The sequence below is a fragment of the Choloepus didactylus genome, chromosome 11, assembly GCF_015220235.1.
Source record: "Choloepus didactylus isolate mChoDid1 chromosome 11, mChoDid1.pri, whole genome shotgun sequence".
Lineage (NCBI taxonomy): Eukaryota > Metazoa > Chordata > Mammalia > Pilosa > Megalonychidae > Choloepus > Choloepus didactylus.
This window is the reverse complement of record NC_051317.1, coordinates 82,591,964-82,664,052: the sequence shown is the minus strand read 5'-3', so window position 1 is coordinate 82,664,052 and position 72,089 is coordinate 82,591,964. Positions and strand designations below refer to the sequence as shown.

At 38.9% G+C, this 72,089-nt stretch overlaps 1 protein-coding gene and 1 pseudogene across 3 annotated transcripts; both read left to right on the top strand.

Annotated features, from left to right (window-relative positions):
• Positions 1–18,481: 18,481 nt before the first annotated feature.
• On the top strand, positions 18,482–19,503 carry LOC119506072 (annotated as a pseudogene).
• A 15,444-nt stretch (positions 19,504–34,947) lies between these two features.
• ACTBL2 (actin beta like 2) lies at positions 34,948–42,943 on the top strand. 3 transcript variants are annotated; one of them, XM_037799288.1, is made up of 2 exons: positions 34,948–34,965; positions 41,828–42,943. In XM_037799288.1, the coding sequence occupies exons 1-2, from the start codon at positions 34,948–34,950 to the stop codon at positions 42,941–42,943; spliced, it is 1,134 nt and encodes a 377-aa protein (XP_037655216.1). The 3 variants fall into 3 exon arrangements, with proteins under 3 accessions (XP_037655216.1, XP_037655218.1, XP_037655217.1); XM_037799290.1 differs by lacking the exon at positions 34,948–34,965 and having other exon boundaries at positions 41,813–41,941; positions 42,068–42,943; XM_037799289.1 differs by lacking the exon at positions 34,948–34,965 and having other exon boundaries at positions 41,813–42,943.
• Positions 42,944–72,089: the final 29,146 nt, after the last annotated feature.

The following is a 72,089-nucleotide window of genomic DNA, read 5'->3' as shown; positions in this document are numbered from 1 at the left end:
TTCTCTTCCAGGTTCTGTTGCTTTCCAGCTTCTGGCTGTGGCCCATGGCTTCTCTTTCTATGACCTTCTCTACAAGGCCTCCATCAATAAGATTAAGACCCATCCTGATTCAGCTGGATGAAATCTTAACTAAAGTAAACTCATCAAAAGTTCCTATTACAATGGGTCCACACCCTTAGCAATGGATTAAGATAAAGAATATATTTTTCTGGAGTACAAAACTCCAAGCCACCACAATATTAAATCACTTAAAAATATTAAATTATTTAAAAAAGTAAAAATTACTCCACAAGGGGAAAAAATTTTCTAGGGCCAAGAGACAAACAAGAAACTGAGGGGGAAATGCTTCTCATGTGACAGACTAGGGCTAATCTTATAATATAAAAAGAAATCCTGAAACTCAATTAGAATGGAGATCAGCAATGCAATTGAAAAATAGGCAAAAGATGACAGTTAACAGAAAAGGAAACAATGACTTTTAAAAATGTAATAAGTTGGGAGGAGCAAAGATGGTGGCATAGAGAGGAGTGGAAGACTGTTAGTCCCCCCCGGAACAATTCATAAATGACAAAAAACTAGTAAATAACCTGGAATAACTGTGAGGAGACAAATGTGACTGTCCACTCATCATCCACCAACCTGAATTGGGAGGAATGCCCAAGATCACAGCATAAAATGTGTAAGTAAAACTGTGGATCCACGCTGAGAGCTGAGAGCCCCTCCCTCACCGAAGCCACGTGGTGCTAGAGAGCAGCACTCTCTCAGCCCAGCTCCAATTGGGGTTTTAATGTTAACTGCTCAATACAGACAGCGAATCCTCAGCAAGCAGACAGAGGCTTTTGGTGACAACTGACCTTGGGAGTGTCGGGGGACATATCTGTCTCAGGACAGGGAGCCCAGAGGATTGGGTGCTATTTCTGGCTGCCAGGTGAACCTGGGAGCTTTTCTGTCCCTTTCTCTCTCTGTGGAGAAAACCTCAGCCATTTTCAGCCCGCAGCGCTTTCCAATAAAGACAACCTCAGCCATTTTAAAATCAAAACACTTTGATCAGCAGACTCAGAGAAACAAAGAACTTATTGATACTCAGATGACCTCTTTGGAGAGGGCATAGCTTCTCAAGAGGAGAGGAAGGGGCCCAACTCTACTGCCCGCCTTTCTGGAACCAGACCCCAAAGCCTGGGGGAGGAGAGCCACAGGCCACACCCTCTCACACAGGCGGTGACAGGCTGACAAGTGCACCTGCCAGACAGAAAAGCACAGGTGTATCAATCCTCTAAGAAAAACCATCAGGGAAACCAGATACTGAATATTTCCTCCTTCTGTGACCTGAGCCTGTTCTCATCTGGGAAAACCTGATTGGGGTGGCCTAGGAGGTCAGATGCCTAGACAACAGAAAACTACAACCTACACTAAGAAAAATGAACCTATGGTCCATTCAAAGGAACAAATGTACACTTCAGCTGAGATACAGGAATTTAAACAACTAATGCTAAATCAATTCAAAAAGTTTAGAGAATATTTTGCAAAAGAGATAGAGGCTGTAAAGAAAATACTGGACATACATAAGGCAGAAATCAAAAGTTCAAAAAAACAACTAGTAGAATCTATGGAAATGAAAGGCACAACACAAAAGACGAAAGACACAATGGAAATATACAACAGCAGATCTCAAGAGGCAGAAGAAAACACTCAAGAACTGGAGAACAAAACACCTGAAAGCCTACACGCAAAGGAGCAGATGGAGAAAAGAATGAAAAAATATGAGCAACGTCTCCAGGAACTTAAAGGTGAACCAAAGTACAAGAATGTACATATCATTGGTGTCCCAGAAGGAGAAGAGAAGGGAAAAGGGGCAGAAGCAATAATAGAGGAAATAATCAATGAAATTTTCCCATCTCTTATGAAAGACATAAAATTACAGATCCAAGAAGCTCAGCGTACTCCAAACAGAAGAGATATGAATAGGCCTATGCCAAGACACTTAATAATCAGCTTATCAAATGTCAAAGACAAAGAGAGAATCCTGAAAGCAGCAAGAGAAAAGCGATCCATTACATACAAAGGAAGCTTAATAAGACTATGTGCGGATCTCTCAGCAGAAACCATGGAGGCAAGAAGGAAGTGGTGTGACATATTTAAGATACTGAAAGAGAAAAACCACCAACCAAGAATCCTGTATCCAGCAAAGCTGTCCTTCAAATATGAGGGAGAGCTCAAAATATTTTCTGACAAACAGACAATGAGAGACTTTGTGAACAAGACACCTGTCCTACAGGAAATACTAAAGGGAGCACTACACGGTGATAGAAGACAGGAGTGTGTGGTTTGGAAGACAATTTGGGGAGATGGTAGCACAACAATGTAAGTACACTGAACAAAGGTAACTATGAATACGGTTGAGAGAGGAAGGTGGGGAGCATGTGAGACACCACAAGAAAGGAGGAAAGATAAAGAACAGGACTGTGTAACTCGGTGAAATCTAGAGTGTTCAACAATTGTGATAAAATGTACAAATATGTTCTTTTATGAGGGAGAACAAACAAATGTCAACCTTGCAAGGTGTTAAAAATGGGGAGGCATTGGGGGAGGGATGCAATCAATGTAAACTAGAGACTGTAACTAATAGAATCATTGTATTATGCTTCCTTTAATATAACGAAGGCGATATACCAAGGTGAATGCAGATAAGAGGGGGGGATAGGGAGGCATGTTAGACACTTGACATTGGTGGTGGTGTCTGACTCTTTACTCTACTTTGATTTAAGGTTACTTTTCCTTTTGCTACTTCCTAGCTGTCATGTTTTTCCTCTTTCTTTTGCCTCTCTACCTTCTTTGAATCTCCCTCCTGCTTTGTGGAAGAAATGTAGATGCCCTTATATAGAGAGTGGTGAAGGTGGTGAACACATAAATATGTGACCACACAGAGAACCATCGATTGTTTACTTAGGATGGAATGTATGGTGTGTGAATAAAATCATCTTAAAAAAAAAAAATGGGTTAATGACAAAACCTCAAGGGCAATATACTGAGTGAAATAAGCCAGACACATAAGGACAAATACTGCAGGGTCTCACTGATAAGAACTAATTATAATATGTAAACTCATAGACATGAAATATAAGGTACCAAGATATAGAACGAGGCTTAAGAATGTGGAGTGGTTGCTTAGTATGGGCAGAATGTTCAACTAGGATGAACTTAAATGTTTGTAAATGAACAGAGGTGTCAGTAGCAAGATGTGAGAATAACTTACAGTGCCGAATGGCATGTGAATCAGGTGGAAAGGGGAAGCTCAGAGTCATATATGTCACCAGAAGGGAAGTTGGAGGTCAAAAGATGGGAACGTATAAAACTGAATCCAATGGTCGGCAATGTCTATGATTAACTGTACAAATATTAGAAAACTCTTCCATGAACCAGAACAAATGTATGACAATACAACTAGACATTAATAATAGAGGGGCATATAGGGAAGAAATATATACCTATTGCAAACTATATACTACAGTTAGTAGTATTTCAACATTCTTTCATAAACAGTAACAAATGTACTATACCAACACTACGAGTCAACAATTGAGGGGGGTTGGTTAGGGATATGGGAGGATTCGAGTTTCCTTTTTTTTTTTCTTTTTACATCTTTCACTTTATTTCTTGTCTGGAGTAATGAAAAGGTTCTAAACATTGAACAAAAATTAAGTGCTGTGATGGATGCACAGCTGTATGAGGGTACCAGGTGCAACTGATTGTACACTTTGGATCTTTGGATAATTGTATGGTATCTGAACAATCCCAATAAAAATTTTAAAAATGGGGACAACCACAGTGCCTGTCTTAGAAGGTTGTGGAAATTCAGTTAAATGAGAAAATGCATCAAACACCTAGCCCAGGGCAAGGCACACCTGTCAACACTCAACAAATGGTGGGTTCTATTATGATCCATTGATTCATTTGGCAAACACTTATCAAATCCTTGCTATGTATCAAGGGCTGTCCCAGGCATCCTAACATGCTATCTCAATTTTTTTAGTGTAACCCCATAAAAAAAAATGTAATAAGCTGATCAATCTCACCCATGATATGAGAAATGCAAATTGAAACTACAGTGAAATATCAATTTTCTTCCATCTGATTGGCAAAGATAAAAAAGCTTCCAGATGATTTGTGTTGTTGAAGGTGGGGGGAATATAACCTAGAAAAACATCTAATAAGGGCAATTTGGCAATAATTACTGAACCATGCTAAATATATACTCACAGAGGTTCACAAAACAATATGAATACAATTATTTATTGAACCATAATTGTTACAGCAAAACTTATATATCCTTCGTGGTAGACTGACTAAATTATGGTATATTCATAGAATGCAATATTAAGTCATTAAAAAGAATAAGACAATTCTATAGAATTATCATCCAATATATTTTGTTAAATGAAAAAAATTTCAAGTGAAGAGCACTCGTTTGTTTTTTTTAAAGGAACCAATAAAATAAGAATAAAAAACAATTGACCTACATATTCTTATTTATACTCAGAATAACTTGAGAAGATGGAAAAAGAGCAGGGTAATGGTGATCATGTGTGGGGAAGCAAACTAGGGAACTGAGCAATGGGGCAGTGGAATACATACTTTTTCACATATGACTTTTTGTAGCCTTTGAGTTATTTTTTATGAGCTCAGCATGCATCAAACCAACAATGGTTCATTTGCTAGGCAGGAACTAAAAAGACTCCATAAGATATCTCACTTGTGGTTACAGCCAGAAAAACACAGCAAGGAAGAAATTATTTCTTAATTGGTCCTGGAACAGTTTGTGATGAATGGACACTGCAGAAACAAGTCCACTTTGATAGAGAAATAGAATTCAAGTGGAACAAACCTGGAGAAACTCATGGAAGATCTCATCGATGATTGCATGAAGTTACCTGGCCTTGTCTATGTCCACACGTGGGGACAGCAAGCCCTCTTCTTGGAGAATATGTCCTTAAGAGAATTTGTTTTTCATCTCATAGAATAAATACCAGCAGGAACCCCAGGAGAAGAGAACATGAGGACACTCTTCCAGGATCCCCAAGATATTTCCCTTCAAACAGGACAAGGAGATGAATACAAAGAATATGGTAGCAACATTTCTGTGAAAACCTATCAAGTAAATGACAGTATTACAAGTCGAGGCAATCAAGTACCTTCTCTAGTTATTATTCAGGACAGCCATAAGCCTGAAGAAGGGAGTGTTTCTTGAATGTGCAGAACTCCTGGAGAGCTGGTCTCGGCTCCTCCAAATCCCGGAAAAAAGCCCTAGGAGGATCCTCTTATCAAGATGTCCCTATGGAGGTGGGACCACAGTTTATCCCCAGGCCAGACCAAGCCACCCCTGAGGCTGTCCCTCCCCAAGCCACCCCTAAGCCTGTCCCTACCAACCAAAGCAATGATGGAACATCCAGGTGTAAGGTAAACGAAGAAAGTGTCCACAGTCCCCCAAAATCATACAGATGTGAGGACTGTCCCAGGATCTTTAGATATCTCTCTCAGCTAGATGCCCACCAGAGAAAACACAGGAATGAGAGACCGTTTGCACTGTCACAAAGATTTCTTACAGACATCAGACCTACATATGCACCCGAAGATTTGCACAGCAGAGAAGCCCTTCAAGTGCAGCACATATGAAAAGTCCTTCAGGCATACAACCAACCTGTGGGCTCATGAGAAAATCCACACCAGAGAGAAGTCCTGTGTGTGTTCTCTTTGCCAGAGAAGTACTGCCAGTCATCCACATACCACTGCCATGTTCGGACCCTTAGAAAATTAATCTCAAAAGTGATTCTGCCTCACTAGAAGCTTCCCCAGCTACTGCCCCACATAAAATATATTTTATAATTACCCAGTATGCCTAATATTTCCTGAAAAATGGTAATTATTTTAAGGGGGAGATCAGATACAGGTTGGTTGCTTGGGTAGAATTATTCTGTCCTCCATCTTCTTTTATTATGTGATACCCTTATTCAAAGATTAAATTTTCCTGAGGAAGACTTCAGATACAAAAAGAAACAAAATGAAGCAAACCAAACTTGTGTTTTCTCCTTTTATTTTTCTCTTTTCAATGTGTTGACTTAATGTTTTATCTTTAGCCAAATGTAAGAGCATTTTATTTTAGTGGTATTAGGATTTTTTACTCTTACAAAAAAAATAGAGAAAATTGACAAAAACCAAAGTTGGTTCTCTGAAAAGATCAATAAAATTGAAAAACCTTTAGCTACACTGACAAAGAAAAAAAGAAAAAGGACACAAATAGCTAAAATCAGAAATGAAAGGGGGGGTGCATTACTTCTGACTCAACAGAAATAAAAAGGATTACAACAGGATACTATGAACAACTGTACACCAACAAATTAGATAACCTAGATGAAATGGACACATTCCTAGAAAAACACTAACTACCTTCACTGATGTAACAAGAAATAGAAGATCTCAAAAGACAAATAGCAAGACATTGAATCAGTAATCAAAATCCTCCCAATGAATGAAACCCAAAATTCATGCCTTCACTGGTGAATTTTACCAAACATTCCAAGAAGAATTAACAATAACTTTGCTCAAACTCTTCCAAAAAATTGAAGAAGAGAGAACACTTCCTAATTCATTCCAAGGCCAACATCACTCCACTACCAATACCAGATTAAGGTTCCACCAGAAAAGAAAATTACCAACAAATATCCCTTCTGAATTTAGATGCAAAAATCCTCAACAAAATACTAGCAAACCAAATCCAATAGTATATAAAAGAATTATACACCATGATAAAATAGGATTCATGCCAGGCATGCAAGGGGGATACAACATAAGAAAATGAATTACTGTAATGTTCCACATTAGTAGAACAAGAGGGAAAAAACACATGACCATCTCAATTGGCATAGAAAGGCATTTAATAAAATCCAGCATCTCTTCTTGATTAAAAGAAAAAAAAACAACCTATAAAACTAAAAATAGAAGGAAACATCCTCAACATGGTAAAGGGCAGATGAAACACCCACAGCTACGATCATACTCAAAGATGAAAAACTGGAAGTTTTCCCTCTAAGACCAGGAACAACCAAGAATGCCACCATCTCCATTGTTATCCAACATTGTACAGGAGTTATAAACAGAGCACATAGGCAAGAAAAAGAAATAAGAGCTATCCAATTTGGGAAGGAAGAAGTAAAACTTTCCTTGTTAGCAGATAATATGATCCTATATATAGAAAATCCTGAAAAAAATCTACAACAAAGCTAGTAAAGCTAATAAACAAATTCAACAAAGTTGCAGGGTACAAGATCAACTTGAAAAAAATCAGTAGTGTTTTGATATGCTAATAATGAACAATTTGAAGAAGAAATCAAGAAAAAAATCCATTTACGATACCAAGAATCAAGTATCTAGGTATAAATCTAACCAAGGACATAAAGGCTTTATACATGGAAAACTACATAATCTTGCCAAAAAAAATCAAAGAAGACCTAAATAAGTGGAAGGCCATGACATGTTCATGGATTGGAAAACTAAAGATTGTTAAGACATCAATTCTACCTAAAGTGATTTACAGATTCAACACAATCCCAGTCAAAATTCCAACATCCTTCTTTGCAGAAATGAGAAAGCCATTCATCAAATTTATATGGAAGGGTAAGGGGTCCCAAATAGCAAAAACTATCTTGAAAAAGAAGAACAAAGTTGGAAGACTCTAATTTCCTGATTTTAAAACTTATTACAAAGCTACAGTAAACAAAACAGCATGGTACTGGTCCAACCACAAAGATATAGATCAACAGAATTGAATGGGGAGTTTAGAAATAAACCACCATATCTATGGCCAATTGATTTTTGGCAAGGGTGCCTAGTCCACTTAATGTGGAAAGATTAGTCTCTTCAACAAATGATGCTGGATAAACTGGATAGCCATATGCAAAAGAATGAAAGTGGACCCCTATTCATACCACATACAAGAATCAACTCAAAATGAATCCAAGAATTAAATATAAGAACAAAGACTATAAAGCTCCTAGAAGAAAATAGATGGAAGCATCTTGAGGGCCTTGTGTTAGGCAATAGTTTCTTAGAGTTTACACCAAAAGCATGAACAACAAAAGAAAAAAAGGTAAATGGGACTTCATCAAATTTTAGAACTTTTGTGTATCAAAGAACATCATGATGAAAGTGAAAAAGGCAACCTAAAGAATGGGAGACAACGTTTGGAAACCACCTATACTATAAGGGTTTAATATTCAAAGTATATAAAGAAATCCTACAACTCAACAACTAAAAGGCAAACAACTTGTGCAGGTTTGGATATATTATGTCCCCCAGAAAAGCCATATTCTTTAATGCAATCTTGTGGGGGCAGACTGATTAGTCTGTTGATTAGGGTGGAAATGTTTGATTAAATTATTTCCATGGACATATGGACACTGCTCACTCATGTGGGTCTTAATTAAATCACTGAGTCCTATAAGAGAGCTCACAGACAGAAGTAGCTCAGAGCAGCTGAGAGAGACTTTTGGAGAGACACTTGCTGACACTTTGAGATGCTTAGAGACATTTGGAGATGCTAACCCAGAGTTTGCTGCAAAGAAGCTAAGAGAGAACCCTGACACTTAGATGCACAGGAGCTGAAGAAGCTAAGAGAGACAAGCCCAGAGACATTTTGAAGAAAGCCATTTTGAAATGCAAGCCAGGAGCAAAGGACCAGCAGATGCCAGCCACGTGCCTTCCCAGCTGACAGAGGTGTTCCAGACACCATCAGCCATTCTTCAGTGAAGGTATCCTCATGTTGATACCTTAGTTTGGACACTTCCATGGCCTTAGAACTATACATTTGTACCCAAATAAATCCCCTTTATAAAAGTCGGTCCATTTCTGGTATTTTGCATAACAGCAGCATTAGCAAATCAGAACACAACTCTATGTAAAAACAGGCAAAAACTGAATAGTCATTTCTCAAAAAAAAGAAAAAAAAAAGACATGCAAATGGTGAATAGACACATAAAAAAATGTTCAACATTGTTAACCAGTAGGGAAATGCAAATCAAAACCACAGTGAGATGCCATTTCACACCCACTAGAATGGCTAATTTTAAAAAAAAAAAAAAAAAAAAAAAAAAAAACAGAAAAAGAAAGATTGAAGAGGACATGGAAAAATAGGAACACTTGTTCATTGTTGGTAGGAATGTAAAATGATGCAGCCTCATCATTTTACTGTTTGGCAGTTCCTTACAAAGTTAATTATAGAGTAACCATATGACCAGGCAATCCCACTTCTAGATATATACCCAAAAGAATTGAAAGCAGGGACTCAAACAGATATTTGCACATTGATTTTGTTCAAAGAAGCATTATTCACAATTGGTAAAAGAAGAAAGTAAACCAAGTGTCTATCAACAGATGAATGGATAAACCTGTAGTGTATACATGCAATGGAAAATTATACAGCCATTAAAAGGAAGGAAGTTCTGATACATGTGACAGCATGGATGAACCTTGAAGACATCATGTTGTGTGAATAAGCCAGACACAAAAGGACAAATACTGTATGATCTCACCGATATGAAATAATGAGAATAAGCACATTCATAGTGTCAGAAAGTAAAACACTGGTTACCATGGGCCAGAGTAGGGGTAAAGGGAATGGGGAGTTAATGCTTAATTGGTATAGAATTTCTGTTTGGGGTGATGGAAAACTTTTGCAAATGGATGTAGTGATGGTAGCACAACATTGTAAATGTAATTAACAACACTGACTTGTATATTTGAATGTGGTTGAAGGGGGAAATTTTATGTTGTATATATGGTACTAGGATAATAAAAAAAAACTTAACGGTAGAAATTTTCAGCTTGTGAGCTAACAAGGAGTAGCTGGCCATAGTTTTGTGGAATGAGGTGATGTTTTGGGGCCTTGTCAATGGGCCTAATGCTTGCCCCCATGTCTGCATGGACGTCAGCAACCAGTGCCCCTGAGGGCTGAAGGAAGAGCACCATCCTCAACCGCCTTTCCAGAACCACCCTCTACCTGGGCTGACCCCTCCTCTTCTCTGCAGGAGGCAGATGGCTGGGCAGCAACCCAGGACAGCAGTACCATGAGGCGTTTCACCTTCTCTCCTTGGGCACACATGACACGATCCACAGCCACTCCACACACACAGACACGAGGACACTTATCTGCCACTGTGAGCAGCAGAGATTCAAAAAGTGTAACCACAGGGTGGACTTCAGGAATAAATGCTTGTAAGAAAGGAATAAGTTTCGTTTTCACACAGAGACAGCATGGAATAAGGGAAATGGAGGCAAAACCAGTTTAAACAAGCCCCAGACAAAGAGAAGAGAGAATCTGCCTGCTCCTTATATGGAAAAGTAACCACAGTTACTGGAATGTAAAGAGATATGAGGTAATATCAGAGGCGGGAACTCACAGCAAAAAAAATAAAAATTTGGGGGGGATAGGCTGATCAGTTCAAAATCTCAATAATGAGCTAGTTGGCTCTCTGGAATTGGCTAATCAGTTCAAAATCTCAATAATGAGCTAGTTGGCTCTCTGGGATTGGCTGTACAAATTAAAATCTCAAAAGATGAATTAGTTAGTGTTCTCGGATAGGCTGTAACCTCTGTAGTACCCAGTCAATGGGGAAACAGGGGAGGGACTTACGAATTAGGAGTAGAAGATTTAAAGATTGCCATTCTCTTCCTCTGGCGCTCCAGCCTACCATGTGTTTGGCTGGACGCCCTATCTTGCAAGATCGTAAATTCTTTTCTCCTCCAGAACCGAGAGAGCGTTTATTCCCTTACAGGTACTGCTTTATTTCCGACAATGCTGAACCCAGTTCCTCTACTATTTCCAGAGAAAAATGCCATTTTTCTCGGCAAGAAGGGGCAAAGAATTATTTTTAATATTTCATTCCAGAGGCATAATTTAAGAGTCACTCACTGGCTATTTGCCATAAAACAAAATACCTGGGAAGCACCCAGTATGCTGCCAGTAACACTGTCTTGGTCAGTGAGTTTAATTCCCACCCCCCTTAGGAGAAGCACAGATTCTTTGAATGGCATTCTGCAAACAGAAAATAAATGACAATTTCTCAATTAATTAGTAGCCTTACAAACTTGTCATGTTGTCTCCATATTTTAATGAAAAGTGCTCATTGTCCTTTCTTTCTAAAGCATGTCAGATCCGCAACTGCCAGCTTCCAGAAACCGTTGCAGCAAATGAGAGCCTCAATAATAATAGCCAATGCCCAGGTAAGAGCCAACTCCTTCACGTTTTAACCCTTTTAAATCTCTCAACAATATTAAGGTAGGTACTATTATTTTCCCCATTTAGCTGATGGAGAAGTTGAAGCAAGAGAAGTTAATTTACCCCAGATCAAGGAGCTCATAGAGTGAACCCAGGATTAACAAAATCCTAGTGCTTAACCACTCTATTAACTTCCCTCCAGAGACCTGAGGCACTGACAGAGGGCAAACGAAGTGGAAGGAGGCCAGTGATTCCCTCAGGAGGGAAACACCTTCCTTCATCCTCTTCCCCACACTGCCTTTAAAGTAAGGCTATCTTTTAGCTCTACCTCTGCCCAAATCTCTCATCTTTTTGTCCTACTCTCCCTGAACCCTTTATCCCTTGACAGTTAATTAAGATTAGGTCTAGATGTTTGACCTGAGTCTCCTTTTACCAGCTTTTCTCTCCATTTCTGCTTCTCCCGACTCACTGTTCACCACTCACCTTCCAAGTTCCTCTCTCTAATTCTGCTCTAGATTAATGACTCTATCAACTCTCCCCCAGTGGCTCTGGATTTCTCACCTGCATAATTTTGTCCCTGTGGTCCCTTTGCCTAGAATTGCCCTTCTCCCCCTCTCCACTCCTCAAAACCTCAGACTCCCTGCATGAAGCCTTCCTCTGCTGAGGACAGACGTCACCTGTCTGGATTTCTATTGTCAACATCCCTGGTGACATACCTTCTGCAAATACTCATGAAGAGTCTTCTATATTTTGAAATTCCCCCATCTCACCTAATCCAAGGCCTTTATATAATAGAAGCCCCATAAGCTGTGATTAATATTGATGTTGTAATCAAGTATGCCAGCTATATCCACTCTGTCTCCTTAGGGTCAATTAAAGGCCTCCTATAAAATTCATATTCATAAAACCCATATCTGTACATATTTGTTCTTGTTGCCAGTGAAAAGATGTTACAACTAGAGTTTGCATGTAATTGGAGGGGAAATCTTTTTCTCACACAGAGAGAGGAAATATCCAATTTAAAAAAAGCAATAGTGATGCTGCAATAGCAAGAGGAAGAGCTAAAGGGCTGAATCTGAGTCACTCATAAAACAGACAACCCCTACCCCAAAGCCTGTTTAAAAGAGAACTTAAAAACAAGTTCTGAGGATACAATGAAACAGTATTTCAAGAAATCTGTTATTATTTAAATTCCTGCTGCATATTGTGCGAGAGTTATAGAATCACACTCATTTTTATTTGCTTTTATTTACTTTCTGGTTCACAAATTTATATTAGTGCCATTCTGAAGAAAAGAGAGTTGGGGGTTTTGTTTGTTTTGTTTTGTTTGCTTTTGTTAATGATATTTAACCAAGAGGCATTTCAGTTTTTTATTTAAACTGTCTAGATTGCTGAATGGGAAGTCAACTGCTACTTTCCACATTCACAGACCGCTGCTAACTGTGTTCCTAGCACAGTCTGCTCTCTTTTCCTGGGACCCACAAATACATCCTGTGCTCAGGTCCAGGTAGGCTTGTCAGCCTGGCGGGATAAAACACATTCCCCTAGTAGATAAGGGGATTCCAGTACATTCCTTCCCCTATTGTCCCGAGCATACGTAAACATTCACTGGAGACAGTCTGACTGGTGGGCATGTTTTACAGCACCCAGCTCACACCCCTGGGGTTTATCTGTCTCTGGCAGGGAGGGAGTGGGTTCCCCCACTGCAGCAGCACATAGACACAAGAGAGGGGTGCTGTGCATAGAACACCTCCCTGCATCCAGGGATTGAGACCCACTGGCTATGGGGATTCGGAGCCCACTAGTGAAGCTGATCCTCCCCTGTCTCTTCTCCAGGCAAGTAAAACATCTTTCCATCAGAGCATGTTTGTAAGTCATGCTTGTGTTGACAACCCTGACACCTGTGTTAGAGTGGGTTGACATCTCTCTAGATGTCTTTCCTTCTGACGGACCCTAACTCACCAAAGTCAGCAAACAATAATAATCCTTCTCATTACAGAACACCTTTTCTCCCCACCGTAAACTTCAAAGCTCTCTGCTGACACTCTGGCTGTGCAGCTGCCAGGAGAGAAACATGGCCCTACTCTCCTCCATGGGAGTGTCAAAAGCATAAGGGGACAGGCCAGACCCACAGCAGGCAGGCCGCCTCCACCCTACTGCTGCCTCCACGCTGTCAGAAATCTCACCCTGTGCTCTGGTTTAGGGTTAGGAGAAGGGAAGAGGCAGCAGAAGTTTCAAACTACACACATCCCCCACCCCCTGAGACAAACTTCCTAAAGACAGATGACCAGATGCAGTGCTGTGACTAAATAAACCATGTCAGTTGTCAGTATGGACAGTATGAATGCAATCATGCTCCTCTTCACAGATGCAAAATTTGGCTTGGGTTAATCCTATCAAAAATGCTACAAGAACACAGTTCTTATATACACAGACCAAAAAAAAAAAAAAAAAAAAAAAAAAAAAAACTGAATGCTGGTACTTCATGACATGCATAATTCCCCATGCTCAGCCCTGTACCCTTAGAAAAAAGACAGTAACTGCTATTTATTGAATAGCTAATATGTGTGAAGCATTTCAGTTTTATTGTTTGACTCCTTACAGCCATTCTGAAATAAAATTGTCCAAATTTTTAAAACGATAACACTAAAGTTCAAAAAGATTTAGTTTAAAAAACAATCAAGGCTAGATGTCTAAGGAGGGAATGTTTCTAATAGCTTTACAATTGTCAGTTTGCTCCTGGAGGAATAACATTACAGCTGCAGACCATGGTGATGCCACGGAGTGGGTCCACTGCACCTAAGTCAGTTTGACTTCAACTAAAATCTGGGCAGTGCACCTTAGTCCAGCTTCATGGGTTCTATGAGCATCCAGTTTGGATGGTACAAATGAGGCAGAGTATCATACAGAATATATTTCCACATTTCTGCTTTTGTCCTCTGCTAAAATTTGAATAGAAATAAAGAGCAAGTTTGAAAATATAAAACAGCCCTCAGCAGTCTGGGCAGCTGAATGCAGCAGCAAAATCAAGCAGAGGCTGGAATTGTCTCCATTTAAGAGATGAGGACACTGCAACTCAGAGAGATGGACTCTGTTAGCCAAGAGCACATAAATACTGGCTGAGCTAAGAGTCAGGATTTGAACTTTAATCGTCCTGCCCCTACAGAACAGGTTCTTTGCACAGCAACCCATATGTCAGCACTCACCATGGCTCTTCTAGGCTTAACAACTAGGTGGGCACAGGCACTGAGCAAGACTCCACACTCTCCAATGTGGTCTCATAATTAAACATAAGTGTTAGCACTGGCCTCTAGACTTGCAGAGTATCAGATTCATTGATTAACAGAAGTTGTTCTGGGGTAACACAGAACTTTCAGTGGGATGAGGATAAAACCTTTTGTCTGGGGACACCCTAGGCCTTGCAGATTCCTCACTTCAGTGGGCTGGGAACCATCACCACCACCCTGGGGCCAAAGGAATTCTTTGTCTCTGCTGTTCTATCCCTTATGATGCTGGATGTATTTCGTGAATAGAGCCAAGCCCGTGAGTTCCATTTCTGCCATTATTGGGCCTACAATCACCCATGAAGATGCCTGTCATCAGTATAAATTTTAAAAGAATAGTCAGCCACAGAGAAATTGTGGGCAGTGGTGGTCTTTGTGTCAAATGTTGCCTTGTTTTATTCTGTAGATTGAATAGTTATGCATTGTTCTGAGGAAGGATAGCCCTCTTCTGTGTTGGGCTTTCCAAAAAAAGTATTGAAACTCAGCTAGCTTCTGAGGATATATTACATAAGTCTCAAAGGGAGTTCAAGATTATTTCTAGGGGATGGAGAAAGGAGCAGGGAAGAAATGGTATTAATACATGCAAGAATAGAAATGAGAATGCATAAAGTACATGACAAAAAATATGTATAAGTTTTTGCTTTGGCTGGAAGACAGGGAAATGATGACAGACAACATGACCTTGATTAGTTCTTCTATTCTTTGGAGAAATATCCTTTTTCTTTTGTGAATAAATGCCAATAGCTGATCAAGGCCCCTCAGTGCTTTGGAGAACAGTCTTTTTGGAACAGAGTGAATGTTACATACTGAAACTCACTGAAATCTCTCTAAACATAAGAACACTGATGCCCATATTTTATGAGAACACCTTAAAGGATAGAAGAGCCTCTTTATGATTGTTTTTAGGTTATCCCAATATTACAAACAACTCCCAAGTGAGGGTCCCAAAAGACAATGAGTTCAGAGCTAAAATATGACAAAAAATGCTTATCTTCCTTCCCCTTCACACATGACCATTCTGGCTCACTGGAGAAAGTAATATTTTTTAATACACAAACAAAACTGATAATTATCAGAAAGGGGGAAAGTTTGGAAATCAAGTCAGGAGACCTGGATTCTCGTCCTGGCTCTACTATTCTAACTTTGTAACTTCTGGCAAGCTAAAGGAGTACAATCAACACCATGTGAATTCCTACTCCATGTCAGGCACGTACTATGTTCTCTACACACATTTTCTTATTTAATCCTCTCCATAATCATATAAGTACTATGTGTACCCATATTATGAACTGAGGCTCCATGCACTTGCAGTAGATCAAATAGCAAATTGTGGAATTAACATTCACACCCAAGTTTTCTAACTTCAAAGTCAATCCTATTTTTATTACACTATATTGCTTTTCTGCTTCAGATATTAATTAATAACTCCCTATGTCTTTCACCCCTGTTAACTCTAAAACTCTGTGGTTATTCTGATACTGGATAGAGTCATGATAGTTGGATTCAGAGAGAGAAAAAACTATTATCCACATGCCCTGAAAATTCTTATCAAAGGAGATAAAAATAAATGAAAGCATATTCAACTTGCCAGGCACTGCAATAAAATTCTAATAAAAATTTGTATTCTACCCCTAATGCCTTTGATATTTTAAGAAATATGAACTACAAGGTGTCCTATGAATATATGAATATCTGAATCATTCTGGAACAACTAATATATCGTCCACCCACAAGTCAACAAGTTAAAAAAAAAGTCTGTTAAAAAATTTGTTTACAAAAGCTTTAAAATCAGGTACTCTGAAAACATTTTTCAATTGAGATAGAGAAAGAGAGAGAGAGAGAGAATCCCTCCATCTGTCCAAATCCAGTGGTCATCCTCTACCACCATCTTGCTTTTCCTCTCAGTGGCATTTGACCCTGTTGCAACTCCCTCCTTCTTAAAGCACTTTCTCTACCTGTGAGCTAAGACTCCACATCTCGAATCCTGGAGACTGTTAGTCTCCTTTGCTGGCTCCTTCTGCTTCCCGACTTCAAATGTTGGAGTGCTCTGGGCCCTGGTCCTCTCTCTGTATAATCCCCCAATTTTATCTCATCCAAACTCATGGCTTTAAATGCCATTTATGCACTTATGGCTCCAGAATATCCCCCTCCAATTCAAGTTCTCTTCTAAGTTCCTGTTTTATAGATCCACTTGCCTTCTTGTCATCACTTCTTGGCATCTAGCAAGCCTTTCAAACCTAACACATCTAAACATCACTCCCAGTAACCTTAAGCCCCTTTCACACGTTGTTCAATTCAGAATTTGTGAGTCATTCTGAGTCCTCTTTTTCCTCTAACATATCATCCAATCCATCAGCAAATACTGTTAACTCAATCTTTAAAATATGCCTAGAGTCCAAAACCTTCATCAGTATCACTGTGGTCTGATCCTCTATCATCTCTCATATGCAGGGCTGCTTCAGCCTCTTAATGAGTCTCCAGACATTGGCCGCTTTGCCCCTTCAGTGCAGTATCCACATAGTAGCCAGCCTGAACTTTAAAAAATGAAACAGATCCAACTTAAAAAATGGGCAAAAGAATTGAATAGACATTTCCCCAAAGAAGATATACAAATAGCCAAAAAACACATGAAAAGATGCTCAAAACCACAAAGTGATGGTTTTGAGCATCTTTTCACAGCCACTGGAATGGATACTAGTAAAAAAAATAGAAAATTACAAGTGTTGGAAAGGATGTGGAGAAACAGGAACACTCATTCATTGCTAGTGAGAATGTAAAATGGCACAGCCACTGTGGAAGACAGTTTGGCAGTTCCTCAGAAAGTTAAGTATAGAATTACCATATGACCCAGCAATTCCACTTCCAGGTATATACCAAAAAGAATTGAAATCAGGGACTCAAAGAGATATTTTCCCACCAATGTTCAGAGCAGTATTATTCACAATTAGCAAAATATGAAAGGAAACAAAGTGTTCATCAACCAATAAATGGATAAACAAAATGTGGTATATACATACAATGGAATATTATTTAGCAGTGAAAACGAATGAAGTTCTGATACATAAGACAACATGGATGAACCTTGAAGACATCATGTTGAGTGATATAAGCCAGACACTAAAGGAATAATGTATGATCTCACTGATATGAAATAATTAGAATAAGCAAATTCTTAAGAGTCAGAATCTAGAATACAGGTTACCAGGGGACAGGGTGGGAGTAAAGAATAGGGAGGTAAGGCTTAAAACGTACAGTGTTTCTATTTGGAACTATTGGAAAGTTCTGTAATGGATGGTGGTGATACTAGCACAATATTGTGATTGTAATCAATAGCACTGAATTATATATTTGAATGTGGTTAAAAGGGAAAATGTTAGGTTGTCTATATGGTAACAGAATAAACTAAAAAAAAAATTATGGAACCACACTACACAAAAAGTAAATCCTAAGTTAAACAATGGACTATAGTTAATAGTACAATTATAAAAATGTTCTTTCATCACTTATTACAAATGTTTCACACCAATGCAAGGTGTTAATAATAGGATGGTATATGGGGATCCTGTATTTTATTCATGATTGTTCTGTAAACCCACAACTTCTCTAATAAAGGAAAAAAAAAAAATGCTCTTTGGATTAAAAAAAATTGAATCAGACCATGCCACCCACCCCTGCTCAAATTCTTCATTGTATATCTGCCCTACTTGTAATAAAAGCCAATGGCTAAGAAATTTGCACAAGAGCAGGTCTAAAGGCTTCACTGTAGTCAACTGTCCCTCAATCTAAATAAAACCCAGGCCAGTCCCAACACATCTGAAGGATGTTCTGGAACCTTGTTTGGATTTAGATCCCACTTGCCTCAAGGCTTCCAACCAGTAGGTTTCTTCTGGAACTCCCTGGAGAGTCACCTCTAGAATTCTTTAACAGCTGGGAAGTTATCAAACCAGAGGAAAGACCCAGACTCAGCCACTGTATTGCAGAACCATGGATGAACTTCAGCATATTTTTTCAAGAGATGTCTCTTTTTAAACAGCAGAGCCCTGGCAAGTTTTGTCTCCTAGTCTCCAATGTGTGCACATTTTTCACAATCTTGGGAAGGTACATAACTAGGGTTATATTCCACTATCTCCTGTTACTGTGTGCATGTTTGTGTCCACTGTTGAATTGTAATGACATTGGACAAAAAACATACAGCAAAGTCAAGTCAGTTCTACTGAAACTAGACTTTGGAATTGGACAATATATTAATTAATCAGAAGAAATATATGAGATCTGAAGCAGATAAAGAAAACAAGATGACAGTGAATTAGACTTTTCAGCTCTTTGTCCTAAGATTAGCCTCAAAGTTGCTGCCAAAGAGCTATCTGTGTCTAGCATGGATATGGATGTATCAGAAGTCTACGGGATCAATAGTGGGACCTTCCACCTTTTAGAAGGGTACACTCCACAGACAGACACTTCTGATGATCTTAACCGACCTAGTGAACATGAAATTTTCTCTCGAGAACTTTCAGATTTTCCATTTGCAGGAAATAGTATGGGAACAAATGACGAAAATGAAGTAAGCCTTCGGTTGCCCATTGAGTTCAAGAGAAAAAAAGGCACAGCTGTCCCAGACCAAGCAGAGAGAGGCAGTCAGCAGCTGGCCCCACCCTTCCTCTGAACAGTGACCAAGTCTATTACTTGCTGAGCAATCTGTCTGGGGACATCATCACAGCTGTGGTAATTGCTGCTGTCAAAGACCAGATAGAGGGTGTGCAGTGAGCACTTTCTCCAGCAGCGCCCAGCCTAGGAGAGGACACAGACGCTGAAGAAGGCGATGACTTTGAACTACTTGACCAGTCAGAGCTTGATCAAATTGAGAGTGAATTGGGACTTACACAAGACCAGGGAGCAGCAGCACAGCAAAATAAGTCATCAGGCTTCCTTCCAAATCTAATGGGAGGTATTTAACCTGGGAGACAGCTAAACCACCAAAAAATGTCAAACAAGCAAAAGAAGAAAAGGAAAAGAATAAAAGAATAAATTTTGAACTGTGAGCTTTACTGATTAAGATTTATTATCTTATATTCCCTTCTGAAGTGAATTAATTGGATATATATCAGCTGACTGATAGACTGATATTTCTGATAGTTATTTTTATGTATAAGCATGGAAATGAAATATATATATTTATACACACACACACACACACACACACACACACACACACACACACACTGGGGTCAGAGATAAATATTAGAGGTTGTTTTTAAAGCAAAAAGTAAAAAAAAAATACCAAATTGCTGAGATCCTTCTATAAGTATTCTTCATTTTTCTTTATAATTAATTTTTCAAGCATGCAAAACAGTTTATTGTTACTCACTGACAAACACTAACAATTAATTGTGAATACAATGTTACATGCACTCCCTTGCTCCTAATAGTTGGAAACAGTTAAAAAAAAAACACTTTTGGTAGACTTTGATACCAAAAACAAAAATTATCAAAGTTTCTTTAGTTGAGGAACTTTGGAAATATTATCAAAATTAATTTCCTAGGAAATTTTTTAAAAGTATATTTAACTACTTTGGATATGCTGATGTATTTCCATGTTATTTCTGAAGTTATAGACTTAAGCTTACTGTAACGTAGCTTGCTCCATTGACTGCCCTTTCTAGTCTTGCAATGGGTGGCATTAATCACATAAATGCTGGTTATGATGTATACAGAGTTTCTGCTGTTTTGTTGTTCATCTGTCATATGCTGTAATAGGAATGCTGTGAGTACAGATGTATTCTGCCTGCTCAGACCTAGGTTACATCTTCATCTTTTACATTATGTCATGGAAAAAGTTTCTTAAAATTGTAAAACTAGTTCTGGATATGATAAGTGATGTTGTCATCAACAGCAGAGAAATAGTTAATAACTTTATTTTCCTGGTCTGTATAGATAAAATCAAGGACTTACTTGGCTTTTACATCAAAATTTGTAATTTGTTTCTTATCGGGAAACTAGACGTTTTGGTTTGCTAAAGCTGCCAGAATACAATACCAGGAATGGGTTGGCTTGTTCAATGGGGATTTATTCGGCTACAAATTTATTAGCAGCCCATAAAAATGTCCAAATTAAGGAATCTAAAGGAAGATACCTTCTGTGAGAAAAGGCTGCTGGCATCCAGGGTTCCTCTGTCACATGGGAAGGCACATGGTGACGTCTGCTGGCCCTTCTCTCCTGGGTCCTGGTTTCAAAATGACTGTCTCCAAGTGTTCTGGGGATTTCTTTTTCAGCTGCTCTGAGCTCTCTGAGTCTCATCTGTCTTTTTTCTTCTCATAAAGCACTCCAGAAAGGGGATGAAGACCCATCCTGACTGGGCTGGGTCACATCTCCATGGAAACAACCTAATCAAAAGGTGCCACCCGACAATAGGTCTGCCCCCAAAAGAATGGATTAAAAGAAAATAGGCTTTTAACAGCTCCAAACAAGCACTCTAGAATATAGTTTTTGCTTTATTTTACACTTGTTAGATCACCTTTAAATAACCAAATTTGGCTTACAGTTTTTAACAAAGGACTAAAAAGAGAAATCAATCTAGTTTTGTTACTGTGATACAAACTTTTAGTAGTGTTAAGGGACCAGGTCAGCAAATACCAAATATCTCTTAAATTATCAGGTTCAGCTGGCATTTCTGCTGATGCATACAGCATCTGAGACTTTCAGAAAAGAAGGATAATCCAAGAATCTAGGAAATCTGTATTTCCCTTCTTTTCATTTTATCCCTTCTCCTTATATGTCTAAAGACTAATTATAGGTAATGTGATGTTTAAATGTAGCATCTCTTATTTGTTTTTTCTTTCTGAGTTATTAAAGTATCTAGACTGAATTTTGCCAAACATTACAGGGAGAAAAGTTACTGAAGACTTTGAGCACTTGCTTTTTGTGATCGCCTATGCTTACATGTCATTAGTGCCTCATGACTGTTTGATGTTCTTTAATGACACAAAATGAGCCTGTGCCTTCATTATCTTGCCTATTTTGATATAAATGAAAACTTGATGTTAGATATGAACTTTGTGGGTTTTGGAGGAATGTACCTAAATTCCATTCGATCAGAGTTTCTGGACATGAAGAAAAATACAGTCACATATTTATAAATTTAAAATATCCAATGGCCAGCAATGCCCCATATGAGCCAAACATGCCTGCCAGTTGGGCCTCATCAACTGCCCTCTCCCCTCACTTACTCTTTGCACAAGTCTTGCTCTCCCAGTTATACTTCCTGCTTTTCTCTCTCCCTGGAACACTCTTCTCCCAGATGTTCACATGGCCTTCTCCTCATAAACCAGGTCTCTGTTCAGATGCAAACTCCTCAGAGAGGACTTCCCTGACCATCCCAACTAAAATCATGCTGTCAACCACCATCAGTCCCTGGCTCTCTAGTCCTGTATCTTCCTTCACATTATCTGAAATTATATTATTTTAATTATTATGATAATAATTATGTTATTATTTATCCACATAACACTATCTACAAATTGATTGATGCTTGACATTTATTTTGAGACATACATTATGTCTCCCTGTTGGAATGTAATCTCCAAGGGACTTTATGTGTCTTATTCACCCCTGTATTCAACTGCTTACAGTAGTGCCTGGTACACAGCAGACACTCAATAAATAAGTGTTAAATGAACAAATGAATCTTCTTCTGGGTGCCCTATGCCTTCTGCCTATAAATTTGCTCAAAGTTCATTTTATTTCCAGTCCTTACTGATTAAATTTTTATCCCCTCAATATCAGCTATCCACCTCACTAATCATGGTTCAAATAACTTCTCTATTTTTAGATGCTGCATCTCTCTTATCTAAACACTGTTCTCTGAACCACCATACAGTCTATGTACCCCACCTCAGCCCAGACACACATAAATACTAGACTGCCTGGTAGGTATGACATCTCTTGCTATTTCGTGCTATAACTATTGTGCCAGTTTGAATGTATTATGTACCCACAAACGCCATTACCTTTGATGCAATCTTGTGTGGGCAGATGTTATCAGTGTTGATTAGATTGTAATTCTTTGAGTGTTTCTTTGGAGATGTGCCCCACCCAGCAGTGGGTGATAACTCTGATGAGATATTTCCATGGAGGCATGGCCCCACCCATTCGGGGTGGGCCTTGATCAGTGGAGCCATATAAATGAGCTGACAAACAGAAGGAACTCAGTGCAGCTGTGAGTGATGTTTTGAAGAGGTGCTACAGCTAAGAAGGACACTTTGAAGAAAGCACAGGAGCTACAGATGAGAGACAGTTTGAAGACGGCCTTTGAAAGCAGACTCTTGCACCAGAGAAGCTAGGAGAGGACAAATATCCCAACTGCAACTAAGAGTGACATTTTTGAGGAACTGCAGTCTAAAGAGGAACATCCTGGGAGAAAGCCATTTTGAAACCAGAACTTCGGAGCAGACGCCAGCCACGTGCCTTCCCAGCTAACAGAGGTTTTCCGGACACCACTGGCCATCTCCAGTGAAGGTACCTGAATTGCTGATGTGTTACCTTGGACACTTTATGGCCTTGAGACTGTAACTGTGTAACCAAATAAACCCCCTTATAAAAGCCAATCCATCTCTGGTGTTTTGCATTCCGGCAGCATTAGCAAACTAGAACAACTATCCACCTGTTCAGAACTTAAGGATTATTTAATCAGTCCATGTCAATTTTCACGTAAGTTATATAATCATAGAAGAAAGGTGGTGAGAAAGCGCTGTGTGATTCCTCCCCTTGACCGGGCTGGAGCAGAAGGCCCAGACTCACCAGGTTATCATGATATGAATAAAAGCATGTTACTGTGTTTTGCTGGGACTCTTATGCAAAAATAGAACCACAGTCAGATTGGCCCCCATCTGGAAATAGCCAATTAGCAATGCTCAGAGACTGAAGAATGTTAAAGACCATTCCAAACCATCTTAAAAACAAACCTTTCAAAGGGATGTGTTAGAAATCATTTTTAAAAGGTGCCTAGAATCTTTTCCTCCTAAAATACATTAAGCAATTGAAAGAACAATACATGTTTACTATTCTAGAGTGAGATTATCACTGGAAGGCTTTCAAAAATGATTGACAGAACCATTACTTTCCTGTACTTTACAAGATCACATTTGCATAATTGCATAAAGCAATTCAAAATTGACCTCACACATGAAAACAGGCAACAGATGGCATTAAGATGTGATAGTGAAGGAAAATGCATTATGGAAATCACTTGTAAAAGCTAAGTGATCAGCCTATTTTTCAAAGTCCATGGAATTTGTAATCATTTATTTCCTGCTACATTAATTCCTTTTGAAGGATGTGACCCAGACTATTTTGAAGGCTCCTATATATGGTCTTCAGTTTTTCATTTTACTTACTTCTGTTTGGTTAAGAAGGAAAGAAAGAACTTCTATACTCTTGGCAGTCCAAGCAATCAAATCTACTTCATTTGATATATCCTGCTTCCATTCTTATCTGTTCTAAATGCAAATCTGCATTGTTCTTGACAGCCGAAAACTGTAGGACCGCGGAGATTTTCCCTCATTGACCTGGAATAATTTGGTGCAGCACAAATCACAGGATACTTTATCACATAACTGTTGGATACAAACAGAATTTTAATTTATGTAGAATCGAGATAGGAACTTGGGATTATTGGAGAAAGAATAAGCCTCAATGAAAATGGTATTTTCTTATGTAAGATATAAAATTAACATTGAAATAAAGAGAAAAGTTGTTTTCTGAACATACAGTCTTTTCCTAAAGTAGTCAGTTTCCTAGGTAATGTGAATGTACGAAAATTTTTCTGAAAAATGCTACATTTCCCTCCAAAGGAATTACAGTCATGATCTTTGAGCTTTCTGTAGGAAACAGAGACGGAAAAAAAAAAAGAGCACTATTTGGTTCCAGGCAAACCTTACCACACAACTTCTTTGTGTAAGGCATTTTCCTAAGCTCTGAAAACAGAATGGCTTTTCCTGCGTTAATATGGAAAAGGACGCATTGCAGCTTCGTGACTCATAAAGCAATGCATTGTCTAAAAATGAACAGCTCCTATTGCAAGACAGTGCACACAAAGCAAGCTCATACGGTTTGACTCATGCATGAAACATTATCATCAGTTGTCAAGAAAGATGATTTTCCCTAGTGAAGGTGTAGGTGTAAGTGAAGGTGAAGACCACAGCTGTCCTGTGGTCCGTGCATATGAATTGATGCTCCCCTTTAACCTGTCCCTGCAGAGTCTGCCCTGCTCCAGGAGGTGGACTCCAGGAGAGGCTGGGTGGTGTCTTCCATACAGTATCTTAAAGGCTTCTTTGGGAATGTCTGATCCCCTGGTAGCTTCTGGCATCAGAGCCTCACCTTCCCCTTCCTACCTACCCTTCCCTGCCCCAATCCTATTCACCATCAGAAGCAATTTAAGTCCACACCTACAAAAGCCTTCATTTGCATACCTGCACCTTGTCTATATTTTACCTGGCTAGAAAGGGAGAGACTGAAGGGAAATCGAGGGAGAAAGGGCTAATGATCTTCTCACAATACTGTAAGGGTGATATGTTCTGAACATTCCAATCTACTAGTACTTACAATGTTTTTCCCTTGCATGAAAAATGTATTACAGGTGGAACTCACATAAAATATGCACTCTTCAGCCATTTTTGAACACAAAAAATATCTATTTCATATGGCTCAACCTAATAATAAAGAGTGGCTTGATTCGTTGGCTCTGTTAGTTCTGAAATACAGCTTCTTAAGGAGTTAGTAGACTGTCATGACCTGCACTGTCCTTTATAAGGTTGTTACTATGGGAATCTGCTTCTGCATCTTGAACAACTGACCACAAACAAACTTTGGAACACAACCCATTCATAAGTTGAGAGCTGTCTACAGAAGATGTTCTTTCCTATGCAAGACAAGGCTAATGAATTGCATTTATGAGAATTACAGGCTAAAGAAACCACAAAAGGCTTACTTTGGGTCACCAGATAGCCCTCTCAGCCTTCTGGCTCCAAAACATAATCACAATCTAAGTTTGTCTGGTGGAGAGCCAGGCCAGTCCAGGGAAAACTGGAACCAGAGAATGCAAACAGACCCCTGAGGCTGGCAAAGGCCACAGGTCTGAACATGGATGCATGGCAAAGGCTGACTAATCTCAGGATGGTCACAGGTAGGGTGGGAATCTAAAATATCAACCTTGCATGCATGTTGGAATAACCTGTGGAGGTTTAAAAATATTGATACCTGTGCCTCCCCAGAGATTCTGATTCTTTGATCAGGAGTGCATTCTGGGCATTCCAGTTTTCCCCCAGATGATTCTAATGAGCAGCATTGTTTGAAAGCTGCTGGTCCAATGATTAATCCAAAATCAGGAGATAGATACAAGGAGTAAAAGCTATAAAAGTACAAATAGTCTTTATAGTTCTAAAATGAGCCTTTGATCCAGGCTATCACCCAAACAGGTGAGGACAATAATTAAAAGTCCACGTGTTGGATGAATGGAAGCATGCAGGCTGCTAGGCCTGTATGTAGCATCAGGGAGGCACAGCAAACAGTTGTAGAGCCCAGCCATGGATTCTGGTGGGAACCATGGGGTGTGCAGTGAGAGGTGATGGAGAGAAGACTGGAAACCAGGCACAACATGCCATCACTAAGAGGACCCTAAGGATAAAGCAGAAATCAAGAAACAGGACCTGTGCTTGGACAGAGATGAGGCAGTACCATGAAGCTGAAAGGTGAGTCCCTAGCTCCTTCTTTTCCCTCTTCTTAAAGCCAGGATTATTCCTATAGCCCAGATGAAGGTTTATTGGTCCAGTTGTAGGGGTAAAGACTTGAGGAGCAAGGACCAAGCAGGTCTCCATAGTTGTTCCTCAGAATAAGCAACCTACTTCCTCCTCTCTGCCACGACAAATCAGAAGGTGTCGTCTTTTAAATTGTGAACAAGACCTAATTCTTCAGGAAGTTTTCCAATCTAATGGCACAATTTACAGTCTGCTCTCTCTCCTAAATGTACATTCACGTACAGTTGCATAGTTTGTACACTGCACAAAGGCACCTGGCTGAGAAGGGGATGAGGGCTGAAGTCATGTGGCCTGGTGCAGGGTTCTTTCTGCCCAGAGGACACCTTTTCTCTAATTTACACTGTAGGCTAGAAGCAGTTCTGACAGTGATGATTGATTAGTATCTAATCAAATATTTGTTGACTGAATTTATGCTTTACTAACTCTAATTCATCTCCCTGCCTTCATTCAGAAGAGTAAAGTAGTTGGATAAGTGCTCTATTATAAAACACTCCATGGGGCATTCTGCCCTTGCCTTGCACACACACACACACACACACACACACACACATACATTTTCTTCCTAAAAACGCTCACACAACTAAAAAATTCCATCAAGGGTAGCAAGAGAAAGTTTCTGCTCTGCTCAATAATTTCATCCACTGATAGCAGTAGAGAAAAGCATAAGGGTCTCTTGTTTTGCTGGTTTTGTTTCCCATGTTCTGAAGGAAATTGCGCAGGACATATGCACAGTTAGCAAATGCTGTATCAATGACCAAAAAGCAAATGACAGCTCTATGAACAAAACCTGAGCTGGCCCCAACGAAGCCTGGCTACTGCAGTTATAGAACAAGATTAGGGAGTCAAGTTCCATTTCTGGGTTGACCTTCACTTGCTCACATAGCCTCAGCCACCTGGGGCACCCACACCACTTTGTGAACTGCATTGCCATGCAAAGGTTATGGAGATGCTTCTTGAAAGATTCAAAGCATCTCATACAAAGGCCACAAAGTCAAGTCACTGCTGGGAGGCCTCCTTAGGTGTATTTCTCTCTGGGGCCCAGCTCACCAAGACATCTCTCTCTGGGCATAAACCCTTCACTCAATGGGACTCTCCCAAGGAAAAATGGGTTGTAAAAAAGGTCTCGTTCCTTAATGGAACAGACATTCTTGGCAGAGCTTGATGCAATTCTGTAGAAATACTCAAGTAAAATGTGACTGTGTCTTCAAAGAAGATAGACATCTTGTACATCCGAACTGGCTTTTCTTTCCACCCTCTGCTACTGACATCTAGTGGGTAAAGGCCAGGGATACTGCTATAAACATCTTACAAGCTACAAGATATCCCCGCATAAGAAACAATTATCCATCCCAAAATGTCAGGAATGTCAAAGTTGAGAAACCTTGGTCTAGATTTACAAATGGTCATGAAAATACAAAAACACCATTTTTTCATATGAAAAAAAAACCTCATTTACTCTCATTAATAAAAATTAGACTCAGTACGCCAGGTAACCAAACAAATGGCACAATAAAGGTACTATGTAAATTTGAGTGCAGAGACTAAGGAAGTTGCAGCTTCTTTCAATATGAGGTCTGCTGTGCTACAAAGCAACTGTACCAGTCAAGCACTAAAGAATATTGCTGCCATCTAGTGGATGCAAAAGAGGATACCCCACCCTCACCCCACAAAGCACCCTGTTCCTAGATCCAAGGGCACAAGCTACAAGATCTGTAGGCACAAACGTGCATTCACTTCCCACATTCACAACACTGAAAAGAAACAAATACTTTGGGTTTAATGGCCAGCAACTGTTTACAAGTTTTTAAAAATTACACTACTCATAGAGTCCAGGATGCCTTCTAATCCTTTGTTTTCTAAAGTTCATTTGTGTGGTATGAAACCAAAACTTCAGGTTTCTGATAAGATGACAGGTGCTTGGTGGCTGTTTATGTTCTCATTTTTTATTTGGGGGTTGGGGAGCTGTCAGTCAATGGTCCCAGAACTCTCTGGTAGGACCTGTCTTCCAACCCACACTTTGCTTTAGAGCATGGCAAGACAACAGTAAGTCCTAGGCAAATTATAAATCAAGAGGACTCCTTTGTTTTTAAGAAAATGTATGAAATTTTAAAAATTAAATTGAGACAAATAAAATGAGAATCAAAAAAAGCCATGATGTAGACAGGTCTTTCTCCAACCATATTGTTACATCGTTACTCCTTCACACACACATGCCCACAGACACACACAGTTCTACAAAGATGACAAAGCTGAAAGGACTTATCTAAGAGTTTTGAGAAGAGGGATTTTGCACAGGCTGATCTGCAGGAGATGGAGGAGCTGGACTTCAGGCTGGAGGAATGCCATGTACCCAGAATTACAGACACTCTTTTCATTCTTACTGGTGGTTTTCCTCAAGCTTTACTGTGTCTCAGTGGGCTGAACCTTGACTATTTTTCACGTATCAGAGGTAGAAACTTTCCAACTCCTTCAACATAAAGATTCCCAAGACATATTAATGCAAAAACTTGTTGTGATCTTCACACTATGCCTTTGAAATAGGTTATAAATTGTGTTTCTGTTTTAGACAGAGATTTTTTTTAAAAGATGAGGACATTTTATCCTGACTGACTTATCCAGTCCTCTAGATTCAAAGTGGTTGCATGAAATGGGCTGGCTCTTCCCCTCACTCAACTGTTCTAATGGAGCAGACCAGCCCTGGCCTTGTCTCTGACTTTGCTGCAGTCCTGCAAATACCAGGTTCCGGGCTCATTCTACTCAAGGGGAAAAGCCTTGAGGAAGACTACCGCTTAGAGCAAGAGAAGGGAAACTCATATTATATCCAAGACATGATTGCATAATTGGCCAAAAAGAAGAATTATCTGACAACCCATATGACCACTTTTAAAATCCACAGGCCGAAAGTAGATGGATGGATGGATGAATGGAGAGAGAAGGGTAAGGCACAGAATTTTTATTGAGTTCCAGCCTATCCATGAATTTTCTACAGCCCAATTCTCTTAAAGAATCCCCTGCACTATTACATGAGAAAACCTTTTCTTAGAAAAATGTAAGGTGCTATTTAAAGTAGATACTGTTATTAACATTTATTGTACTAAATGTTAATGTGTTTGGGAATGCGCAAAAGAAACATCATCTACGTACCTACCTTGCAGGATTATTGTGAGAAATAATTGAGATAAAGCAAAAAAACTCTTAAAAGTTCTTAAAAGGACACCCAATATAAAAGATGTCATTGTGATTGTCAAATACAGTAAAACCAAACTGTAGCAACTCATATGTCACAGTCTGTTTTCCTAAGGGACAGCAGGTCTCCATGGACGTGGATACCTATTCCTTCAACAATCACATATTCTGGGCCAAAAAAAAAAAAAAAAACCCTCAAGGAAACATAATTTGATAAGTAGAATAATTTGATATTGGGACTATGCCCCCAATTTCAGAATATAATATCTTTGTATCTAGTCCAACTCATGAAATTATTTTATTTTATAGAGGGAAAGCCATTTAAAGATTATTGAAATATCTTTTGTATCAACATATTTATTTTATGTGGATTATACATTTTAATGAGATAGAAGAAATGTTTATGATACGCTGATATGTGAAGAAAGCAAAGTACAAAATGTGAGGAAAGCAAGAAACAAAATTGTTATATGCCCAATGGTCTCAACTACATAGGAAAAATATGTGAAAGTAACTGTAGTGATTATCTATAGATAATGGGGTTGTGGAAGGATTTTTCTGCTTTAATGAGGACCCAATACTTTAGTAATTTTTAAATGTTATTAAAATTATATATACATATACACATACTATTTAAAGTGAATAGTTACAAAAAAAGTTTATTTCAAAAAAGACAGGATTCCTGCTCCATCCCTGGCTACCACTCCAATTCCGGAGCTTTCCCAGGACTCTTTAATGAAAAATAGTATTGCTTCCAGGTCTCACTCACTCCTGGCTGAGGTTTGTGCCTCATGTCATCTTAGCTATCACCTAGCCACCTTCTTTACTGCTTTCAAAATGTTATTGCTGTTCTATCCTCTCCTGCTTTCTTTGTCTTTGTTTGTTAATGCCTTTTTATTTACTTACTGCAAATGTTAGTCGTATCTGGGGAGAAAGCATACATAAAAACGTATGCTTAATATTCCAAAATTAACAAGAAGCCTCCTCTCTTTGTTTTATAGATGAGGAAACTGAAACCCATAAAAGCCAAGGAGCTTGTCCAAGGCCACCTGGGAGGCTCATGAAAAATATGGAACCACTGAGAGCCTGAGACCAGACCAATGTTCTTCCTTGTATGTCATGCTACCTCTGTGATAATGACAGGAAGCCCATGTAACGGGACTAAATCATATTCCCTCACTGATAGTATTGCAAGTTTTTTCTGGCTGCACAAGGATTCTGTAGTGTCATCATCTATTCTAGTTTTGACAAATAATGTGACAAATCAATTCAACAGGAATTCTAAAATACCTTTAAAAAAAAGGTTTATTGTATTTTTCTCCTGCTGTCTAATCCATTATTCACACAGAACTGCAAATACTTGTTTTCTCTCAAATTATGTGTCAACTCTCAGACACAAATTAGAAAACATTAGGTTTTTAAAATTCTAAATAAATCAACAAATGCCTATGCTCTAAACTGAAACAAAGTCACCAGGTATATGAAGCGGACTTGCTGAACTGGTAATCGGCTCATGAGCCAATAAGTGACTAGAACTTGGTGCTTCAGAACAAAGCTAACAATCTCTTCTGATTTCTAATGGCCCACAGACCAGGTAAGGGATCTAGTTGCTGCTGATAATCACAACTGAATTGTGCAGGAGAGCTTGATTCAGATGTTGGGGTCATTTGTGAGAAGCCTACATGGTCTTTATGTGAAGACCACAGCCTTCAAGCCCACCGTCTTCCAGAGACCATGCAGCTCTACCATAACACAGAGGCATCAAGCCAACTTAAGGAGTTAAAGGAACAAACGACACATCCTATACCAACAAATCCCAGATGGTATCTAGACATCTCTTATCTTGTTTCTTCTACACTAGAAGTAGTGGTTCTCCTATACTTCTACACTAAGTCAATGAATCCTGAGAACAATTTAGCTTCTGTCTATAGTCAGAACTCAGTCACCACTAACAGAATAGCATAACTAACCCCTGCCTGGTTTATCAAATTCAAACCACCCAGTATTTGCTTCAGTCTTTCTCCAATTCTCCACTTCACCATCCCTCTCTTTCCTTTCCCATACAAAGCACTTGCTCGGTCCCCATTAGGACTCTTGCCAGAAATGTTCTGCTCATTGCTCTCTATTCTCCTTCACAGTGAAGAGGTTCACTTGACCAGAGCGGAGCAGGAGTCCTGGAGAGTCATGGGAAATGTAATGATTGTTGCTAATATTTACTGCATTCTTACCACATGTCTGCTAATTATTATCTTCAATTCACAGAGGAGGAAACTGAGATTTGGGATGTTCTGGAGTACCCCAGTTTACAGACCTGGCAAGTATGGTGATAAATCTAGCTCTGTCAGATTCTTGAGTTGTGTTTAACCACTGTGTTTCAATGGTTATTGTAGGACCAAAGCAAGGTAGAGGAGTAGAGTTTATGCGGTAGCAGATTTGGAACACTGGAGATTTTAATATGCATCACATAAGCGTTTTCTGGCAGTGATCCTCAGAAGACTTTGGGGTTGGAAGACTTATGTGGGCAGGTACTCTGGAATTCAGATACCTATGAAGTAACCAGGGCCTGAACTAAGGCAGAGCAAATAGAGGTAGATAGGTGCAAATGATTATGAGAAATATCTCAAAGAACATTCAATAGAATTTGGTGTCATACTACATCATATTTTAAAAACACAAATAAAATGATTCATTCAAAGATGACTCCCAAATTAGAAAACTAAGTGACTTTGAAAATGTTGGGACCACTGTCATAAACAGAACACTTGGAGAAGCTGAAGAATTTGTTTTGGGCTATGTTAGGTTAGAAGTTAAACACATAAGGTGTTGGAATGTTAGCATAACATTGGAAGTGCAGGCCAATTCAATATTCACTGATTAAACAAGCTGAGTTTCAAGATACTGTTCTAGGCACTATGAGAAATAAAATGTGAACAGAATATAGAGAGTATAGTGAGGAAGACAAACAACTACACAAATGATATAAAACAGATAGTGATAAGAACTATAAAAGAGAGATAAGCTAAGTGCTATGGGACTTCAGAGATGCAAAGAATTAATTTTTCCTGGGGAAACTGCAGAAGCCTTTTTGGAGTTGTGAGATCTGAGCTTCTCTGGCAAAGGACAGAAAAGGTGGAAAGGGCATTCTCAGTGGAGTGAGCACTGTGAGCAAGTCTAAGGAACAGGCTGTGGTCTAGGAACAGCAATTAGTGTAGGAAACTGGAACACAAGGTTGATGAGGGAGGAGAGAGGATAATAAAATATCAAGCTAGGAAAGTAGGTCGGAGCCAGATAATAGAGGGCCTTAAATCTATACTAAGGAGCTTGGCATTTCTTCCGTAGTTAATGGGAAATCATCAAAAGCTTAGAGCAGGGAATGACATGTCCATATGTGAGTCATATTCTAATTTTTTATTTTCATAGATGAATATCTAATTTGCATAAAAATGATATTCTGCTTTACATCTCTCCCCAGTAACTCTAACTTTCTTCATAAATCTTGCCTTTGGGTTAATATTCTTGAATTCTTTTGCATTTTTTATGTTCCATACAGTACTTCCAATTAACCTTTTATCTAACCTGAAGCTCTCCTGTCTCCTTTCTGGCTAGAACTAAAAATATCATCAGTGTCAATCAAGGTATCAACAAAACAATTCTTCCTTTCTCTCTTTCTTTTTTTTTTTTAATCTCCAGTCTATTTCTGATACTCTACTAATTTTATCTAGGTCCCATTTATAGCTGAATGGAACAAACAGAAGACTTACACTGAATGGTTTTAGCAAAGCTTTCCTTTTGCAATCTCTTACATTGTAGAATCTTTGGGGATTCTTTTTCAAAGAACTCATAGTTTCAGAGGAAAAAGATCTTAAGAAGTCAAACTTCATACACTCCCCTTATAAAAATAGTCCTCTTGCTTACCAAAAAAAAAAAAAAAAAAAGTGCCCAAAATGTAGTAATATCTTTTAAAAACCCATTCCAATCTCTTATGACCTGTCCAACTAGAAGCAGGAGAAAATGTGAGGAGTCCACATCTGAATTTCCTCTTGAATGCAGCAATGGAGACAGTTCATCAGAGAACAGTTATAATTCATCATATTCTCAGCAATTTTGTTCTAATTGTTTAATGAAAATCCTTCCTTCTGTAACTCAAACTCATTCTACCATTTACCATCTATAGTAAAACAAAGAACAGAACCTCCCCTTCCCATCATACCATCTTTTGTATTGTATTCCTCTTTAATTCCTAAAAACTAAATGTGACCTTTGGATAGCTGCCATCTAATTAAAGAAACTCCATCACATAGTATTTTTCTGCCCTTATGAATACCAAACCATCCCTCAACACAACAAAGGGCAATAGAACACCAGTTCTACTTTTCTTTCTTCCTTCCCAGCCACACTCTCCAAATGCATGCATGCTTCTTTTCATTTACTAGAGCACATTAAACTCACATGCCTACAAGGAAGGTGAGTGGAGCCAGCTGGGAGCAATACCATGGCAATCTGGGGACAAGCAGAATGGAGAACCTGCACTTCTAAAGGGGTATTCAGCTGTAGCTCTAGGAATGAGATCCCAAGGGCGCTAGGTCTTCACATTTTTTTTTTCAAAAGAAGCAGGAATTCAGAAATCTATTTATTTTACAAATATTCAGAACTAAAAATTCAAAAGAGTTTGAAGAACCCTGAGTGGACCAAAGAAGTCACTTTCGGAGGGCCCCCAGTCTGCATGCTCTGCACTAAGAAAGCCACGGTCTGGCCTCGGTAAACAACCCAGAATCTGCACCAAATGCTAGCGTCGTGTTTTCTGCAGCTTCTTCCATGCGGTGGTGATTGGTTTTTTTTACCCCTTTGGACTTGGTGACATGATAACTAAAGGAAAGGAAACCATCAACGGGCCGGTTTTAAGTTCTGATATTCCACTGACCTTGCTTTCATCTAGTTTTCCTGCTTTCTCTCTAAGTTTTGTTCTCCTCCTCCCTTAAACCCACGGCAAAGTGTCTCCTTGCCCATTCATCCTTTCTCTGTCAATATATAACATAGAGCCTTGCAGACAGCAAAAGGATAATAAGGAAAGCCCTTTGGAGGCCTTGCTAGTCCTGGATACCTGAAATAATTTTCCAGCTGTGTCTCCTACATTCCCCAGGAAGACTGCTTCCCTTGGCGTAAAAAAAAATACACTGAGCCATATCTTAACAATCATAAAGCCTTTCACTGGAAGTGAATCCGGCGCTTCCAAAACCAAATTAGCTTTTCATCCCACGTCATCCATCTTCCCAAAGCAGCACATTTCTATAGCAGCAAGCACTCTTTCAGACAGAAAACACTATCTGTCTTCTAATAATTGACAACCCACAGTACCATTTTGCCAGTTATAACTAGACATGGCTTATAAATGATCGTAATGAAAATGTGCAAGAAATCAGATGTGATACTGGCCAGGTTCAGCAGAATGAAGAATCCACAACCCAGTGGATACTAGGATGCAAGGCCTTTTCCAGTTTTTATTTCGTTTTTGTTTTTTTTACACAGACTGTATTAGTTAAACTAGCCTTTATGGACCCAGCCTCCATCAGATCAGGCCTGCACTCAGTCTTTCCTCTCTGTCTGCAGGATCTTCCCATCAAACACTTGCAGGCCTGGGTCACTCACACCAAGTAAGTATTGACAGCTCCCGAGGGAAATAAAACCTGATTCCAACTCACAATATCTAAGGTGATTGTTCCGGTTTGCTAATGCTGCTATTATGCAAAATACCAGAAATGGATTGGCTTTTACAAAGGGGGTTATTTGGTTACAAAGTTACAGTCTTAAGGCCGTAAGTGTCCAAGCTAAGGCATCAATAATAGGGTACCTTCGCTGAAGGATGGTCAATAGCATCTGGAAAACCTCTGTTAGCTGGGAAGGCACGTGGCTGGCATCTGCTGATCCTGGGTTGTCTTCCAGCTCCTCTCTCAGCTCCTGTGCATTCTTCAAAATGTTGCTCTTGGGGTGTTTTGCCCTCTCATAGCTTCTCTGGAAAAAACTCTGAGCTACCATCTCCAAAGCATCAGCAAAGGTCTGCTTTCAATGGGCCACCTCCAAAATGTCTCTCTAAGCTGCAGCAAGGAGCTCCATCTGTCTGAGCTCTTATAGGGCTCGATAAACTAATCAAGATCCACACTGAATGGGCGGGGCTGCATCTCCACAGAAATAATCCCATCAATAGGTCCCACCCTAATCAAAGGTGTTACTAGTCACATCTCCATGGAAACAATCAAAAGGTTCCAACATAATCAACACTAATATGTCTGCCCCCACAAGATTACATTAAAGAATAAGGCTTTTTCTGGGGGATATAATATATACAAACCGGTACAGTGATCTTACCATTTGGGGCTTTTTGTCATTGATTCTCAAGTTTTTCTACCTTAGCCTTTGTGTAAGGCTTCTACTCTTGGCCTATGTTAGAAAACATCAGATTTTACCCAGTGGTCCCTGGCTCTCCCAGGCTTACCCCACTCCCTAAACCACAGCCCCTACCCCACTTTCTACTACTCACACCTTGTGGTCAAACCTGTGTGCTTGAAAATAATGCCATTTGGGGTCTGAAAACTGACACCTGGTGGGCTCCATTTCCCACATGGCCTGCAATCCAAAGGATACATTTGCCTTTTTTTATTTAGTTCTTTGCTTTTTTTTTTTTTTTACCTTTTATTGTGATAACATATATACAACTCAAAATTGCCCATTTTAACCACTTTCAAGGATACAATTCAGTGATATTAATTACTTTCACAATGCTGAGTTATCGTCACCATCTTTATCAAAACTTTTTCAGCACCCAAAGCAGAAATTCTGTATCCATTAAGCAGTAACTCCCCATTCCTTCCACCAGCACCCCCGGCCCCTAGTAACCCGTAATCTATTTTCTGTCTGTATGAATTGCTTTTTCTAGATATTTCATGTAAGTGGAATTGTACAATATTTGTCCTTTTGTGTCTGGCTCATTTCATTCAACATGGTGTCTTCAGTGTTCATCCATGGTGTAGCATGTATTGGACCTTCATTTCTTTTATGGCTAAATGAATTCATCATTGTATGGGTATACCACATTTTATTTATTCATTCATCTGTTGATGGATACTTGGGTTGCTTCCACCTTTTGGCTATTGTGAATAATACTGCTATGAACATTGATGTGCAAATGGTGTTCAAGTTCCTTGCTTTTCAGTGGTTCATCATTTATGCATTCTATTCCCTCCTGAAATCACCTTCCTACTATTTTCTTGTTTTAGATAATAGTGGTTTGCCTCTTAACTCATAATTATCTTTCTTTCTCAATCCAGCATTAACTCGCCATTTTTCCTTCTACTTCAAAATGTAAGTTGTCCTAAGATATTGATAACTTAGAAGAACCTGCCAAAGTTCTCTAGGGATTTATTTGGTTTCCTTCTTTTGAGTTCAATATTCACCCTGGACTCCACTCCCTCAATGAGGGATTAAGATGGTGTTAGGACACTGTAAGGTGATTTTTTTTCCCAACAGAGAAGCCAGGGTCAGTCCTTCTTTGGCTGCCTCTCTCACTGGGTGCCAGCCAGAAGCCCTCTGACTCTTTTTTAGCCCATTCTCTAGCAGAGCTTGAGCACTGGAATTAGTCTACTTTAATTCAAATACTGGCTTTGGCATTATCTCTCTGCATAGACTTGGATGGTTTATTCTTTAAGCTTCAGTTTATTCTTTCTAAAATAGGAAGGATAATCCTAGGTACCTCATAAGAGTTGTCAGGAGGATTAAAGAAATGGTGCATGTAAATGAAACATCTAACATAAAGACTGGCCAATACTAAGTAATCAGTAAGCAGTGATCTTATTATTACTCCTCCAACTTTCAGGATCAGTATCCAACTTGGAGTTTGCCTCAGTTTTGGATGATACATAGTTCCCAACAGCAACAGCTGAGCTGCTGCGACTATTGGGGTTTCCAACTGCACAAACTTCTCTTCCCTGTTTGTTCTTCTCTTTCCTTAGAGTCAAGACATTTTCAAAGGTTCGTGTCTTGTACGTACAAGAAGCTATTTCTCCTCTTACCAACTTTTGTTTATAAGTCAATTGAACTAGCCAAAAGCTGATCTGTGGAATATTTTAAAAGTTAGAGTTAAGAAAAATTTTACGAAGTCCGTTCCTGCTCTTTTTAATGTCAGAGGAAGCCCCACTGCTCCCCCCAAAAGGTGGTTTGTTTACAGAATGGGTCTAGTGCAGGTTGGGGGTTAGGAGCTGTGGTCAGTGTCATCACTAAAACAATTCCTGCACTCAGACTTTTCTTCCAAGTGCCTCGTGGAACTGACCAAGATGTTCCTCACCAAAGCCACTTTCTCCTCCTGCCCCCAACTCTGCCTCCAGAAATAGATGAGTCAGGTTTTATTGGGGGGAGAGGGTTACTTTGCTGTATTTTTTAAATTTTCATACTATTTTTTACAAAGTTCTGTATATTAAAATAAATGTACAGAAAATAGCTATAAACTGCTATCAGTCAATTTTCAAGGGGGATTTATCATTCATTAAAAAATCTTTACAGCAATATGTGAGAGATTCCTCTAGAATTAATTATAATTCATAAAATATGTTTAAGTCATTTTATTAATATCAAAGATAAACATTAGATAGTATTTAGCCACAAAATAAATGTACTTTTTAAACTTTTAAAGCCAGTATATCTATTTATTTATGATAGATAATAGTGCTTAATGGAAAATTACACTACCTATTTGTCCATGTATCTGTTGATTAAACACATATCAAATCTCCACTAAGAGCAGAATCCAGCTGAAGAAGATTCTCAGAGTAATCAACACAATGGGAAAGGGAGATGTGTGCAAAACCTTCAAAGGATGGAAGGAAAGAGAGTGTGGTGCACAAGGAAAGAACCAAGTGAGGGACAAGGATGAAGGTAGCCCAACCTCAGTGCTCTCTATTGGATCCCTGGGTAGTGGAAATAAGGAGCCCCATGAAAACTCTGCCAAACTCAAGCAATTTGGCTAAGAGATAAAGTCTGGGGACAGGAGATAATCCAAAAACACAGTGTGTCCCAAAGGGAAAATTACATCCAGTTCTGGAGTTTTTTCTTCCTCATGCCTATTAAGATCCAAACTCCCAGTCCAAGCCTCTAAAACTCTTGCTGACTCTGGGGAGAGACCCAGTTCCAAATACATACTCAATTCCCTGATTGCATCCGAATTGGTGGTGCTCATGCCTGCAGCTTTCCCACCACTGTCTGCCAGCAGCCTTCCATTCATCCTCTGAGACTCAATCTGGTTTCGTCTTCCCTGGACCTCTCGCTGCCCCTTCCCTTTCCCCTGACGCATGGTTCAGTTGCACCTCACTCTACCTTCATATCAACCTATGCTCCTTCTGTCTATACATTTACCACATTGCACTATGTAATCTATGTATAAGAGAATAATATTCAAAATGGTTACCAGCTGGTGCAGATCAGGCAGCAGCCAATTAGAACCCAGGCCGACTGCCTCATGCCAGGGTAGGGCAGCTACGTGTCAGCCTGGAGGGAAGAGACTGTCACACACAAGACAGCAAACCCTTTAAAAGCAGGAGCTGTGTGTAATTCATCAATATATCACCAGTGCCTGGCACATGGGGGATATTTTAACAAATGTTTATGGGTTAACTAAATAAGTCTTCAAGAAGGCCTGTGATGGGGAACTTGCGACAAAGCAGCATGGCACTGCTTTCATGTCACCCCAGCTCATTGTCCTTACATACTATGCCCACATGGGATGCCTTGCTCTAGTTCTGTTTATTTGCAAGATGGTCAAATTAGGCAAAATTTAAAATAAAATAATATTATGGGCATCCAGAAGTTAACCGTAGAGGACCCCGTAGGTTTAGATAACTAAACGTTTGTAAAATCCAGTCAGTTACAAAACCTGTTTACCTTTAGGCACAGCCGCTCGGAACCCAGCTTCTGTACGCCCATCTTCGTGTGTTTCACTTATGCAAATTCCAGCTATTTTTTATTAATTTAACAAAAAGATGATATATTTAAATAGCAGGTGAATTATGGATATGTCCCTCTTGTATTACTGGGGGTAATTAAAAGAGCTAAGCTTATTTCAAGAATATTTAATTGGAAATTTCTCTTGGGACACCAAAATTAAAGCAGAAGCTAGAAGGTCTTCTAGCAAAATCACAAATCATTCTCATTCTCTGGACATCAGTTATGCTGTGTGGACTCAATACCGCATAGCGCTCGGTTCATGGGCTATTCTGGAGCCAGCACTCCAGTAAATCTAGAATCCAATGGTTCCACTAATTACCCGATGGGCTGCTCCCAGCTCTTACTTGCACTGACATGGCTTTGTTTCATATTACAGATTAGAGCATTTGGAAGTGGCGACCCATGCTAAATGTGATGTATATTTTCTTTTCAGCTTGTAGGTTGTGCATGAATTTTGCTACGAGGTTCAAAAGACATTCCAGAAGTGTCATCCTGTAGCAATAAAATATTGTTTTAATCAAAAGTTTGGTTGTACTACATAAAAAGGAAGCTCACAAAACCACTCGGTCTTTACAGCAAAGATTAAGGGAAAGGATAGTCCTGGTGGGACAAAAGGAAAATATAATGGATCTTGTGGTGAAAAACATGTTCTTACCATGGTTGATTTTCAGCAGGCAGGTTTTGAAGGCACATTATAGGCGGAAATCACTGGATAAACCCAGAGAAAAATAATACTGTATCAGGCTGTAGACAAGGAAGAGGGCAGGACACACACAGCTTGGTGTTGCTGTGGTTCCCCGAGAGTCTCCGACAAAGGCACGTGCTAGTTCTCCTGGCTTTGAACTGGAGGGCACATTTCTGCCCAGTGCCGCGATGCTGCGGTTACCTCTCACAGACTGACCATTACTGAATGACTGAATGAAAAGGGAAAAAAAAAAGGTGATTTTGGAGAACTCAGATATGGGCATGAGAAATTGCTTTGCTTCTTGGGAAAACTGACAGGAGCGATTCTATCCTATTTGCATAACATATAAGGGAGCAAAAGCAATCAGCTTTATTTATTGTGTCTCGTTAACACATTACTAACAACCTAAACTTTTATCATGGAACACATTTTACCAGGTTTTCTATATTTTCATATTAAAAATAAAATCCAAACATTCTATGAAGTGTTCAAAGGTATAATAGTTCTTATATTGGAAGGAAAGCTAATGCTATTCCAATTGTGTAGATTTTAATAACAATAGAGAGATTTGATGTAATAATGCATGAATCTTGAAAAACAAATGTTTTAAAGATCAGTTCAAAAATATTATTTTTAAATTTAACATATTTAATTTTGTTCACTGTTTTATAACTCAAGAGTTATTGGAAATAAATAACATCTAATAATCTGCATTTTAACTAATATCATGCAAGACAGTTGCCTCTACAAAGTCAACATGCATTCGATAAACCCAGTTGTAGGAATCATGGCTAGACATAGTAAGTGCTTAATAAAATTCGGTTATTAGAATTATAAATCAGGGAGAAAAAATCTGTTGTGGTTTACTTTATTGATCACTTTATTGCTTTTACTTGAACTCTAATAGATTAGAAATCTATTAAATATCCCTAAATTTTGCACCAAAAAAATGCATTTTATTTTCAGCTGTCAAGCCACACTTGGCTGTTCATTATTTTTAATCATTAAACCAGTTTCTATTGTGATGACACCCTGGAAGATCAGAATCTAATGGAGAAGAAAAGCTTGAAAAAGTGAAGTTTGCAGGGTGGGACCCCTTAAAAGAACAATATATTAAGAATGAAACGTTAAAGCTAGTGTAGAGAAAATGGACCCAGAGAATCAAGTGAGGAGGGAGTGGTGCTTCCAGCAGCTTAGTTTCAACTTGCTTTTATAGTCCCCATTGCGTCATCATAGTCATCTAGAGACTGTGCCAAAGTAGGCTGACAGCCATGTGTGGGTTGCCTAATTACAGTAACCTGAGATTTGGCCACTTGATAGCCAATTTTCTATTTATGAAGGAAGGTCTACTAATGATTTATATAATCATCATTATTAATACCTCAAAAGTGACCCCACCCAGAGTGCTGGGAACTGGTGGTATAGGACATGGGAGGGGCCATTGTATTCCTTTAAATATCTGTTGTCACAGCACAGGCTCCCTTCTCCGACAGCAGTTCTGGAGCGTGTGAAGCCTGTTATGCCCCTCTCTTGCACACCGCACTCTGGTAATTGTATTTAACTTCTGTTCATCCCTCTGGAAGATTCAGCCAGAACCATGACTGATGATGAGCTGTCTGCCTTGGTGGTGGATAATGGGTCAGGGATGTGCAAGGCAGGCTTTGGTGGTGATGATGCCCCCAGGGCTGTGTTCCCTTCCATGGTGGGACGGCCCCGGCACCAAGGGGTCATGGTAGGCATGGGCCAGAAGGACTGCTACGTGGGGGATGAGGCCCAGAGCAAAAGAGGCATCCTGACCCTGAAGTACCCGATTGAGCATGGAGTGGTCACCAACTGGGATGATATGGAGAAGATCTGGCATCACACCTTCTACAATGAGCTCCGCGTGGCACCGGATGAGCACCCCATCCTCCTCACCGAGGCACCCCTCAACCCCAAGATCAATCGGGAGAAGATGACTCAGATCATGTTTGAGGCCTTCAACACACCTGCCATGTATGTGGCTATTCAGGCCGTGCTGTCCCTCTATGCCTCGGGACGGACCACAGGCATCGTGATGGACTCCGGGGACGGAGTCACTCACACTGTGCCCATCTATGAAGGTTATGCCCTGCCCCATGCCATCCTGCGTCTGGATCTGGCAGGCAGAGATCTGACTGATTACCTCATGAAGATCCTGACAGAGCGAGGCTATAACTTCACCACCACAGCCGAGCGGGAAATTGTACGTGATGTCAAAGAGAAGCTGTGCTACGTGGCCCTGGACTTTGAGCAAGAGATGGTCAGTGCTGCTGCATCCTCCTCACTGGAAAGAAGCTATGAGCTGCCTGATGGGCAGGTGATCACCATTGGGAATGAACGTTTCCGATGCCCTGAAGCCATATTCCAGCCTTCCTTTCTGGGCATTGAATCTACTGGGATCCACGAGGCAACCTTCAACTCAATCATGAAATGTGATGTGGATATTCGCAAGGACCTATATGCCAACATGGTGTTGTCCGGAGGCAGCACTATGTACTATGGCATTGCTGACCGGATGCAGAAGGAAATCGTAGCCCTGGCACCGAGCACCATGAAAATCAAGATCATAGCTCCCCCAGAAAGGAAGTATTCCGTTTGGATTGGGGGCTCCATCCTGGCCAGCCTGTCCACATTCCAGCAGATGTGGATCAGTAAGCAAGAATACGATGAGGCTGGTCCTCCCATCGTTCATAGGAAATGTTTCTGAGTGAGCTTCCACGTTAATAGGTTTTCATTTTCCCTTTGTGTTTTTCTAGGTCACGGTGCTGGCACTGCTTTTAATCCACTTTCAGTAGAGTCAAGGTAAATAGTTCCCTCTTCCTAGTGTCTCAACCAACAAACCCCATTTCCCCATCCAACTATCGTGGACGCTTACCCAGCTAGCCACATCTTGACCTCTATCAACTTAAGGAGAATTTTTATATTAATTCAATTTTATTCACCTATAAGCTTCAAAGAAATTTAAATCTGTAGAAATGCAGAAAGACAAGGAGTAAAATCATGAGAAATCCATTTCAGAATGTATAACTAGAATATCCAATATCTAAAAAAAGTTCTTGTTTAAAATATTTAGCAATGGCAAGCTGTACAAACCCATAAAAAAAAAAAGTGTTCTTACATTTAGCAAGCATGTCTCATTAGTTAAGTATTTTTGTTTTGTTTTATTTCTTTCTATAAGATAATTATATGGATCAATAATATCCAAATATACATAAGCACCAGGGAACTAAAATTTTATATCTTTAAATGTACTGGTATATCTGGCTATCTGAACAGCTAATGTAAATTTCTTTACTCTCTAACAGTCACCATTTTAGTAGCTCCAGGTTTTGTTTCCATTATTAAATAAGCATAATAAGACAGCCTACATTCCTTTAAAATAGTTTATAAGTAAAATGAATTTTCATGCTCAGAGTAGTTCTGCTGGTCAAATACAAATTTTAATGTCTTACTTTTAAGCTTCATTCTACTTGTAAAATGGCAAAACTATAGATAGTGCCTATTTTTTTAACATATAGAGGATTTTATGGTATCAAGTTAATGCCATTATGCTATAGTTTGACAAGGAAAATTTTATTATTATTTCTTAGCATAATTTATTTCTTGAATAATTTCTGGAGGCCATAATTTTGCATACTTCTCTTATGCAAGTTTTTCACTGTGGGAAAATATACCTGCAGCACCTTTGTAAATTATATATCGTAAAACCAGCATAGAAATCCTGGTTTTATTGTTAGAAAGAATTTAAAATAACTGTGCTTTATTAGGTCCAGAATTAGCAGTACTTCTTTCTGCAGAGTGTTTCTGAAATACTAACATCTTATAAAGTATCAATGCATTTTCCTATATAATATCCAAAGATTTTTAATGAATCTATGCTGATTTGTCAACCAATTTTAAGTACTAGTACTAGCACCATTTATCTCAATCTATAATGTGATTTCTGATTATTTAAATATCAGGGTAGTTTGTATTTTTCAGGGATTTTCCCCTGAAAATTTAAAATATTTGGGTTTCTTATTAAGGCATCAGATTCTTGGGAGGGAGAAATCCCTTCTCTTTTCCTTTTAGTTGGGAATCTCATACTTGAGTTTTATATCTCCAAATTGAAGTCATAAAATATTTTTGCTTAAGATAAAACTTTTCAAAGAATTTATTGCTTGTTATTTCCTTTATCTGACAGCATCATATTAAAAATGCATTTAACAAAAATTATCTCCAAAGGTACTTTATTTTATAAGAATTTAGGTTTCCTTTCATTAAAATAAAATTGCTTCACATTTGCATACTTGAACTTCCTGTTATTTCTCCTTCAACCTTTCCCAAAGAATTAAAGAATGATCCAGAGGGGATCACTTTGTATATGTGTGACTTGTTCATCTGTCTGTTACAATTTTGTGCTTGGTAAATCCGACGTGTAAACATTAAAGGCAAATTTTTAAAAAGACAATGTTCAGTAAGAAGAAGTTATATTTTCCTTGTAATATCAGTGAAAATGATGGGTTTTAGTAGATGAACTGGTCCTCATATAATTAGTAGGCAGAGATAATGATAATAATAATAATAATATCTTGTATTTATATGCTGCAACATTTTCCTTTGCAGACTAAGAAGTTCTCACAAACATTCTGACCTACATTCTGAATTACCAGAAAAGGCCCATCTCAGCACTTGCAGAAAATTTATGAGACAGGTAGGGTAAACTTCCAAGAGAGTGAACTACAGAGTCCTGGATTATTAGATGAAAATATGAACCCCATAATTCAAACAGAAATTTAAACTTCGGGTCTTTGGATACTCTCCCTTTCATCCACACTGACTGACTGACGGATGAATTTAATAAGGAAACAGCCCATCTTACAACCTTATATTTTAGAATCAATGCCATATATTTAGATAATACTACTGACATGCTATTCACCAATGTCTCACAAGCCTGGCTCATGGACCAAATTACTTAGAGAAGTTTATAAAAATACAGATTCCTTGGTCTCATGTTCAGAAAATCTGGTTCAGTAGGTCTAGGGTGAGACATAGGAACCCAACTGTGCAGCCAACTTGAAGAATCACAGCTCTAAACCACCTAGAACCTAAAATGCATTTAGACTCCTAGTGCAGGAAGGAATTGTGGACATTTACCTGGTCCATCTTTCTCCTAAAATGGGACAGCACCAAAGGAGCCTTCATGGATGAATTCTATACCATTGTAAAAGGTTTCCGCTCTCTGTCAATGGTCCATGCTGCTGTCTCAGTAGCAATCTAAGGCTGGAGCTGTAACACGATCCACCCCCCCAAAGCTATTATCTCTTCATCATAGGTAATATTTTTCTGAAAGGATATGTAGTACAAAACCAATATCTACACTCTTCCTCCCTAATACATAGACATGGTTATTTTTCAATAGTGAGATAAAGTAGTCTGAGACTACAGATTGAGTTTTGCATTCATAGTTCTGTAATACAGAAAGAGCTAGAAATGAATATTGCATTTTCCAAATAATCAATGAATAATCCTTTGGGGGACAAGGGCATCTTACCATACTTACTCATTTTATAAATATTAATTCAATGCCTTGTGCCATAATCTACTAGAGAAATGTTTTAAGGACCTCAAACAATCTACAATCCAGTAGGGAGGGGAAACTATGTACAATGGATGGTGATATGATTTAAGGGTGGTTCACAGACTAAACACAGTCCAAAGTATTATGACACTTTCAATAAGGTCATTTTCAAGCCAGGGTGATCAAAAAAGGGTTCATAGAATAGATGGAGGCATTGTTTTAAGTCCTAAAGCACACACAAGTTGGATTGAACACATTGAAAACTTTTCTTAGATGGCTCAGGCACTGTTAGGAACACTATTTATTGGAGTCAGTAGTTTGGCTTGTCCTTATTTTGAATGTTCCCAATGGACTACGCCAGAAACTGTAAAGAAGTATGCAACCTATGAGGCTCAGCTCAAGTGCCGCCTCCTCCACAGAGCCTTTTCTAACCTTCCCTCTCCTATTTCCAGCATAAAATAATAAGCCTGTCCTTTGCGCTCTCACTTCATCTTTTACATGCATATAGCATCGCATCTATAACATATGGCCACACCTCCCCCACCCTCACACCATCAACAAGCACCCGGAGGGCAGAGACACAGACAAGATTTATCTGCCTTTGAATCCTCTGTGCTATTCCTAGTGCCAGGCACATAGTGTTAACTCAAGAAACATGATTTGAATTAATAAATCAGTGAATAAGTGGATTCTGATGTACCTCGTGAACACCACAGTTCTGTGTTGTCTGTTTCTTGTCACTCTATTCTCTGCTCCATATCTGTGAGCATCTGCTTCTTTTGTCTGGTGTTGTCTTTCCTCTGAGGGATATTTCCTTTTTCCTCTCTTCCTCTCTTCTCTATTCTATTCCTTTCACTTCTTTCCTGCTTCCCAACATGCAGAGCTGGATTTTTACAGTCTATTGCTTGTCAGTGAAAGTTTGTCCCTTCTTCTGTTTGGTCAAAGTATCAATCACCCTCATCTTTTGGAGTGTGTGCTACTGAAATTCTAGACCAAAAAAAAAGGCAAAAAAGAAAGAAATCTTATACTGATTTTAATAGTATATTCAGCCTTCTAATCTAGTTGCATTCTTGGTGACATTTTTCACCTTTTTCTAACTCCAAATTGGTCTAGATTTGAGAGTTTCAGACATCTGACTCCCTAATAACTCAGACATTATAATATATTCAAAAGTATGTTTTTCTGATAACTATTCATAGCCTCCTTACAGAGTTTACAAAAGATTCCTTTCAAAAATTTTTGAAGTCAGGAATGAAGCATGTGGTTTGCCCAATACTGCTTCCAGATGTTGATAAATACAGTTGGAATGTCTTTAGGGATATAAATGTATGTATCAGCAGAGGGACTGCTCATTAAAATTAATTGATACTTTAAGACTTCCTTGTTAAATGTGAAAGGACCTGTCTGAACTATAACTGCTGTGTTTTTTAAGTTAACATAAGTAACAAAGACTATAGAGCCTCCTTGAACTGACTGACTCATTTTTCATCCCATTCCAAATTTATGTCCTAGCCACCTTATAATTTAAAGTTCAGTTAAATCTAGTCAACAGATGTGCCAGTATGATATGATGACAGATATTTTATCTAGACAACACCCTAACACCAATTGAAAAATGGAAAATTTTATTTAATTGGCTCTTTGACAATACATAAGTCAAAAGCCAAGTTGTTCCCTCTGGAATCGGGAATGACACATGTGGGACATATCATACAACACTCAGGTGAAGATAGGAGAAGATACATAGACCTAGCAAGAAGGAGTAAAGCTCCTATTCATAGGAGTGATGCAGTAAGAATAATTCTTCCTAGCTATTCTATAGGTTGGGGGTGGAAAGAGAAAGTCAGACACCAGCATGGTATCGTAACTTCAGGGCTCCTGCCTTCCATATTGCAGATTCTCCATGACACAACTGGAAAGTCCCCAGTTGTTAGCCATTCTTCTTTTTAAAAAGAAATAGTAGCTCCTAAATATAGCTTAGTTTTTCCAAAATTGAGTATCAAGGAAAAAGCTGGCCTTGCCAGTGAATTCAAAATTGTGGCCACCAGTGAGAATGAAGGGGTCGTCTAGAAATGTCCACAGTGCTAACAGTTCATAAACAGAACTTGGAGAAATATAAGCTTTTTGTATATCTTGAATTATCAGAGTAATTTAAGAGCTTACTGAATGTGAAATATATAATTTCTAGATAATGAGGTGGCAAAATGCAAGAAGAAATATAGAACATGTCCCTATTTATTATAAAAATTGCATTAGTTCAGTGATGACATTCAATATTACATGCTTGGCTAAATAGCCAATTTTATCATAATGGAAAAAAATTACCTGTAGGAAAATAAAAACAAAATGTACAATTAAATTTTTGGTGGAATCAGGGAAGCAAAAGTTGGAAAAGAGAAAAGGAATTAAATCAATCAAAAATAAAAAGATGGTAAAATATTAATTGAAAACAACATTCTTCTCTACCTGACCTCAGCACTACTTTTTTGGTATTTGTCACTAGGTATCCCACTTAATGGTTTGATACATCAGCCAAAATTACAGATTACAACAATAAAACTATCAAATCCTTATGGTATTGTGAAATATGTCTCAACAAGGCTTTGTGATCAATCTAATGTTGTGGAAAACAATGAAAAGCAGAGGAAGAGTTTAGATGCCAATTGCCATGTTCAAGTGATGCCAATTGCCGTGTTCAAACCATCACTGATCTGAGTAGTGATTACTTTCATATTTGAATTGCTATGGCCAAGAACTGTAGCCAGTCTGTTTTATGTCTTCAAACACTGGCCTCACAAGGAGACTCTAAACATTCACAGAATCAGGTAGGCAGGACATGTAGACACTGATGGTTAATTTTGTTTTTTGTCTCAAATTCTGGCTAACTAACATCTGAATGCTCCTTTTATTTAGCAAGAATTCCCTTTTGTGTGATCCTTGGTGGAAGGCAAGGCCCAGGCTCATATTATTCCCTAGCAGCTAGAGAATAGACTCAACCTCAGATGCTCCCTTCTAGGATTTTGACATTCTGAACGTGAGAAAGTGACACAAACATGCCAGAATTGTGCTGAGAAATTTTTCACAACTTGATAATTCACGGAAACCATCAATACCATTGTTACGGCATGACTTTAACTGGTTTTATAATTTTCTAGACACTTTCCTTGGTTTCTTCTCATTTTCCAAAACTAGATTCCATAAGCTACTCATCAGCCTTCCAAAAAGTTCATTTCTGGCTTAAGCCATCTGTGGTGGTTTCTAACTGTATGTATCCCAGAAAAGCATGTTCTTAGCATTAATCCATTCCTGTGGGTATGGACTCATTGTAAGTAGGATCTTTTAATGAGGCTACTTCAGTTAAGGTATGACCCACGTCATTCAGGATGGGTCTTAATCCTATTACTGGAGTCCTTTATAAATAGGATGAATACAGAGGAGAGAGAGAGAAAGCCATGAAAGCAAGAAGCTGAAATCAACAAAACCCCAAAGAGAAGGGAGAGACCAGCAGACATCACCATGTGCCTTGCCATGTGGCAGAGGAACCAAGGATCTCCAGCAGCCAGTCTGAGAAGAAAGTATCACCTTGATGATGCCTTGATTTAGATATTTTCCCAGACTCTAACCATAAGCAAATAACTTCATGGTATATTGCTTTCAGCAGCCTAGGAAACTAAAATACCATGCAAAGGCAATTTCTCCTGCATGCAATCAAGTATGCTGACTGAAACATATTTTGATACCAGGAAATAGAATTTCAGGTAACAGGCCCTTAAAGAAATGGGCAATCTAGGAGTAGTTATCTGGCCCAGTTCAGGTTGGGGACAAAAAAAATCCCACTAGTATTTAGTAAAGGAAATCTTGAAGCTCAAGGCAAAAAGTGGAGAAACAGCTCATTAAAGTATCTCTTGTGATCACTTAAAATGAAATGCTGTTTGAGGGTAAGGCTGTAGAAAACCAAATTTTCACATTCCAGAAGCAATATGAAGTATAAAAGAAATTCTAGTTTGAGGAGTAGATGACTGCTTCTATTGGATCAAGTCAGTTTAAAAAATCAAATCAAAGATCAGTGACCAATATGGCACTGTAAGTTGTTCCATGGTGTGGTTTCCCCACATAATCTTTAAACACTAGCAAAAACTGGCTAAGTTCTGATATATGAGACTGCATGGATGAACCCTGAAGACACCATGTTGAGTGAAATAAGCCAGACACAAAAGGACAAATATTGTATGATCTCATTGATATGAAATAACTAAGAAAATTCATAGAGTCAGAAACTAGAATATAGGTTACCAGAGGCCAGGGAGGTGGTAGGGAATGGAGAATTGATGCTTAACTGTTAGAGTTTCTGTTTGGGGTGACAAATAAGCTTCGGTAATGGATGGTAGTGATGGCAGCACAACATTGTGAACGCAACTAAGATCACTGAATTATATGTTCTATTGTGATTAAAAGGGGAAATTTTATGTTGTATATATGTTACTAGAATAATTTTTAAAAAACAACTATAGGACTGAAGTCTGTCAGAAGATGGTAGAGTATGGAGCTCCAGGACTCAGTCCTTTCACCAAAACAATTACTAAGCAGGCAGGAACTTTCCAAAACAACTATTTTGAAACTCTGAAACACAGAAGAACACTGTACAGCATTGAGGGAAGGGAAGGAGAAAGAGGCTGATAAATTAAGGTAGAGAACAGTAAATTGCTCCCTCCACCCTGTGGCTATCAGCACCCATCCCCCACCCTTGTAGCAGGCAGCTGTGGGCTCAAGTCCTTGGCTGCCTCACTAGAGACAGAAAAGGACATAAAAATCCTCTTCTCAAGACTAGGGGTGGGCATGGCTGATTACTGATCATGGCTTTTGATTAGCAACTTTGGCTCACTGAGGGTCCAGCTCTGAGGATGGCCATTGTTTCAACACACTCCAGCAGAGGAGATTTAAAGATGCTATACTTCCTCAGCGCTATGGGGGACAGTTAATTGAAGGGCTGCATTTGCTGGGCAGGCTAAAAAGCTCAGCTTTGCAGAGCCATAGAAGTTCCTAGGCAAGTCCTCTCTGCCATGCCCCTCCACTCAGAATTTGCCCTCCAGCAAAAGCAGCTTGAGACAATGAAAGGAGTATAAGAAACTATAAAGGCAGATAATCTTGAACAAAGGCTTGCTGGCTTAAAACACCTGGGAGAGGGAGGTCAGTCTCTTGGGAAACAGAGGGGCAACCAAACATTTGTAAACTTGGGAACCCCAAAACAACTAAAAAGCAAAAGCCCAGGAGAAGATATGGGCCCAGAATGACAGGGAAAGTCCTGCACACTGCATTCACCTTGGGCAGACCTTCCTGATAGGAGGACTGAAGTTCAAGAAACTCTTTGTCTTATCACCAGCTGTTTATAAAATCAAGAAACACACATCTCAGGAAATAAATCCCAGAGTTAACATTTTAAAATATTAAAATGTACAATATGCAACAAAAGAGTACAGGACAAAAAAAGTGAAGTGGTGACCCATCTATAGGAAAAGGATAAGAATGTGGGAAACACCAACAAAGAATGTGGACATATCAAACAAAGCCTTTTTAAAAAAATGATCTTAAAAATACTCAAGGAGATGAAGGAAAATACAGAGAAAGATATAAAGGATATCAGGATAACAATGAATGAGCTATATGAGAATCTTAGTAAAGAGAGAGAAATTTTAAAACAGAAAAATAAAGAACTACTAGAGCTGAAGACCATAGTAAATGAAATGAAAAATTCCTAGGAGGCTTTGGAGAGTAATTTGGAGCTGGCAGAAGAAATAATCAATGAACTCAAAGGCAAGACATTTGAAATGAACCAGGCTTAGGAAAAGACAGAAAAAAGAATTGTGGAAAGCAGAAATAGCCTAAGACACTTCTGAGACATTGTCAAGTACACCAATACACTCATCATGGGAGTCCCAGAAGGAGAAGAGAGAAAGGTGCAGAAGGAATCTTCAAAGAAATAATGACAGAGAACTTCCCAAACTTGGCAAAAGACCTGAATATAAACATCCAAGAAGCCAAGAGAACACCAAACAGTATAACATGAATAAAAATATACCCCAACATATAATGATCACACTATTGAATGCAAAAGACAAGGACAGAGTTGTGAAAGCTGAAAGAGAAAAGCAATGTGTTAAGTACAAGGGAATCCCAATTAGACTGAGTGCCAATTTCTCATCAGAAATAATGGAGGCAAGAAGATAATGGGTTGTTTCTTTAGAGTGATAAAAGAAAACAACTGTCAACTAAGAATTTTATATCCAGCAAAACTGTTTTTCAAAAATGAGGAAGAGATTAAGGTATCCCCAGATTTAAGAAAAAAAAAAAAGCTGAGGGAGTTCATCAACACTAAACCTGCCCTACAAGTAATGCTATAGGGAGTTCTTCAGCCTAAAATGAAAAGAAAATAGACAGCGATTCAAAGTGGCATAAAGAAACAAAGACCTGGGGTAAAGTAAGTGTGCTAGTTTGAATCTGTTACTTACTCTATAAAAAACTATGTTCTTTTAATCCACTCTGTGGGAGTGGATGTATTGTGGGTGGGATCTTTTGATTAGGTTGTTTCCATGGAGATGTGGCCCCACCCATTCAAGGTGGGTCTAATTAGTTTACTGGAGTCCTTAAGAGAGCTCAGGGAGAGAGAGAGTTCAGAGCCAACACAGACCAAGATGCTTTGAGATGAAACAGAAAGACGTTTGGAGATGCTTAGCTAAGAGATTGAAGCCCAGAGTTTGCCCCAGAGAAAGTAAGTGAGAAGCCACAGATGCTTAAAGAGAAAGCCACTGGAATCAGAAGATGAAAGCATTGCAACCCAGGAGCAAAGGACCGGCAGACACCAGGCATATGCTTTCCCAGCTGATAGAGGTGTTCCAGATGCCATCAGCCTTTCTTCAGTGAAGGTATCCTCTTGTTGATGCCTTAGTTTGGACACTTTTATGGCCTTAGAACTGTAAATTTGTGAACTAATAAACCCCCATTGTAAAATCCAATCCATTTCTGGTATTTTGCATTCCAACAGGTTTAGCAAACTAGAACAATAACCATTTGGGTAATTATAAATGCCAGTATTATTGTGGTATATTGCTTGGTATGTAACTCCATTTCTTACTTCCTACAAGTACTAAAATGCAAATGCACAAAAAGGAATGATAAATCTATGGTTTTGGACATAGACGTAAAAAGATATAAGTGGTAACAAATACAAAAAAAAGGTAGGGGTACAGAAGTATATAGGAAAAGTATGTATGTATGCTATTGATATTAAGTTAGTATCAAACCAACTATGACGGCTAGATACTTAAGATGTTAAATTTTAACCCCATGGTTCCACAAGAAAAATAGAAGAAAATTATATCCAGGTGAAAAAGAGAAGGCACTCAATATGGTACAACAAAAAAATCAAATAAATATAAATGTAGGCATTAATGGAAGAATTGAGGGTCAAAAAAGGTATAAGATGTACTAAGGTTAAATAGAAAAAATGATATAAGAAAGTCCTGCATTATCAGTAGTGACTTTAAAGGTAAATGGATTAAACTCTCTAGTCAAAAGGCAGAGAATGACAAAATGGATTAAAAAAAAAGCATAACCCAATTAGACGCCATCTTCAAGAGCCTCAACTTAAATTCAAAGATATGAGTAGGTTGAAACTAAAAGGATGGAAAAAATACAGCATGCAAGTAGTAACCAAAAGAGAGCTGAGGTAACTATATCAATATCAGATAAAATAGACTTTAGTCAAAAATGGTCACAAGGGACAAAGAAGGTCATTATATTCTGATAAAGGTGATGATTCAACAAGAAAATATAACCATGATAAACCATGATAAATATATATAGCATCTAAGAGCACAGCAAATATTGACAGATCTGAAGGGAGAAACTAATGGTTCTATACTAACAGCAAGAGACTGAATACACCTCTTTCAACAATGAATAGAACATCTAGTCAGACTAATAATAAGGAAATACAAGACTTGAACATTGAACAATACTCTAAACCAACTAGACCTAACAGATATACATGGAACACTCCACCCAACAAAAACAAAATATACATTCTTCTTGTGTTCACAGGGATCATTCTCCAGGATAGACCATATATTGGGCCACAATACAAGTCTTGATAAATTCAAAAATATTGAAATATTGAAATCATACAATGTATGTTCTCTAACCACAACATAATGAAACTAGAAATCAACAAGATAGAGAAATGAAAAATTCACAAATATGTGGAAATTAAAAAACATATTCTTAAACAACCAATGAGTTAAAAAGGAAAACACAGGGGAAAGTTAGAAATATCTTGAGGCAAATGAAAAGGAAAATACAGCATACCAAAACTTATGGGATGCAGCAAAGGAAGTGCTGAGAGGGAAATTTATGGCTCTAAATATTTACATTACAAGACTTCAAATCAGAGACTTAACCTCCAAACTGGAAGAACCAGAGATAGAAGAGCAAACTAAACCCAAAGCAAGGAGAAGGAAGGAAATAAAGATCAGAACAGAGACAAATGAAATAGAAAACAAAGAAACAATAGAGAGAATCAACAAAAGCCAAAAGTTGATTCTTTGAAAAGATCAATAAAATTGACAAACCTTTAGCTAGACAAGCAAATTTAAAAAGAGAGAGGATACGAATAATGAAAATCAGAAATGAAAAGAGATTGAATCGGTAATCAAAAACCTCCCAAAAAAGAAAAGCCCAGGACCAGTGGCTTCACAGGGGAATTCTACTAAACATTCCAAGAAGAATTAACTCCATTTCTGTTCAAACTTTTTCAAAAAATTGAAGAGGAGGGAATACTTCCTAAATCATCCTATGAGGCCAATGTCACCCTAATACCACGGCCTGATAAAGATACAATAAGAAAATAATACAAAGACTAATATCTCTTATGAATATAGATGCAAAAATCCTCAACAAAATACTATTAAACCAAATCCAACAGCATATTTAAAGAATTACACACCATGATAAATGGGGATTTAACCCTGGTGTGCAAGGTTGGTTTAACATAAGGAAATCAATTAATGTAATACACCACATTAACACAATTAAGGGAAAAAAAAAGCACATGATCACCTCATTTGATGCAGAAAGCATTTGACGAAATCCAGCATCCCTTCTTTTTTTTCTTTAATTATAGGATTTTATTCATATGTAATGTCCATAACAGGAAAATCTGTAGAGACAGAAAGTAGATTAGTAGTTCTTAGGGCTGGGATGGATAAGGGAGGATGGGGAGATGGTGAAAGGAAGTGATAGCTAAAGAGTACAGGGCTTCTTTAAAAAAAAAAAATTTATTCACACACCATACAATCAATCCTAAGTGTACAATCAATGGCTCTTGGTATAATCACATAGTTATGCATTTACCTCCACAGTCAATATGAGAACATTCTCATTTCTTTCCCCCTAAAAAACCCCATACCCTTTATATTCCCCTATTATTGACATTTAGCTTTGGTATAGTGCCTTTGTTACAATTAATGAAAGAATATTACAATTTTACTGTCAACTATAGACCTTAGTTTGCATTAATTGTATTTTCTCCATATACCACCCTATTATTAACACCTTATAATAGTGATGTATGTTTGTTCTAGTTTATGGAAGAACTTTCTTATATTTGTTACAATTAACCACCATCATTGTCCACTTTAGGTTTCACTAAGTTATACAGCTCCAGTTTTTATCCTCTAGCTTTCCTTCTGGTGACTCTAGCCTTCCTCTTTCAACCACACTTGCATTCAGCTTTGTTAATTACACTTACACTATGGTGCTACCATCACACAGTATTGTGCTATCCACTTCTGAACATTTACAATCAACCTTATTAAACATTCTGTACTCCTTAAGCATCAATTGCCCAGTCTCTGCCTTCTTGCTATCTCCTGATAACCTATGCTGTTGAATTTAACTCTCAGAGTTTGCTCATTATAGTTAGCTCATATTAATGAGACTGCACAATATTTGTCCTTTTGTTTCTGGCTTATTTCACTCAACATAATGCCCTTAAGTTTCATTCACATCATTGCATGCATCAAGACTTCATTCCTGCAGCTGCACAATTTTCCATTGTATGTATAGACCACAGTTCACCCTTCCACTCCTTGGTTGATGGACCCCTGGGCTGCCTCCATCCATTGGCAATCATGAATAATGCCACCATAAACATCAATGTACAAATGTCTATTCATGTTCCTGCTTTCAGTTCTTCCAAGTATATAGCTAGTAACAGGATCAACACCCCTTCTTGAACAAAACACTTAGAATACTAGGAATAGAAGGAAACTTCCTCAACATGATAAAGGGCATATGTGAAAAGCCCACAGCTAACATGTACTTAATGGTGAAAGACTGAAAGTTTTCCCTCTAAAATCAGGAACAAGAAAAGGATGCCTATTATCATCACTGTTACTCAACATCATTCTGCAAGTTCTTGCCAAAGCAATTAGGCAAGAAAAAGAAATAAAAGACATCCAAACAGGGAAGGAACAAATAAAATTTTCCATATTTTCAGATGACATGAGCCTATAGCACAGAAAATCTTGAAAAATGCACAACAAAACTCATAGAGCTAATAAATGAATTCAGCAAAGTGGTGGAATATCAAATCATCACTCAAAATCACTAGAATTTTTATACATAAGCAATGAATAATCAGAAGAAGCAATAAAGAAATAAATTTCATTCATAGTAGCAACTAAAAGAATCAAATATCTAGAAATAAATCTAACCAAGGATGTAAATGATTTGTACACAGAAAACTACAAAACATTGCTAAAAGAAATCAAATAAGATCTAAATAAATGGAAGGGCATTCTAGGTTCATGGATTGAAAGACTAAATATCATTAAGATCTAAATCATTAAGACTAAATACTCAAAATAATTTATAGATTTAATGCAATCCCAATCAAAATTCCAACAACCTTCCTTTCAGAAATGAAAAAGCCAGTCATCAAATTTATATGAAATGGTAACGGGCCCCAAATAGCTAAAGCCATCTTGAAAAAGAAGAATGTAGTTGGAGGACTCATACTTCCTGATCTTAAAATGTATTACAAAGTTACAGTAATCAAAACAACATGGTACTGGCATAATGACAGACTTATAGACCAATGAAATCAAAGGCCCCTGCGGCTATTGACATGATTAATATTTTTTTTCTAGTCCTATAAATAGCAAATAGTAGAAGTTTAATTTCACCTGGTAGGGACATCAGTAGAGCTTCACCATCTTGCCATGGCTTTATGACAACAGTCAATCTCTGGACTACAGCTTAGTGTACAGTACTGTCTCATCCTCCCAGAGGATATCATAATGGTTTGTACAATACTGTGGAGTCTATTAACTCTGGTAAATCTTACGAAGAGTACAAGGGATAAATCTCACAAAAATATACAGCAAGCATTTTATCTCAGGGAATTTGGGGGTGGGACTAGGGTGGGAGTGAGCAGAGATCCATAGGTCTATGGTAAATTAGAATACATGCTCCAAATAGTTTCATAACTTGCCACTAAAGAAAGAAGCACAAAACCTGGCTTCTTAGGGTTTTGGAAAACAGTCATTTGCTACTTTTGGATATGCCATTCTAACTCATTTACTGGATGACCCAAAAAGCTTCCAGCTTTAAGTGATACCAGCTAGAAGAGAAGTTCTCCAACTGTTCCAGGCTACATTGCAAGAAGTTCTGTCACCTGACCCTTATAACCCAGCAAACCCAACATTGCCCAACAACTCTGTGATAAATGAAATTACTCAATGGAGCTGAGCAAACCCTAACAGACGAATTTCAACAACAAGTTCTAGGATTTTGGAGCAAAGCTCTATTCTGTGAGAACAAATAACTTTTTCTTCAGAAAAAGTTCTTGAATTGATCTTGGATACTAGTAGTGATTGAATTTGTCATCTTAATGCACCAGGTAAACATGCAACTGAGCTGCTTGTCATAAACTAGGTGTCTGATTCACCTAGCCATAAAACCAACCATGCTTAGCAGCTTTCCATCATCAGGTAGAAGTAGTATTTCAGACTGAAATTGCATAGATACTGAAGGCATAAATAAAGTGCACAAGAAGGTTGCTCACATCTGAGCCATGTAAGTCCTCATTTCTTCCTGGTAGATCACAGTAGTAGACTGCATCCCCAGGAATTTACGTGAATTTAGACCAATATCCAACAATTCTGAAAAGTATGTCTATGTGTTTTGCCTGGGACACAGTTACCCTTGTAAATGACTGCAAAGCCTTTGCTGTTCCTACTTAAATTCACACCTGCAGCTTCATGAGGAGTTGCCTGTCATCAGTTATACAAACAGTAAAAAAATGAACCAGGTTTACAGACAGCTGTTTATGATATGCTCCTGGCAACCAGAAGTGATGTGCAGCAGCATTCAAGCCCTGGCCCAGGGATAGGCAAAAGAGTGGAGAAAAGAATCATCCTAGTGGGCATATCTTCAATCAATACATGTTTTTCCCACTTTGCCTTTGAGGTATGAATCTGCATTGATTTCAGGGAAGTGGTAAATGAATAAAAGGAATAAAATTGAAGATTGTTGACAAGGAAATTTGAGAAAAAGTTGTGAAGTCTAACCCAGAAAGGGAAGAATATTTGTATTACATAGGATGCATTCCAGATGGCCCCCACTGTGGAAGAGACTTAATAATCATTTGGAATTATTCTGTGGATGCAAATAAATCAGCCTTCCTTCTCAGATGACCAAGTGCTTGCTCAATGAACTTATGAAGAGGTCATGACAGTAAGAACAAAGAACATGCAGAAGCTCAACATCACGGACTTGCCCTCGCCAAGGCTGATCTAGCTGCTTCCACAGCTAAGCATCTATTTTTCCAATGGGAACGACCAGCCCTGAGCTTTGAACAAGTGTCATGCCCTAGAGAGAATAGCCAGATCCCTGGTGATATGTTCATTACATTGCACCCTTTCCGTCATGAATGAAACATTGGAATAAACAGTTTCTTTTCTCTGTCGAACACTACATACTACTCTTCTTAGCAAGAACTCACTTTTCATTGAAAAATGCATGTCAGTAGGTTGGCATTAAAGGGTTTCAATGTCTAGTCTTGTACCACATCACCTGGAAGCCCCCAACCTTATAGAAGAGCTGAATGAGATACTGAAGACTCAGTCACAATGCCAGTTGGGAGACAATACTTGAAAGGTTGGGGTGCTGTCCTGCAGGATGCAATATATGCACTGAACCTGTGAGCAAGAAATGGTGTTTGTTTCTCCCATGGCTACCATGCGTGCATCTTGCAACAAAAAGATAGAAGTTGAGGTGATACGTTCTTACAGCTAATGATCCACTTGCAATTATTAATTCCCAACCCCACAGCTCTGCTCTCTGATAGTTTAGAGTAGGAGTTGGAAAATTGTTCTCTGTAAAAGGAAAGATAGTAAGTATTTTAGACTTTACAGGTCATACAATCTCAGTTTCAACTACTCAACTGTGTTATAGCAAGAAAACAGCCATAGACAACATATACACAAATGAGCGTGACTGTGGTCCAATAAAATTTTATTTACAAAGGCAGCTGGCAAGCTGGTTTTGACCCAAGGGCCCTGGTTTAGATGCAGAATACTTCTACTATTTAAAATACAAATGATTCCATTTAATTGGAAGCTATAACTATCCCCTGGCCTTTTTTAACTGACATAAAAGGAAAGTACTCTGTTGGTTTAAATGACTGATTCTAAGAATCAATGCAAAATAAGTTGCTGCTCTAAAATGGGGACAAGAAGGAATATGGATAAGATTTAGAAGAGTCCTTGGGTTACCTCTTGTACAACTGTACAGTAATCCCAACTGGCATGTGACTGAGTCTTGAATATCTCATTTTACTGTTCTATAGTGTCAGCTGCTTCTGGGTGCTATGGTACAGTAATAAAAGTCCATCAGAGATACTGCAATTCCATATAGTCAGGACACTAAGCCTCAGGTTCCTCAGTGGTGAAGGATCATTCCACCAGATAAAGAAACACAGCCAAATGAGTTGCTGCCTAAAGGACTGATTTGGGAAAGAAAGTAATGAATTCCAGATTAAGAAAGTTGAGTTTCAGGGTCCAAAAAACATTTATTGGTTAAAATATACAAGAAGGTAGAATTAGAGGCTAGAGTCTTCTTTTCTGCATCTCAAAAGGACATCTAGACAGAATTGCACAGTAGACAGTTGGGAACGTCAGAATAGAGACAGAGAAGGAGATAACCCAATTAAGTCAGAAAATAAACCTAAAAACCATGCATGTGGGAAGCACAGATGTTCCCAGGATGGGGGTGGGAAGCAGTATATTTCTTTATCTTGATGACCGTAATTTCATTACTTGTGATTAATGTACTCTGTGCTAAGGAAGTTTAGGGATACCAAAGAACAGAAGACAATAAGCCTATTCTCACCAGATTGTTCTGGATGGGAACACAAGACATGAGTACATAAAAATTAAATGAAATTGAAGACAACCATACAAGCAAGGTGACAGGAAGCGTATAAAATTTCAGAAGGAAAAATTCAATGACCTCCAAGAAAAAACAAACAAGCAATGTATAGCTTTGTTGGTGGCTGCTAGAAATGGGGAGACGCCCTTTCCTGTGCATATGTGCTTCATATGCACAAGTAATCCAGGATTTCATGAAGATGACCTAATAAAGTGATTCTAACAATTCTTGGAACATTAGCACATGGTCATTTCTACTAGGACTGGGCAACATTTTCCAAACAAGATTAGAGGGACTATAGGGCTGTGATACATTATAAGTGACTCAACTGAGGATCAGAATCATTACTTCTGGACAGAAGTATCATTAGAAGGCTTCTAGACAGAGATCAGTGCACATTCAAGGAAATATCACAGTCCTCTTTGTTCTGAGTGTGAGAACTACTGAAGGAATCGGTAAAACCAAGGTATTATCCCGGTGAGGACCAGAGATCATATGAATAGAAAACAATAGAATATGTGAGGGAAGAATAGTATGGAGGGCATTATTTACTGACAAAGGTGACCTGGGTGAGATCTAAATTGAAATCCAAGATCCTTTGTGTTCAGACTCTAAACGTCTCGAGGGAGCAGATAACACTGGGCTAGGAGTAGGAAACTCTCACCAGAAGAAAGGAAAACAGGAGTGCAAGGATAATGTGATCTAGAACAAGGTATCACTGCCACTTAGCTGCAAGCTCCAGAGCAGGGGCAGGCTATGCACTGGCAGCATGGAACTGACATATAGTATGTTTGGGTTAACTTGGGAGTAAAGGAAAGGGAGGGGGTCCCATGAGAACCTAGACAGCATCATCAAACAAATAATTTGGCATGTTGTTCAGTGAGGCACATTTTCCAGGCTTTCAGATGGGGACCTATGCCAAGCAATGAAGGTCTATGGCATGGGGGTCACATTCTTCACGCAGATTCCCTAGGCACGTGGAATAGAATTTCACTTGAAAGTGAACATTTGCTTGGAACTTTTAAAGTGTCAACCGCTCACATCAGTGGAGTCTGTTCTATTTGGAAATACCATGTGAGAAATTTTTGACATTTGAAATTTTTATTTCCAGCTCCAGCAATATTATGGTTTGCAGCTTTAGAAAGGAAACACATGTTTTAAAATGTGATGAAATGTCAGGCCATTCCAGGGAATATGCTTAAGAATAATTTAAGATTCTAACCAGAGTTAAGGGTATAGATAACCCAGATAACTCATCCTTTTCCAAAGGAAGAAGTGCAGCATTTCCACTAATTCTTTGTTTATTTTAACATTATCTATCATACATACCAATGCTGATATAATAGAGTCAAATATAGTCCGCGATATGTGATTTATTTCAGAAAATAAAGAAAAAGTGATATAAAGAAACACTCAATTAGATTATTTTTGGACAGACTAATAGGACCACCTATTAAAAATATCAAAATCAAATAAAACTAAGAAATAATTCAACTCCTCATTCCAGGACTTGAGTTTAAAAGATTAAACAGATTGAGCACTTCAAATAAGAAGGAAAAATAATTCCAATGAAATTATACAAAGTGGGTTGACACTATATACAACTCTTATGTTTAGATAAAAGTGTTTAAACCAAGTCAACATTATTATTTTAATTCTTCATGTATTGCCAATTCCTAAAATGATTTAGTCTTTTGCTCCTCCATTTATGATGGAACTTCCAACTTCTTACATTGATAAATGATTTGAAAAATCTCATTGGAATACTTTTTTGGAAATTACAAACAAGGACACATTGTGTCACTCTGTTCTGAATCAATATATACATCTGCTTCATCTACCAAGACATCCATCTCCACAGCTGGAATAAGAAAATGAGAAATAAAAAAGAGAAAAATGAACTTGATTGCTGGTGTCTTCTCCAGCATATGGGATGCATACAAACATGCTCTGACTCCTTCAGCTGGCTAGCATGAAGTTTCCAGGTGCTTCTTAGAGTTTCCATAAATCCACAGTAAAATAAAACACACATTTCAGAGAAGCAAAAAGACCTGTTTCTGAAGCCTCTGCATTTGCTTCTAATCACAATAAGTTGTAAACAACTGGGCAGCTCCCTTTAATCATGTATGCCATGTGTGTTGCTGGCATATTAAGATTACTTTTTTATGAGAGCTCCTCTCCCTTTTAGAGAGACTGCACATTATATTAAAACTTTTAAGTTTAGATTTTTGTCTTCTGGCTTTAAAATCACAATGTTACCAGGAGAGAAAAGGCTAACTCAAGAGTAGCCTGCACACTAGCATGAGTCCAAAGAAGTTGTAAAGTCATTTTAAAAAGTACTGAACACTTTCAAGAATGTCTTACTAACTAGGTTATACATAAACTAGTGGCTAAGAACTCATGTTAATACCAACTCTTCCTCACCACCTTGAGGAAATGAAGAAAGCATCATGGTTACCAATTTAACCATCAATAGTGATGCCCTGCAAAGGGTCTGGGATAAATCAGACAACAAGACTGACATGTGCTGTGACATGAGGGGCCAACTAAAGAGAAGGCAGAGGACCAAGGCAGTCGGCATCTCCCTTAGAACCAGGCAACAGGACCCTCCTCAGGACCTTGTGCTTTAGGAGATCCCACATAACACAAAGTTTTTTTTTTTCCTTTTAGTCTTATAAGAAAGTTTTTTGAAAGTTCAGTAATTGATTAAGTGAAGGAGAATTAAAGGAGAAGGACAAGTGGGTTGGGTGAGGCCCCCAGGGCAGATGACACCGGGACTGAGAACTCTGAGAGCAGAGGGGTGGGTGTGTTGGATGGTGTGGGGAAGGAGGGTGAGGATCACAGCATCTGCCCTTGCTTTTGTCTAAAGTTGGCAGAAACAGACCTGGGCAGACTGATTTCCCCAAATAACTGCACACCCTTCCTCCCTTCCCTTCTGCTCCAGTGGCATAGTTTTGGAGGTGGGTGTTTTTAGAACTACTTGAAAATCCCAAGGACAAAAAAGGAGGGTATTGTCATACCTTGCCCAGTGCGCTGGGAGTTTGACATGGTCCATTTTCCCCAACCTGGATTCAGATAGTCCCAGTGACCAACCAGGAATCCTGGGCTTGGACCCCGCTTCCACCCTGCCCCAGCAGATACATTCTACTCCTCAGGCTTACAGGTGGCAGGACTGGTCTCCAAGGAACACTGTTCCTTTAGCTTCCTGTCACTAGCTTCCTGTCCTGGGAGGTAGGCATAGGGACCCTATGTGGGAAGCTGGCCAGGCTTTGGGCATAGCTTGACTTGCATCTGTTTTAGTTTCCTACCTGCTAAAACAAATACCATACAATGGGTTGGCTTAAACAATTGGGAATTCATTGGCTTACAGTTTTGAGGTTAAGATAAGTCCAAAACTAAGGTGATAGCAAGGCAATGATTGCCCCCAGCAGAAGACTGTGGTATTCTGGGCTAGGTGCCAGAGATCCTTAGTCCTTGGCTTTTCTATCACATAGCAATGCATATGGTGGCATCATCTCCTTTCTCTTCCAGGTTCCACTGTCTTACAGCTTCTGGCTGCTCCCCATGGCTTCTCTCTCCATCTGACTCTCCCTCTTCTTATGAAGGACTCCAGTAATCCAGACTAAAGCCCAACCTGAGTCAGTTGGGCCACACCTTAACTGAAGTCACATCTTTAAGAGATCTTGTTTACAATGGGTCCATACCCAGCAGAATGCAAACAAAGACCAAGAAAACATCCAAACTGGGGTACAATTCACATTAGTGTCTTTTAAATATTCAGACATATGCTATGTGGGCCTACAGCTATATTCTTGCCCTGGGTTCTATAAATGTTAGGGCAGACTCAAGGCAATCTTTCCCTCCCCCAACATTAAATCCATAATTAAAAGGATGTTAACGAACCAGATAGGTGGAATGTAGCTGTATCTTCCAAGTTCACAGAGATGCAGACTAGCCAAGCAAACTGAGCCAAAAGAACCCTGCTGTAGAGTAAACATTTTCCAAGTAAATTAAGTTTCCTTCAGGCCTAGAAATGTAAAATACAGTTTCTCTGCAAATAACTTTAATGAATTCTACCTGAAGACAAGAGAAAACAGATCAGAGTTCCAAACACTTCCTCTATAGTAAAGGAAATTGGAATTACATTAACAGAGAGGATATCTATAAAATCTCAAATCCAGTCCTTTCATGTCACACAGTCTTCCTCTCAAAGAGGATGTGGTGGACTGGTCACGTCAGAAGGTATTTCAGGACAAACATCTGATAAAGCCCTGGGATACCAGCCAGGCTTCCTGGGAACTCTAATCTGTTACCATCTCTGTTGCTGCCAATTTCTGTGCCTTGGGATCAAAGAAGTAACTTTTGACAAGGAGGCTGATTCTTTGTCCCAAACAATCATCTCTGACATTTCCACGTCTAAAGATTCCATTCAAGAAAAATGGCTACACAAATATAATAAAATATCTTTCTAAAAAAAATACCCTAAGAAGAGGAAACGACCAAGTGTAGCAAAGCTGATGCGAAAGAACCATGTCAGTAGGAAACCCAAATGCTCGGCCAGAAAAATGAATGAGCATATGTGGCAGAGGGGAATGGAGAAGGAAACAGAGAAGTTACCCTGAGCAAACCTGGGTTCAGATTATAAGCATCTGTCTGGCAGCTGCAAGCCAGGGGACAGAAGAGGGTCTGAATTTCTTTTCTCTACCCTTCTGGGGTCCCAGAGGTAGACCTACTCCTCCTTCCCTTCCTTATTCTCCCCTTCATCCCTAATGCTCAATGCCATCTCCCCTTCTTTCTCCATCCCCAAACTTCATTCCCAGACCAACAATGCAAATATTTTGACAAGTCTGCAATTGCTAAATGTCTAAATGATCCACATGGCATATCGCAGGAAAGGATTATATCACAGGAACACAGAAATACAGAGAAAGCCAAAGTACAGTGCTTTAAAAAAAACAATCAATCTCCACAATACAAAATTTTAGAACAATCAATGCACAACATTCTACCTCCCCCTCAAAGTCCCCAGGTTCATCTGAAAGGTCAGGGAGAAAACAGACAGGATAGTATAAAGTCATTTTCTTTCTAAATAATGCAATTGTGAACCTAACATTATATTTTCTGAAGTGCTCTGTAAAACCCTCTCTCCCAACTCTCAACTTCCAAGAGTACAATAAAGCTCCCATGTGCAGGGCCCTTTTTCCTTTCTAGGGTACATTTTTAGAATGAAAGAAATGGTCTTCTCCATTACCCAGGATCTTTTTTGGCAGGGAGGGGCTCAGAGGAAGGTGAGGGGTCACTAGCTATCACCCACTCCACTTTTCCAGCATGGTTGTCTTTCTCTTCTGCTAGGCCTCCCTGAGACTGCAGTGCCTTCTCCTCCCCCCTAGCTCCTTCATCTACTTCTCTGGATTGTAAATTCAAAGGTTTAGGATTTTCTGACAACAATTCCGATTTCTGTGCCTAGGCAGTAAGCTTGCTCAGAGCAAAAAACATTAATCTCTGTCTCACCACCCTCCCCCCATATCACCTAGCCCATAGCCTGGTTCCAGTAGATACTGAATGGGTATTTACAGCCTGATGGAACTGCTGAAATCTTGTTCCCTCCTGAGAATGTGGGGTTTTCATGTATAGAGACTGGCATGAGCAGAGCTGAATGCTATGAAGTCATCCCAGGTATTAAAAAGACACAGGCTTAGGAGTCAGACCAACCTAAATTCAGATCCTGGCTGTGTCACTCCTTGTAACTTCAGAAGTTATTTCACCTTTCTGTATTTGTTTCTTCATCTGGACAAGGGGAATAATAATACCTACTTTCTAGCATAGATATTTGAGGAGTTCATTAGATAATGTATTTAGTGGAATGGCAAAGAAAATTCATTCATGATGTGCCCTCTTGGAAAGATTGCAGTATTTTTACAAACAATATGTATTAGTTAGGGCTCTCTAGGGAAACAGAATCAATGAGAGGTATCTATGACTATAAAAGTGACTCACGCAACTGTGGGTATGCACGAGTCCAAATTCTGTAGGGCAGTCAGCAAACTGTTAACTCCAAGGAAGATGTCCGATGAACTCCTCAGGAAACAAACCGGCAACTTCGACAAACTCCTCAGGAAATGCTTCACTGGGCAGCTGAAGAGGAAGTGAAGGTCCTCTATCTGTCTCGCTTATAAATCTTCAAATGATTAATTGGATTAAATCCAGCCAATTGCATTCTCTCATTGTGGACAACACACCCTTCAGTGAGTCATCAGTCACAGCTGCAGCCAATTGACTGATAATAAACCAGCCTGTTGGTTTACTAACCAGCCACAAACATCCTCACAGCACTTGTTAGGCCAGTGCTTGCTTGACCAGACAGCTGGGTACCATCACCTGGCCAAGTTGACACATGAACCTAACCATCACACAATATAATTAAGAAAACCTGGGTTTGGGATGTGACCCCCCCCAAAGGGCATGGTCAAACCCTAAAAGTATTTGCTAAACTGTCTTCAAAAGAGGGTGAATGCTGATAGAGTCTTTTTTTTTTAGGGGGTGGGGGCTGTAAGGATTGGTTACACAGATTTGGAGTAGTGCAAGGCAAAGTTGAACTACTTCGCATAAGAAAAGAATTGGAAGTCTACACTGGGGTGCTAGGAAGGGAAGTGGGAGAGACAAAAGCATATAAGACAGGGAGGACGGAGCAAGATGGCAGAGTGGTGAGGAGCAGAATTTCGTCTCTCCACTAGAGCAGCTGGCAATTATCCAAGAACTATATGAAACAGTGTTTTCGGGGTCTCCAGTAACCAGTCACACATTGGATGCAAGTTTGGAATTGGAGGAAAAGCTGAGATCGCAGCGAACATTGTAAGTTCCCCAGACCAGGGGTCTGGCGCCCCTCCCCACCCAGACCTCACAGACAGTCTTGCTGCTAGCTCCCTGAAAGGGGGAAAAAAAAAAAAAAAACAGCAATCTGCTGAGGGCAAGAAGGGAGGCTCAACCCAGCCTCAAATGCAGAATTAATTAACAAATTAATTAACTAATTTTGGGAGCTGGGGTGCTAAAGAAGGGCTGGGCTCCGAGAAATGGGGGCACGTAAAAGCAGGCACCCATTCCCAGACTCCAACAGAGCCATTTTTTTCTCCCCTACATTTTGTCCCTTCCTGCTTCTCACTGATCCCTTATCTTTTTGCATTTCAATAGCCCCCAGCAGGGGTGGAACTGAAGCTGTTGGAGAGTAATTATCAGACAATAGCCAAAACCATATCTTTAAATGCTCTATTCTGACACTGACAAAACTTCCAGGCTGGGGAAAGACTTTTAAAAGAGACTATTCTTTTTTCTTTTTTCTTTTTCTTGTTTTTCTTTTCTATTTTTTTTTAATCTAAAAGTAATATATGTGGTTATTTTCTATTGGAAAGCCCAGGTTGAGGGACTAGGCTGGGCTTTTGGGGACACAGAGTACCCACAGTGTCTTTGAGTTCCATATTCACTACTGAAGGTATCTACCCCCATCTTTAATTGGCAACTCAGGCTGACCAAGGAATCTACCTGGAGAGGCCCCAAAGAGGAGAGGGGAGAAGGGAATAGTGCCCCTGAGAGACAACTGGAGTTCTGAGGATTGGGAGAGTGGAGGGAGGTCCAGCTCAACTGACAGTCCTCCTTTTGGGAACTCAGACCCCGGAGGCTGGAATTCAGATTCTGGCTTCAGTCAGCCACGCCCCTGACAGGATCAGAGTCAGCAGGAGAACTAAAGTCTACATACCTCCTTACACTGGTGGGGGAGCTGCGGGCTGGCAAATGCCACCTGCTGGACAGGAGAGGAAAAGCACCAATTCTAGAGGCCTTATAGGAGGGTCTCATTCTCAGGAAAACTCCATACCCTCCCAATGAGACCTGGGCCTCACTAGACTGGGAAAATCTGACTAGGGTCAACCATATCTGAGGAGACCCACTCACAAAAAGGTTACATAGAGGCAGAGCAAGAAACAGAAAAAACAAGAGGGGAAAAATTCTGATCAACTAAACAGAACCTAAGTTACAGGTCTAAAATAAGTTGAACTGAATAACAGAGGCCAGAGAACAAAGCCAACCAACAAGAAAACCACTAGGTAAAAGATAGAAAACAAGCTCCAAAATAAACTAATCAAGAAAATCAGATGCCTAGACAACTTAAGATAACAAGCCATACCAGGAAACATGAAAACATGGACCAGCCAAAGGAACAAATAGCTCAGCTGAGATACAGGAGTGTAGGCAACTAATGCTAAATAAATTCGATGAAATGAAGGAAGATATAGCAAAAGAGCTGAAGGATATAAAGAAGACACTGGACGACCATAAAGAAGAATTCATAAACTTAAAAAAACAAATGGCAGAACTCATGGGAATGAAGGTCACAATGGAGGAGATGAAAAACACAATGGAGGGACACAACAGTAGATTTGAACAGGCAGAAGAAAGGATCAGTGAACTGGAAGACAAGTCATTCGAATTCATGCACACAAAAGAACAGATGGTGAAAAAAATGGAAAAATATGAGCAGGGTCTTAGGGAGCTGAGTGACAACAAGAAACACACAAATATACATGTTATTGGTATCCCAGAAGGAGAAGAGAGGGGAAAGGGGGCAGAAAGAGTAATAGAAGACATATTCACTGAAAATTTCCCAACTCTTATAAAAGACAGAAAATTAGAGATTCAAGAAGTACAATGTACCCCAAGTAGAACAGATCCCAATAGACCTACTCCAAGACACTTACTGGTCAGATTGTCCAATGTCAAAGACAAAGAGAGGATTCTGAAAGCAGCAAGAGAAAAGCGATCCATCACATACAAGGGAAGGTCAATAAGACTATGTACAGATTTCTCCGCAGAAACCATGGAGGCAAGAAGACAGTGGCATGACATATTTAAGATACTGAAAGAGAAAAACTGCCAACCAAGAACTCTATATCCAGCAAAACTTTCCTTCAAAAATGAGGAAGAGATTAAAACATTTTCAGACAAACAGACACTGAGAGAGTTTGTGAATAAGAGACCAGCACTACAAGAAATACTAAAGGGAGTGCTACAGGCTGATAGGAAAAGACAGGAGAGAGAGAGCTGGAGAAGAGTGCAGAAATGAAGATTATCAGGAAAGGTAAAAGGAGAGGAAAAAATAAGATATGACATATAAATTCCAAAAAACAAAATGGTAGTAGAAAGTACTGCCCTTACAGTAATAACACTAAACGTAAATGGATTAAACTCCCCAATAAAAAGACACAGACTGGCAGAATGGATTAAAAAACAGGACCCATCTATATGCTGTCTACAAGAAACTCACTTTAGACACAAGGACAAACATAGACTGAAAGTGAAAGGTTGGAAAAAGATATTTCATGCAAACAACAACCAGAAAAAAGAAGGAGTAGCTATATTAATATCAGACAAGTTAGACTTCAAAAGTGAAACAATTAAGAGAGACAAAGAAGGACACTATATATTAATAAAAGAGTCAATTCATCAAGAAAACATAACAATCATAAATATTTATGCACCAAGCCAGAATGCCCCAAAATTCATGAGGCAAACACTGCGATCACTGAAAGGAGAAATAGATACCTCTACAACAATAGTTGGAGACTTCAATATACCACTCTCATGCATGGATAGAACATCTAGACAGAGAATCACTAAAGAAACAGAGATGTTGAATTGTATGATAAATGAACTAGACTTGACAGACATTTATAGAACACTACATCCAACAACAGCAGGATACACTTTCTTCTCAAGTGCTCATGGAGCATTCTCTAGGATAGACCACATGTTGGGTCACAAAGCAAGTCTCAACAAATTTAAAAATATTGATATTATACAGAACACTTTCTCAGACCACAATGGAATGAAGTTAGAAATAAATAAAAGGCAGAAGGTCATAAAATTCACAAACATATGGAGGCTAAACAACACCCTCTTAGAAAACCAGTGGATAAAGGAAGAAATTACAAGAGAAATTAGTAAATACCTCAAGGCAAATGACAATGAAAACACAACTTATCAAAACTTATGGGATGCAGCAAAGGTGGTGCTGAGAGGGAAATTTATTGTCCTAAATGCCTATATTAAAAGAGAAGAGAGAGCAAAAATTGAAGCGTTAACTGCTCACCTGGAGGAATTAGAGAAAGAACAGCAAACTAACCCCAAAGAAAGCAGAAGGGAAGAAATAACAAAGATGAGAGCAGAAATAAATGCAATTGAGAATAGGAAAACAATAGAGAGAATCAACAAAACCAGAAGTTGGTTCTTTGAGAAAATCAATAAAATCAATGGACCACTGGCTAGGCTAACAAAAAAAAAGAGAGAGCAGATGCAAATAAATGCAATCAGAAATGGGAAAGGAAATCTAACTACCGGCCCTGCAGAAATTAAGGAGATAATCAGAAGATACTATGAGCAACTATATGCTAATAAACTAGACAACTTAGATGAAATGGACAACTTCCTAGAAAAGCATAAACAACCAACATTAACTCAAGAAGAAATAGATGACCTCAACAAACCAATCACAAGTAAACAGATTGAGTCAGTCATCAAAAAGCTCCCAAAAAGGAAAAGCCCAGGACCAGATGGTTTCACGTGTGAATTCTAGCAAGCATTCAAGAATGAATTAGTACCAATCCTGCTCAAACTCTTCAAAAAAATTGAAGAAGAGGGAAAGCTACCTAACTCTTTCTATGAAGCCAACATCACCCTAATACCAAAACCAGACAAAGATACTACAAAAAAAGAAAATTATTGACCAATTTCTTTAATGAATATAGATGCAAAAATCCTCAACAAAATACTCACAAATCGAATCCAGCAGCACATTAAAAGAATTATACACCATGACCAGGTGGGATTTATTCCAGGTATGCAAGGCTGGTTCAACACAAGAAAATCAATTAATGTAATACACCACATCAATAAATCAAAGCAGAAAAACCACATGATCATCTCGATTGATGCAGAAAAGGCATTTGACAAAATTCAACATCCTTTCCTGATGAAAACACTTCAAAGGATAGGAATAGAAGGGAACTTTTTCAATATGATAAAGGCAATATATGAAAAACCCACAGCTAACATCACACTCAATGGGGAGAGACTGAAAGCTTTTCCTCTAAGATCAGGAACAAGACAGGGATGCCCACTATCACCATTGTTATTCAACATTGTGCTGGAAGTTCTAGCTAGAGCAATTAGGCAAGAAAAAGAAATAAAAGGCATCCAAATTGGAGAGGAAGAAGTAAAACTTTCACTATTTGCAGATGAGATGATTCTATATGCAGGAAATCCAGAGAAATCTACAGCAAAGCTACTAAAACTAGTCAATGAATACAGCAAAGTAGCAGGCTACAAGATCAACACGCAAAAATCTGTAGTGCTCCTATACACAAGTAATGTGCAACAAGAGAAGGAAATCAAGAAAAAAATCCCATTTACAATAGCAACCAACAGAATCAAGTATTTAGGAATAAACTTAACCAAGGACACAAAAGACCTTTACATAGAAAACTATAAGAAACTGCTAAAAGAAATAGAACAAGACCTAAAAAAATGGAAGAACATACCATGTTCATGGAGTGGAAGACTAAATATAGTTAAGATGGCAATTTTACCTGAACTGATTTACAGATTCAATGCAATACCAATTCAAATCCCAACAACTTACTTTACAGAAATAGAAAAACCAATAACTAAATTTATTTGGAAGGGTAAGGTGCCCCGTATAGCCAAAAATATTTTGAGAAAGAGGAATGAAGTGGGAGGTCTCACACTACCTGACTTT